This window comes from Canis lupus, chromosome 24 (assembly GCF_003254725.2).
Source record: "Canis lupus dingo isolate Sandy chromosome 24, ASM325472v2, whole genome shotgun sequence".
Lineage (NCBI taxonomy): Eukaryota > Metazoa > Chordata > Mammalia > Carnivora > Canidae > Canis > Canis lupus.
In genome coordinates, this window is record NC_064266.1 from 39,922,169 (window position 1) to 39,993,595 (window position 71,427).

At 43.9% G+C, this 71,427-nt stretch overlaps 2 protein-coding genes across 4 annotated transcripts; one reads left to right on the forward strand and one right to left on the reverse strand.

Annotated features, from left to right (window-relative positions):
- Window positions 1–16,204: 16,204 nt before the first annotated feature.
- On the reverse strand, window positions 16,205–33,369 carry LOC112674140 (1,25-dihydroxyvitamin D(3) 24-hydroxylase, mitochondrial). Of its 2 annotated transcripts, none has more exons than XM_049100444.1 (12): window positions 32,584–33,369; window positions 32,307–32,497; window positions 31,008–31,101; window positions 29,051–29,147; window positions 26,738–26,829; window positions 25,979–26,090; window positions 24,397–24,542; window positions 20,868–21,034; window positions 19,669–19,747; window positions 18,993–19,190; window positions 18,779–18,898; window positions 16,205–17,670 (listed from the first exon to the last, which is right to left on the reverse strand). In XM_049100444.1, exons 1-11 carry the CDS (start codon window positions 33,346–33,348, stop codon window positions 18,788–18,790), a joined length of 2,052 nt encoding a protein of 683 aa, XP_048956401.1. In that variant the 5' UTR covers window positions 33,349–33,369; the 3' UTR covers window positions 16,205–17,670; window positions 18,779–18,787. The 2 variants fall into 2 exon arrangements, with proteins under 2 accessions (XP_048956401.1, XP_025326230.1); XM_025470445.3 differs by having other exon boundaries at window positions 32,679–33,366.
- Window positions 33,370–58,755: 25,386 nt separating this feature from the next.
- PFDN4 (prefoldin subunit 4) lies at window positions 58,756–70,419 on the forward strand. Of its 2 annotated transcripts, none has more exons than XM_025470446.3 (4): window positions 58,756–58,955; window positions 65,710–65,817; window positions 66,873–67,013; window positions 70,020–70,419. In XM_025470446.3, exons 1-4 carry the CDS (start codon window positions 58,932–58,934, stop codon window positions 70,149–70,151), a joined length of 405 nt encoding a protein of 134 aa, XP_025326231.1. In that variant the 5' UTR covers window positions 58,756–58,931; the 3' UTR covers window positions 70,152–70,419. The 2 variants fall into 2 exon arrangements, with proteins under 2 accessions (XP_025326231.1, XP_035561786.1); XM_035705893.2 differs by lacking the exon at window positions 58,756–58,955 and adding an exon at window positions 62,767–63,212.
- The last annotated feature ends 1,008 nt before the right edge of the window (window positions 70,420–71,427 follow it).

Below are 71,427 nucleotides of genomic sequence, written 5' to 3' on the forward strand. Positions count from 1 at the left end.
GCCCATCTCTGTCACTTATCTTTGGGTAAGTCACTCCTTCCTGTGCCTTGGTTTCCTCATCTGTAAAATGGACATAATGAAAATAAGTCCTTCAGAGAGATTTTACCTCCTTTTGTTTTTGTGGCAGTTTTTGGAACTGGAATATTTCCTAAATTCTTGTTGACTTAATGCTTTTAATTATGTTTTCATGCACTATACTCTGTATTCTTCATGTCACAGTATAGTATTGGTGATTTTGGTTATTTTTCTTCATCATAAGCAAGCAGTTGGGTAATTTGGACCAAGGAAAAAGAGTATTTGTGAGTGCGATTTTTAAAAATTTGCTGCTATGTCAAGGTAAGCTTTAACTATTTGTGGCTCACGCATCTTTAGTTTGGGGAAAGAGGTTTGCATTTTAGGTTAGCAATGTGAAAACTGTATCGTGGTCATGTCTTTAGCAGCATGGGATTTTGGAGAGATTCCAACACTCTCCACAAGGGAGGAGAAAGAGAAGCAAGAGTTTAAACCAGTGTCTTCTAGGTCCTATGCCACAGAAAACAGATGTACAGGTTTTAATTATTGCCAATATCTGCCAGAAAGTCGAAGAATACTCAGAGGAGAAAGGAAAGGAAAAAGGCTTCGCAATGGCACCCAACTGAAGGGAGTTTAGCAGAAGGTCATGGAGGTAAGTGCTCTGGGGCGCATCTGGGAAAAGGCTACATCATCCGTGGTTGTTTACAAAGGTAGTAGCTAAGGGGAATGAAGTAACTCAGAGATGTTCATCTCATAGTCTCATCTTGTGCACTGATCATCTTTAGGTCAAGAATGAATTCCTCTCCCCACACAAATATTACAGACTTGGCCCAGGTGTGCTGAAGGAGAGAGAGACAGAAAGGGGTGAAGGAATCTTGACTCTGGACACCAGACACGATGAACTTATATGGATTTCCTTGGAAGAGCTGGTTTTATATGCAGCGCATTCCTTACTTGAGGTGTTTTGGGGCACTCCCATAATATTCTGTAATTATCCCAATCTGTGTTTGAAAAACAGCACAAGAAGCCCTGACATTACCCCACGGTCTCAGTTTACGGCAGATAATGACTGGCTTTGGCAAGTAGGTCTCAAAGATTCCTGTGTGCAGCAGTGTATCATTAGTCTTTTCTTCAAGAGAAATATTATTACTGTCAAATCAGAATCTTTGCAAGCCTTTGGATGCTTTTTCTGTCTGACACAGAGAAGTCTTCAACCCAGAGAGGGATGTTTGGTCTTTACAAGATGGTTGCCTAAAGTAGTTACTGTGCTTTCCCTTCATATTTCTCCTGCATTCTCTCTGCCACTTATTTTTGGCCAGTTGGCCATTTTTAAATTGGTTATTTTTGTTAGTCTTCCTCAAAATTACCAGCATGGGGCATAAAGTATTCCTAAATCTGGTTGCTGTGAACCCCAGCATTCAAGCCCGTATTAGTTGGGGGTATGGCTGATGGAAAAGCAGGTGATAAAATGCCCACAAGAAAGAATTTTGGCCCTTCCCCAACAGGACATTATTTTCCCGATTTTATCTTTTTTTTTCTCTATATGCAGAAATCCTGATGAGTTCACCCAATGATTTTATTACTTCCCTGGTGGGGATGGTGATTCTTACTGGGCCATAATTGAACTCAGGGGGTTTGTAACTGGCCATGGGCCACCATGTATGGGAGGAAGTATCTCATGGGGAAGACTAAAGACCTTTGTTTTATGGATATTGGCAATAAAATGCTCAGCAGGGGAGTTCAAATCTTTTGGTTTCTTTTTCTAGATTGCTTCTTTTCTTGGCTTGAGCAATGGGTTAACATGTTGGGCTGTACATGTGGTCCAGAGGGGGTCCTAGGGCTCTACGTAAGCTTCATGGAATAGTGCATCTAGTTGACCCCTTTAAAGCTGGGGTTCTAGGGACGCCTGGGTGGCTCAGCGGTTGAGCATCTGCCTTCAGCTTAGGGTGTGATCCTGGGGTCCTGGGATCGAGTCCCACATTGGGTTCCCCTGCAGGGAGCCTGCTTCTCCCTCTGCCTGTGTCTCTTCCTCTCTTTGTGTCTCTCATGAATAAAAAATAAACAAAATATAAAATAAATAAGTAAAGTTGGGGTTCTGGTTCACTCCTTCACTGCGTTTCTGTTTTTTTCTTTTTTTCCTCATCAAAAGTAATTTCTTTTTTCTTAGAGGTCATTTCTAGAAATGCTTTAAGAATTGAAGTTCTTCTGTTTAGAAGAATGCTTTATCTTTACTTAAAAACCAAAGGAATGATGTCATTTACCTGCCACTTCAGGAAAAGGGCATTAATTCTTTTTTTCCCTTCAGTGAGAAAGGAGTTCAATAAAGAGTACCTGATGGGATGTACTCCCCTTGGTTATCAGAAACAAACATTTGTTTCTTACATTTCTTCCATTCATTTGAGAGATTGTTTTGTAACTCGATCTGTGCTGAGGTCTAGGGTGATAACCAGAAGGAGCAAGTAGAGGAAGTATTTCTTGCAGGTGCAAAAGAGTTGAATCAGGGGAGGAGAGTCCTTCTGGAGGGAGCCGTCATCTAGAGGGATGAAGCCAGTTCCGGACATGAGGTCAGAGCAGTGATAGAAGTGATACTCTGACCTCCTTCTCTACTGTCCTCTGATATCCTGCTCTTGGCTGTCACTCATTGGCTAAACCCAAATGCAGCCACTGGTGAAGGATCTGGAGTCCAGCTGGTGTGTACCATAGAGGTACCATTCCAGACTCTTAGGAATAGAGGAAGGTGAAGATGGATCTGGGTGGAGAGGCAAACAGATGGATAAGGGGGATGTGACCCCAGAGAAGCTCCTCCACCTTGGGCATCCTTTTCCTAAAGCCTTTGCCAGGGAAACCTGGGTGACTCAGTGGTTGAGTCTCTGTCTTCAGTTCAGGGCATGATCCTGGGGTCCTGGGATCGAGTCCCGCATTGAGCTCCCCGCAGGGAGTCTGCTTCTCTTTCTGCCTATGTCTCTGCCTCTCTCTCTGTGTCTCTTATGAATAAATAAATATAATCTTAAAAAAAAACCTTTGCCCCAGCCATAGCTACATGCCTTCTCACCAACAGAGGACCCGTGCCCATTGACACATGACCTTCTTTGACTTAGTTTTGCTTCCACCCAGTGAATCTCCTCTCTGCTCAGCATCTCCTACCCTTCATTTTCTTCTCTAGTTTTCTACTCTTCCTCTTTTCTCCTGCTCTGTCTCTTCTGCTCAGCATCTCTCCTATACCCGGAGCTTTTCTCTGCCTAACCAAGATCATAAACTTCCATTGGAAACCACCAACAATCTCTTTTATCAACTCTGTTTTTCCAGGGAGGCAGAAGGAGTCCGTAGGACGATTATAATTTTGAAACTGGAAACATTGCTCAGGGATTCTCCTTCAGGAGATGAGCGTTGGTCTTGACCTTCAAAAGGAACCAAGACTTTCAGCAGAGTTCTTTCAGATGCATGAGTGCTACTTAACTCCTCTAGCAAGAGAATAGAAAATCCCCAAATAAAGGGAAAACATCATAAATACCATAAATCTTTTCCCAGAAGAAGATCGTTGCTATTTCCTCATTGCCTTACACAACATTTTTGTGTTTGCTGTTTTCAGTTTCTATGCTGAGCTTTGGGCGATGCCCCTCAAGAGACTCTGGGGACCCATCCCAAGGCTGTGTGTCAGGCTTCAGTGAAATGAATCCACTTCGGTTGCTCCACACAATTACCGTGGGCTGGTAAAGATGCCACACAAATCAGCCTCTTATTAAGAATTATTGGTTATTAATCATCCCAGTTCCCAAATACAAGGATGATTTCATTATTGTTCTGGTAACTATTTTCCAAACACAAACTTATGACTTTTATCAGAAGAAGGGAAAACCATTTCCCTTTCAAAACAGGCATTTCTTTTCTGGGTTCAGATATTAAACACGTGCTTAGCGGTCCTACAATGTGCTGAGGTCTCCTCTGAAGGCTGGTGACTCATGAAGACAAGGAATTGGATTTCACATCCTTTGAAGTCTCAAGTTGCCCAATTGTAGGTATTGAGCAACATGCAGTTGGGCATAAAATCTAAACTCTTCCCGGGTTTGTCTTTAATGATTAAAAATGCCCACATGAGATGTGTCAATGGCTTGTAATTTCCTAATTGGGGTGAGGCTACTGGGCCTCTAGTTGCCAATAATGTGTTAATATCAGGTTTGGGGTGTCCAATTAGGGTGGAACGTAAAACATTGTGTGGTAGCAAATGAATACAAGATCACTCATGTTTTGAAGCTGCAGTACGTTCTATGAAATGGGAGGAATGGCTTTCCAGATTCAGTCACCGTGTGGCCGTATTCAGAGCACCAAAGGAGTCGTGATGACTCTGTGGTGCTTCAGAAGCTTCCCAAGATAGGATTAGCTACAGGGTAGGAAGATGGAGGGTCAACCACACACGCGAGATTCCTTCCTAGCTCTTCCCTGACAAGTCTATACCCTTGCTAGTGTGGCTAATGTGCCATTTCCACTCAATAAAGCCAGGATCTGGTTTCATTTGCTTGGCTTCCTTCCCAGAATTGAGTCACGAATAGTGGTTTAGAATCCTCCAAGGCCAACAGTGTCTTTGTCCAGCTTCTCCATTGTTCCTCTCAGTAGTCTCAGTAATTGTGTTTCCTGGGTGTCTCTGTACTTTGTACTGTGTGTCTGAGCCAGGATTCAAGCTTTTGTCTCCAGTCGCTTCTTTTGATCCATCCATCCATCCATCCATCCATCCATCCATTCCATAGCTGTTTATCACGATCCCCCAATGGCCAGGATACTATTCGGCTGGTGAGCAAGCCAGATAAAGTCCCTGTTCTCTTATATTCCTGCTGAAGAAATAAATAAGTAAACAAACAAGCAAACAAATACAAATTTTAGATAAGGCTAAGAAATCTGAAGGAACTAAAATCAGGTGACATTGTAGAGTGGCTCAGTAAGAGTAGGGGGATGGCAGCACTAGATGAGGTGGTTCTCTCTGGATAAGTGATTTTTATGTGGAGAAAGAGAAGAAGCCAGCCATGTAATGATCTGGAAGAGAAGTGTCCTGGGTAAAGGAATTGTCAAGGCAAAAAGTTGTCAGGCAGGAATGAGGTTGGTTCACTGAAAAAATTATGATAAATCACACCAACGGGTCAGTGTGTGGCTATTTTAGTGAGCTAGAGGGTGAGATGTAAGAGATTACGTCAGAGTGCATCAGGGGCTGGGTTATCTAGACCGTAATGAGGAGCTGGGATTTTATGGCAAGTATACCCATCAACTGTTTTTGCACACCCTGCATCTCTTCACGTCCCTACTTATCCATCTTTGAGTCCATGGTTCATCGTTATGGTCACTCCCTTGAAAACATTTCCCCTGCTGTATTGGTTATCTATTGCCACGTGACAAATTTCACACAAAAAAATTTAATGGATTCAAACTGGGAGGGATTTTTTTTTTTTTTTAATCTCACACAGTGTTTGTAGATCGAGGATCCCGGGTGGCTCACTGGGGCAGTTCTATGTGAGAGTCTCTCCTGAGATTGCCGTCAAGATGTTAGCCTGCACTCTAGATACCTGAGGGCTTGACTGGGGCTGTGGGATCTAATTCCAAGTTGACTCACTCAACCAGTTAGTCCTGGTTGTTGGCAAGAGGACTTAGATTCTTGTCACATGGATCTCTTCATAGGACTTCTCGAGTGTCCTCGTGGAGAGTGACCCAAGAGAGCACCAAGTGAACTTCTTTCCACCCCTTTTAAGTATGAAATCAAACTCATGTGTTATCTGCTTTTTTGATGTATTTTTTTACTTTTTTTTTTTTTGCAGATACTCATTTGGGGACGTGAATCATGGTGGTTGTGAACCTATGCTCTGAGTTCATAAAGAACACTAGGTTCAGAAACCAAGGCTACCAATTAGCTCTGTGACCTGTGGCACATTTAACCTCTCCAAGCTTCTGTCCCCTTATCAAGATAATCCTACCTCACAGCTCATGATCGATAGGAAGATGAAAGCGAGAAAGTTCTTACAGCGCACGGCCATAAGGACTGGCACACGCATTTTCGGTGTGTGTTCTCTTTTCTATTACTACAGCACACAGCTGCTTTTTGAAGTCTTTCATAAAGTTCGGAAAACAGTTCTGGGCAGCCAAGCATGCAGTCAGTTTGGATCGGAGGCAGAGTAAATCTGCTTCTTCTGATGAGACCTGGGAATGCGTACTCAGGATGCCAGCAGCTCAGACATGTAATAAAAAAAATTCCCCCTCAATATGGTAGAATTTGGAAGTGTCTCCATTCATCCTCAGCTGTGCTGTGAGTCAAGCGTTGGGTCAGCGCACCAGGAGCTTACCTAAGTTCAATCCCGATGCAAAAATCTAATCAACTCTCAAAGCCGAAGAATGAGCTGATGATTCAGGTATTTATATTAAAGGGTGTTAAAAGATTATTTGGAACATGGCAGGGGATGAGAAAAGGGATTTCATATTTCATATTCACCCTCGAATTATATATATATATATATATTTTTTTTTTTTTTTTTTGTGAGTCTTCTAGGAAATGAAGCTAAGGGACTTTTAAAGATCATTCATTTTTGCAACTAAGGTTTTGAGCACTTACTGTATACCAGATACCAGACAAAGTTCTAGCAAAGCAGATGAGAACAAACGGCCTGAGCCCCAACGTTCATAGTGTTCAAAGAAGACCAGACCGAGCACATAGCCCTTATTATTTTGTTTGATGGCTTAAGTTTTTTTTTTTTAATTTTTAAATTTTTTATTTATTTATGATAGTCACAGAGAGAGAGAGGCAGAGACACAGGCAGAGGGAGAAGCAGGCTCCATGCACCGGGAGCCCGACGTGGGATTCGATCCCAGGTCTCCAGGATCGCGCCCTGGGCCAAAGGCAGGCGCTAAACTGCTGCGCCACCCAGGGTTCCCGATGGCTTAAGTTTTTGCAAGTTACCAGAGATGGCTGGAAGCTTGAGGGATTACCATCTATATATTAAATGAGTAGCACTAGCGGTAGGCAGGAGGGAAAAAAAATCTAAGATTTTTTTTCCCATAAAACATTTGTACCCAGTTAATTAGCGGCCCAATTATTCAATAATAGATACAAATGCATTAACTTGTTGAGACAAATGTGTTTCCCAAAGCCACTGCCTAGAACTGAATTACCGACAACATGGTTTGAGCAATAATATCATGATTACAAGTCATTTTTCTCAGTTGGCTTTCCGAGGGCTGATACAAGATCCATGGGAATTGTTTGTATTGTGAGGTAAATATGTTAGTAATGAATAGATTCCCAAAGCAATTTCAACACTGGCACGGAAATTTATACATTCCCTAAACTTTCTTCAAAGGCAAGTGAAATTCTTTCTGAATTGGGTCAATGGAATGCATTCTGTCAACTGCACCTTGTGTTACAATTAACTCAGTTGCTCCTGTGGTTCATAAATTGGTCATCCTAATCGGGCCCGACAAGCCAATTTTTTGTTCCATTGCTAATCCATACTGCAGATTGTAATCTCTGACAATTAATACCTCATTCCTACATATCTTGGAAAGTTCATGCTGCCAACGTAGGTATTTTAAAAGTTGTGTGTACAGGACTCTGGGAAACAGTAAATGCTTGTGGAATGAATGCATGCTCCTTTTAAAATTCTCACTGTAATGAATGGAATTTACCTCTAACTCTTGAAATTTGCACTAAAATAGTATCTTGAGAAAAATTCTAGTGACGGGGTGCCTGGGTGGCTCAGTCAGCTGGCCATCTGACTTTTGATTTCGACTCAGGTCATGATCTCAGAGTCGTTAGAGGGAGCCCTGGGTCAGGCTCCACATTCAGCGGGGAGTCATCTGCTTGAGATTCTCTCTCTCCCTCTCCCTCACTTGATCTTGCTCCTGCTCTCTCTCTCTCTCTCAATAAATAAAATCTTTTAAAAAATTCTAGTGAGAGAGGGAGATCTAGTGCAGTGATTCTCAGCCAGGGCGATTTCACTACCACCACCACTCCCCATGGGGGACATGTGACAAGGTCTGGTGACATCTTTTCATCACAATGGAGAGAAGATGCAATTGGCATCCTACTAAATATTTCACAATACACAGGACAACACCACCAGAACAAAAGTTATTTAGCTCTATATATCACAAATGATGAGGTTGAGAAACGCTGATCCACTGGGGTTGGTCTGGATAATTGTTTTTTTTTTTTTTTTAAATCATATATAAAATGAGGTGATAAAATGCAGTTCTTATGACTTTGGGTTTTTTTTTTTCTTTTTTTAAAATTTTTATTTATTTATTTATTTATTTATTTATTTATTTATTTATTTATGATAGTCACAGAGAGAGAGAGGCAGAGACACAGGCAGAGACACAGGCAGAGGGAGAAGCAGGCTCAATGCACTGGGAGCCCGATGTGGGATTCGATCCTGGGTCTCCAGGATCGCGCGCTGGGCCAAAGGCAGGCGCTAAACCGCTGCGCCACCCAGGGATCCCTGACTTTGGGTTTTTTAATCAAATCCAAGATCCAAATCTGGGCTCTTCCTTTCTAGACAGATGACTTCAGACAAGTTTCTTAATTTATCCCAACCTGTTTATTATTTGTACCCTCTTGCTTCTTGGCTTTATGGCTAAGATTGAGTGTAATATTCATTTGTATCCCGGGGTTAGTAATAGTAATGACTTATTGCTGTATGCTTAACATGAAATAATGTATACAGAGTGTGGAGTACCTTCTTGGCAAAAAATAAGCGCCTTATTAAAAGATGTTATTATTATTAGCTTTTCTATGTAGATGACAGTGGCAGCGGTCTCCAAGATGGAATTAGAATCATATAATTCACAAGGCAGGCCCCAGGGAAGTCACTGATTGCTCCGTTTCCTTTTCCTGGGGTATCCTGTGCAGCTTTTGTCACTCACCAGAACCAGGGGTTAAATTCCTTAAATTGATCTCCACTCCCCCCCAAAAAATAAGAAAATCTGAATAAGGTAGTAAACCACTAAAGGAATTAATGCTATGGCCAAACATCTCCGTGCCCACATCAGGGCTGACCCCACGCATGTGGGACCTTAGCCCAGCAGGTACAAGGGGTCCTCTGCTTACAAGGACCCTGTGCTTGGTTTAATGCTTTGTGAGCTACTATCTTGAAATTCTTAATTGTTTTATTTATTTATTTTTTAACAGGGACCTCCTCATTTTCTTGGTATATTGGACCCTGCAAATTATGTAGCCAGTCCTGTCCATGTCTATATAGTTTTATAGTTGAGTTTTTTTTTTTTTATATAGTTGAGTTTTAGAAGAAACTTTTAAGGCACTGATAATACAAAGCTTTTCTGGAAAAAAAAAAAAAGGTGGAAGGCAAGTTATGCAGTTCCTTTTAGAAGAGTAGTGTAGCTTAGTGAACTTCCAAGATCTCCTGACCAGTCACTTAGAAATTAAGGGATAAAATGTGATTTCATCAAATCTGCCAGAATATGAGTAACTATCATAGTCATTCATTACCTAAGAAGTTTGATATTGACCTATACAATGGAACTGTCCTTTCCTCAAATGAAGTTATTTTCTGATTTTTTTTTTTTTCTGGTCCCAACAAAGAACATGCAAGACAAGCTTATCCCAAGTTCATTCTGGGCAGGTTGATAAGTTAACTATTTTAAGCTCTTCCGGCACTTGTACACTTTTAACGCCTTGATGTAAATTTTTTTCCAGGTCACTTGCTCATGAACTTTGGAAAGATTTGGCAAGTTCATTTAATGGTTGTCCCAAGTCTGACTCAGCACCTTACTCCGGAAACTCTAAAGAAAAAAAAAATGGAATTAGTCTCAGATATCTCATTAACAACACGGTGGCAACATATTTGTGTGTTGCTTTTTTTTTTTTCTGTTTCTATGGTTCAAGGTAGCCAACACCGTAGCTCCAGAAGGCAGCCTTGATGTATCACTTCAGTGATATCCTAAAAACATCAGTGCTTCTCTTCTTGCTCACTTTCATGTTTACCTACTTGCTTTCACCTATTTCCTTTTTTTTTTTTTTTTAAAGATTGTATTTATTTATTCATGAGATACAGAGAGAGAGAGAGGCAGAGACATAGGCAGAGGGAGAAACAGGCTCTATGCAGGGAACTAGATGCGGGACTTGATCCCAGGATCCCGGTATCATGACCTGAGTCAAAGGCAGATGCTCCACCACTGAGCCACCCAGGCACCCCCTACTTATTTATTTCCAGTGAGGAGTGAGATAACTCATATGTGGGGTTTTCTGACCTGGAAATTATTTGAGAACAGTGATCTCAATTTCCTGCAATGCAGGTGTTAAAACAGAACTAATAAAGTCAAGCTTGAAAGGTGGGATGAGCTTGTCCCTACGTGAATTATACTGTGGAGAACAGAATTTCAAGGTGGGAATATGGAACAACTCATGTAATATGAGAACAGAATTCCATTATCCTTAACAAGTATGCAATTTAGTAGGTCAGGCTTTAACAGATATTTGTTGGGTAAACTAATGCATGATGCTGGTTCTGATGATTAACTTAGGATTTATTAATTTCCTTTTTGGATGTTTCGTTTTAATAGAGGCTGCCCTCAGTCCCTTGCCATGTTGGCCTTCCGACATAGCCACTTACTCATCAAAACCGGCAAGCGAGAGTCTCCTCGGATGGCAGATTATGTTTAAATCTTCTGTAACACAATCAAGGGAGTGACATCTTTCCACCACTGTTGACATATCCCATTGGTTAGAAGCAAGTTACAGGACTTGCTCTGTAATCACAAAGATGAGATTACCAGGAGGTGGGGAAGCCATGGGCCCCCTGAGTTCCTGACCTCCACAATCAGATTTCCTGGGTTCAAATCCTGGCCCTATCGCATGCTAGTTCCATGGATGTTGAGCATCAGTAATCTCCAAGCCTCAGCTTCCTCAACCATCAAATGAAAAGTCTATTCACCTGTTCATCGCAGGCTCATTAGCTTCCAGCAATTCCTAATTTCCAGCTACTCTTGCGCCGTTTTCATGATTGTTGCCTGATTTGTATGCCTCATGAAATAGCATTTACTATTATCATCCCCTCTTTAAAATGTAAATCAACTCATTTAAAAGGCAAATTTAATAATACCACTAGAAATTTGAAAAGAACTAGTATTCCCAGAAGATAATTATAAACATACACATTATCGGTAATGAAAAGCATCCGTCTGCATACCTTCAAAATTCATCCTGCATAACTTGTGCAGGGGATATATATATATATATATATATACATATGCACCCTTATAAAAACACTGGGAGGTGGGAATCAATGTAATGTAATGCACTTAACACAGTACCAATCACAGAGACGGTGCTTAATCAAGGTTAACTGTTCTTATTACATATTTATAGGTTTGGTATCCAGAATATATTGTTTGGTGGGTAAATATAGAACACAGGGTGTGAATCTCTGCAGGCTAATCATGATTTTCTTCCTTCTGTCTCTGGACTCAACTTTAGAATCCTTCTCAATATTGTATTTCGGACAGCCACCACCAACCAGTTGGTGTTGGCACTCCCCAGAGACAACTATTGGCCTCCAATAGATGTCACCTGGTGTCAAGAGGTCTGGGCAAATTATAACTAAGGGAGAATTAGTATATGTGCTGCTGAAGCAAGGACATAACTGAAGGAGAATGAACTGAGGGAGGAAATGTCCTTATTTTTTAAAAAAGCAAATGTAGATGAAAAACAATGACAAGGTATTCGTCATTCAAGTCGGTGCCGTCAGCGATTGGCTCACTATTAACTGACTGCCAGACCTTGTTTCCACTCTTCATTTCACCTTTCTGCTCAACATGTGCAGAAAGTTCTTCACATCCTTTTTCACTAAAGCAAAACAAATTTGGAGGAAAAGTGTCCACTGTGCAAATCTTCAAATTAATTAGAAGGCATCAGTGCTTGGGAGTTGATGCTACTTGGAAGGCCCCAGGTGCAAGGTGATGATTAAGAGTTCCACAAATATTTTTTTGCTGATAAAGGGAGATTCTGCAGGACAGAACAATCGTGGACAGCAATAAGTGATTATGTCATTTGGATCAATGTCCAATCAAGGAGATTAGGGGAAGTTCAACAAATTAGATTGAACCATAAATGGAGCCTTGGCTTTCAACCAATGTTGTTCAACAAGTTTATACTAAATACTTGCTGATAGATTAATTGAATGACCCATTTACAGGTTCTGTGAGTGCCACAAAGTAAGGGGGGAATGAGTAAGGCCCATGGAGTCCGAGAGATCAGGTCTGAGTCTGTTTCCTGCTGACTGTGTCTTCCTGAGCAAGATACTTGTCTTCTCAAAGCCTATTTAAGAAATAGGTAGATTCCTGACTTCTTGGCAAGGCCTATGTAAGAATAAGGTGCAGGATATGCTCAGTAAGTGTTGGTTGTTCTAATCAGGTCTTTGGGCTTTACAGTTTCAATGAAATCCTATAAGATTCCCTAAAGACCAAGGGGGAAATGCAGGTGATTCCTAGGATGTGCAAAATGGAGTTGGGAACTGAGGTGTGGCAGGTACTAGGAACAGGCACAGGCTGGGTGGGGGCAGTGGTGGGGCCAGAGGCACATGCTCTGCCTCTGGGCGAGAAGCCCTTCTGCTGATTGCCTTGTGTGATTGTAGGTCCTGCAGACCAGGCCTCCTGGGCATCCTTGGAAGCTAGACATCTGAAATCATATGTTAAATATCACAAGGGTCTGATGCTAGTGCATTTTTTTTTTTAAAAAGACGTATTTATTTGAGGGAGAGAGGATGTTCCAGAATGATCAGGGAGTGGGAGTAGGTGGAGGAGGGGCAGAGGAGGGAGAGAGAATCCCAAGCAGACTCCCTGCTGAGTGCAGAGACTGATGTGGGGTTCCTATGACTCTGAGACCATGACCTGAGCAGAAATCAAGAATTGGACGCCTAACTGACTGAGTCACCCGGGCAGCCCTGTTGGGGCATTTTAAAGACTTTCTCTTTATTGAGGACTCAGAATGGGTCAGATATTTTCTAAGAGTTTTAATGCCTGGTTTCAATTTATTCTCTCAACAGCTTTATGAGGTACACTGTGATCATTACCCTTGTTTTGTAGAGGAGAAAATTAAAGCACAAAAAGGTAAAATAATTTGCCTAAATATTACACAGCTGGCAGAGAAGCAGGGATTTGAACCAAATCAACCTTTCAGTGCTTGGTTCTGAACCACACACTCAACCACCTCTTAAACTTTTTATTTTGACATAGTTTCAAATGTACAAGAGCAGCACAAAGAATTCCCATGTACCTTTCACCCAGATCTCTCAAGCATTGGCGTTTCACTACTTTTGCTTTTTTTTTTTCTCTCTCTCTCTCTCTCTCTACACACACACACACACACACACACACACACACACACAGAGGAACCTATCAGAAAAGGCTTCCACCTGCCAAATCTGGGGCAAATTGAACATCAAAATAAATAATGATAGTGAAAAATTATAATTTATTTTAAAAATTCACAAGCTCATGCTTATATACATAAACACATTCAGAAGAAACATTCTTCTTTATGTTAACTAACTAGAATTTAAATAAACATTTCAAACAAACAAACAAAAATTCTTCCTGACAGAATGTCAATTAATACAAATAGAAAGATCAATGGAATTAGAATAATCAGTATTTCGTGGCCAAGTGTTGACCAAATGGAATGGATCGAATGTAATCCATGAGTTTGTAGTTTCCAGTATTTAGCACAGAATCTCCCATGGTTAGACTATTGGTCTGATGGAATAAATGGTGTTTTTTTTTTTTTATTGTCCTGGTAATTCTTCATTAGTCTCATGAAAACCCTGATCAGAAATAAAAACCATAGTACTAATTCCTTTCACTCCCCATGTCCTAAGTTCTGTTCCATAAGAAGGTAAAAGTGACTGAATTTCTAGATATTGTGTCCCATCTTTTCCCATCTGGATCTGGAACATTTCACTTGACAAGCTTTGTAAGGAATGCTTATAAGTGAAGCTGTTTCATTTTTGCCTCTTTGATCCAGAAATATGACTTTGGACCCTGCTCCTGCTCTGTGCCAAGCACTGAGCTAGGCACATTTCAGATTTTCTAGCCCTTACAAGAAGACTTCTGCATGAGGCATGTTAGCCTCCGTTGAATAGCTAAGGCACCGGGAGGTTATAAGTACATGACCCAAGTCACACAGCTAGGAGATGGCTTCTCTAGGATGGAAACCCAAGTGAAGTTAATAACGCAAAGTCCATGTTTTTCCTAGTACACCAAAGTGGAGTTTACAGAACCTGGAACTCAGAGGCGTTTCATTAGAGAGGAGGCACACTGGAGCTTTAGGTTCTCAGATCAAGTAAGCAGTGCAAAGAATTGCCTAGAGTTACCTTCACATCCCTAAAACCATCCACAAGCTACATCATAAAGACAAAATGTCGTCTCTTATCCCTCCACACTGCTAGCATTTTCTCAAGCGCTGGAAAGCATTTCAGCTCTCTTGGATGAAAACACCATGAAGTGTTTTGCTCATGTCTGTCATTCATGTCACATGAAAAATGCACACCCTTAACTCCTAGGACCACAAGGAGGGGAGCAAGAAGCTCACACTTTGCAATGTGCATGAGAAATGAGACAAGAGTGGGTCTCTGGCTCCACATATCCCCTCGTGGAATGAGGCTGCTGGAACCCCCATGTCACCGACTCCAGTCGGCCCTCCACTCTGAGCCTGAGTGGTTGAGCTTGCATGGGTTAAATGGACACAACTCCACCCCACCACCTATGTGTAAGTAGTTACTCCGTAAATAATTTTCTGCTCTTCAGAGGAGCAGTGCCAGTCTGTGGAATCTTTGTCTCAGACATTGAGGAAGTTTCTTGGTCTCTCGATTCTCTCCTTTCCTCCCTGTCTTTGCCTTCTGCTTTGTCTTCCCTCCCACTCTCAAAAAAATTATCTGGACACCACAATGTAGTAGACTGCCTTCTCCACGTGTCATCATGAGCTGGTTTCTTATAAGCATCCATTAGACTTTTGTTCAAGTTGAAGACTTGAGTTGGCCTCCAGGTAGACAGAAAAGGGACTGGAGAAGATGTAGTTTAAGGGCCACCGGCACTGAACGGTATGTGTTATCAGTGACCATCATGGTGGATCTGAGTTACATTCACCCTGTGACAAGCACCATACTTTACAGTAACCAACCAGGCCTGAAAGGAGAGGTTTTATGACTTGGCATGACTCCTACCAACAGGTTGAATCTGGACTTCTATAAGCCACTCTGTGTAGGCATCACGAAGAGCTAGAGATACCTGAAGAGGACACCTGCAAGGTGCAGCCTGAAGAGTGACGTCATGAGGAGATCACACCAACCATTCTGTAAGCTACATGCCTAGGTCACCCCAGGGGATCAGACTGAGGCTGGAGTGCCCCCCCACATCGCACCTCCTTTGGCTCCTCTCTCTACCCTGTGGCCCTCAGTCCCTCACGGTCTCATCTGGAATCACTTCCTGAATGAACCTCGATGCCAAGGCCAGCCTTAGGGCATCTCGGCCATCCTGCAGGAGGCTTGAGCTGGGCTCTGACTGGTGCATGGGAGAAGAACAGGTAAAGAAGGAATGTGCTAGGAGGGAAGATGGTAGGAGGAGGGACCACAGGTGCACAGCCTTGTGGGCCAATAATGTTGAAGGAATCAAAGAAACTGGAAGGCAGAAGCCAGTGTGGTGGGGTCTGGAGGCATCGGGTGTGGATGATGTGGGCTGAGGCCTGTGGTTCAGTGGGGCCATATTTTCCAGGATGTTGACGTCTGGCTTCAGAAATTGGATCTTTACATAAAAGCAACGGGATACCACAGAAGCAGGGATGAGACAATCGGGTTTGGATTTTGAGAAGGCCAAAATGGCCAGGGTGCAAAGAACAGACTCGAGATCAGCTGGGAGTTTCTGTGCTCATCTGGAGGGAGGTGGTGGTTCAGCTGGTACTAAATGGGCTTGAAAAATATTTAAACAAAAAAAAAATAATAAAAAATAAAAAAAATTTAAACAGCAAGAAAATGGAAAGTTATTTTGCCACTCGAATGATCATCTTCCTGTAAAACTTAGGGAAGTCCAGCTTTTTGTAAGAGCAGATTTCATGATACCGGGCTTGTAAAATGGCCACAAGAAAAAGTTTTCTAGTGAGACAAAGTTGCAAATTTTAAATTTTGATGTAACAAATGCAATGAAGAGGCAACAGTTCCCGAATATTTCAAAACTTTTATTTTCAGAGAATTCTAAGACAATAGATGAGATCTGACAACACATGTGGCTTTGTGATTCTAAAATTAATTTCACAGTAGGGAGAAACCATGCACCTGTTTTAGTGATATGTACATATTCATTCAAATAGAATGATATAAATGTATACTTCTGAAATACTCTAAAGATATAACCTAAAAAGGGAAATCTTTATCAAATATACAGAAACTATATAGTATATTTTTAGGAAAAATAGAAGTAAACATATGTAAAAATAAACAGTGTGTAAACAATTTTTTTCCAAAGTTTTAAGTACTGTACAAAACTCTATGCATTTTCTACCATGATTCTGTATTTTCTCAAAGAGTTCAAATCACATAATATGGTTTATACAGTTAATCTATAGTGCCCACTTTCCTACTGTTTTATCCTACAAAGGGGGAAATTAAAGCATGGGAAATCACTGAATATTTTTAAACTGTAACTGGACTTTAGGACATTGTCCTAAATCATAGATTCTAAATCAGATATAAATCAGATCCTAAATAAGAAATATATATATATATATATATATTTCAAGATGATCTAAGCAACTTGTCATTACATTACACCCACATGCACACATACAAAATTTAAAAGCTACTGATCTACTTCTTAATGCCATAGAGGAAATCCATTAGCTAAATAAATAATTTCAGGATCTTTTGACATAAAAAATGCCACAGTGAATCATTAAGGTATTCTTAGATAAGAAGTTCTGACTTCATCAAAGCACTTCTTAAAATAGAGTTATTCTCGAGTTTCCCAATAATGCTATAGTCTCAAAACAGGAGAAATGCAGTTTCACAGAGACCTCATAATTTTAACATTTAGCTTCACTTTCGTTATAAACAAGTATTTTCCCAGATATTAGGTTAAACAGAGTTACAATAAATGGACTGTCACTATGACCTCAAGCCACAGACAATTTAGCTGCCATACCATAGGTCTTTCATTGTGAGATGTAAACTTACTTTTGAGAAGTAAAGAACCAAGCAGTGAATAAGGTAGGGCAGGGACAGGTACATTTAGTGACTTTTACTGGACTGATGAATGCCCAGCTTCCCTGCCATGTCATGGAAGATGAAAGAGAAAACAGGATTGTTAGTAATTCTATGTAGCCAAGATGGTGCTAACATTGGTTCAAGTAAGCCAGCAGTATACCCTGTAGAGCACCTTGTATTCCAACACTCAATCTGCTTTCCCGAGTAAGATATAATCTTATTAAGTACCATCATCTACACAGATAGTGCCTTCTAGAACAATTGTACTGAAGAAAGAGTATAAACACCTGGATCTAACTGTTCTTCATGTGCTATTTCATGTTCTGGTCTTTGAAGTTTGCTTTCCAGTAACGCAGAAGCAATGAGCACATTCTTATTGGAGGGTAAAAATTGTTGCTCTTGGTCATGATAAAAAAAAACCCTGGAAAATAAAGTAAATCACAATTATATATTAAAGAAATATAATTGAACAGTATTTAACACAGGCTAGTAAACATATACACTTACATTCCAAAGGTCAGTGAGCCAAAGCCCTGTGGTCAAATAAGGCCTACCACCTGTATTTATTAATAAAGTTTTATTGGTACAGTTGTGGTAGGCAGAATAATGGCCCTAAGAAAACATCTAGGCTCTAATTTCCAGAGCTTGTGAATGCATGGTAAAAGGAACTTTGCAAATGTATTTAAGTTTATGGACCTTGAGATGGGAAGATTATTCTGAATGGCAGAAGGAGGAAAGATTCGAAGCCCAGAGAGGGACTCAGGTCATTCTGGCTAGCTTTGAAGATGGAGGAAGAGGTCATGAACCAAGGAATGTAGGTGGCTTCTAGAAGCTGGGACTAGCTCTTAGTTGTTAGCAGGAAAATTAGGGACCTCAGTCCTACAACCATAAGAAACTAAATTCTGCCAACAACCCAAATTAGCAAGAGAATAGACTCTCCCCTAGGACCTCCAGAAAGGAATATACCCCTGCTAACACCTTGACTTAAGCCTGGTAAGAGCTAGGTCAGATTCCTGACCTAAAAAAACTGTCAGGAAAATAAATTTATTATGTAATAAAAGTTTTAGCGACAGGTAAGTAATGTGTTTTAGTAATTTGTTATCGCAATAGAAAGCAAACATCACCAGTTTGTTGATGAATCCTGTAAGGCTGCTTTCAAGTTACAAGGAAGAGTCAAGTGGATGTGGGACAGATCTCATGGCCAGAAAAGCCTAAAATATTTGCCAACTGGCCCTTTACAGAAAAAGTTTGTCCACCCTTGATAATCACATGGTGTCTTATGTGTGATTATCCGAGCACTTAATTGATGCCAAGATCCAGCTAAGTATTTAGTATCATATCAGTTTTTTAGAGAGATAAGATTTTGGTCCCCATTTTACAAATGATAAAACAAAATGGGAGGTAGAAAGGTTAAGAAAATGCTCAAGGTCACTCAGCCAATCAGTGGTGAGCAGGGATTCAAACCCGAGTCTGGCTGACTTCTGAGCTCAGACCCCCCCTTGGTCATCCACTGCACCCCAGATGCTCACCTGAGGCTCTTACCGCTGGCGGAAAGCGATGGGGAGCTCCCGGCTGGGCACCAGGATGCCCAGGTGCAGCATCTCCACAGGCTCGTGGTCCGTGGCCACGATGTCATATTTGCGGATGATCTGGAACACACATGCACAAAAGAGACAGAATTACCCCCTCTTTTCCTGCCTTGTGGAATGCCACAGAGCACAACTACAGAAATCAGAGTTTTACCCAGCAGAGAGCCAAGTGGAGCTGGAGCTCGGCTAGTCGGCGACCAATGCACATTCTTTTCCCGATGCCAAATGGAAGATGTGCAAAAGGATTAATCTTTTTCTTCTCCTGAAGCCATCGTTCGGGCCTAAACTGACTTGAATCTTTAAAATTTTCTTCATTGGATCCCAACACCTGGGTATTTAGCATCAATACTGTCTAAAAACACACAGAAACACAAAAGCACTTAAAATAACTAGAAGAAAACATTTGAACAGCAAGATTCACACAAGGGATCACCTTACAAATGTAAAAGCATAATATGATGATTGCCAGCCTGTGTTTAGTACTAGAAATATACCAGATAATATATAGGGAAATAACTTTAAGATTTTGCATCACATTCCCACACAACCCTATGTGAGATGTTCCATTATTATCACCATTTTACAGATGAGAAAGCTCAACCTCACAAAAGTTATGCAACTCACTCAAGGCTATGCTTGAACCTAGGTCTCTTTTTCCCCAAACCATTAATCCAAACACCATACAATGCAACATGTCAGCTATATATTAAAATACACATATTTCCAAAGTGACGCTTTCTGAGGAAAAGTGTTCATGGACATCTGATGAATATTTGGAAAGTGTATCTTTCAAAGCTCTATAAGGTACAGGTTGCACAAATCCTACTTACTCCTTTGGGCAAAGCATATTCACCCAGAACCGTTTCCTTGTCAAGAGTCCGAGTTGTAAATGGCACACTTGGGGTAAGCCTAGAACAAACAAAATTAAAGACATAGAGGTGAGCACAGACCAATTTCTAGATCAAATATCAATGGGAATGCAGATACTGGTTAAATAAGTAATTCCTGCATAAGTTCATACTCAAAAAAGCAGGATCGCAACTCTCATAAAGAAGTTCTGTCTCTCTTTTTTTTAAAGAAAGTTTTATTTTATTTTATTTTATTTTATTTTATTTTATTTTATTTTATTTTATTTTATTTTATTTTATTTTAGGAGGGAGGGGCAAAGAGAAAGAATCTTAAGTGGGCTCCATGCCTGATCTCACAACCCTGAGATTATGACTTGAGCTGAAATCAAGGGTCGGACACCTAACCAACTGACCTCCCAGGTGTCCCAAGAATCTCTGTCTTTTCTTCCTGATATTTATACCTCCTGTTTTTATTCCTTATTGTGTTTGTTACCCTCCCCACACCCCCACCCCCCGCCCCACCCAGGAACTGCTGAGTGGCTGTCAATAGGGGTTTTCTCCTGTTTCATCCTGGACTTCAAATGTGTGTGTTTCCCATGTCACTCCGAAGCTTGACTTTTGTTCTAGGTTTCTCCTATCTGCCCTTCCTGAAGTGAAAGCTCTTTCTTTCCGAATGCTGAAATGTTGTGAGTTTGGTTTTCCAAAAAGGGTGTAAAAAGAATTTTCAAGGACATTTTATACCAGAGGCTCAAAAACAAAGATGTCTCTTTGTCTTATCAAATAATAATAATAATAATACGGTTTTCTTGCTGAACTTCTCATATTCTTCAGTTATGCCCCTAATCTTAGAGTTTATAGCATTCATTAGACTATTATTATTACTGACTATTATTATTACTGATTGAAAGGGGAGGACACTGACTTTTCAGAGATTTAGTAGAATTTGCCCAAACACTTTAGGGAATGAATAATAGAAAAAGAATATGGAAAAAAAAAAAGAAAGAAAGAAAGAACAGAAAAAAGAAAAAGAACATGGCCCCAAGGCTCTTTTTTTTTTTTTTTTTTGCAATTTGATAAATGTTTCTAAGTCAACTATAGGTGCCATCTGTGGGCCTGGAGACCCCTCATTGTGTATTTATGCTTCCCAGCATATTCATGTTGGCTTAGGCAAGTGTTCTCACCTCATAGATTCTTTGAGACAGGCTTTTAAATATGGCATATTCCTCAAATCCTCTGCCCGGGGCATCTGATTCTCAGGCAATACCCTCTGAATTTCCTTAAGAAGCTTTTGTTGCACATGGGGATTACGGGATAAATTGTAGAGAATCCACATTAGGCTGTTTGCCGTCTGAAAGGCAAGTGGACATGAACTTGAGTTTCTGCAAATAAATAAACTGTCATAAGAGGAACAAAAGCTGATGCCTCCCACCTTGCTCTGCAAATGTATTAGTGAGACTTTTTCATGTGTCCTTATTTGCTGTGCACTACACAAATACAGTATATGAAAAGTGAGATTTATTTTATAAAATAATGACAATTAAGGATAGCTTAATCCACGTAGACTCTTTTAAATAATCAGCTGCATTAGGACACTTACAATTTGACATACAAAAATTGTTTGAACACAAATGAACCATGTAGAGCAGGTGAAGGAAAACCAAGCTGGTTGGGATTGTATCTGTGTCAACTTCCAGGTTGTGATAAGATGTGTGTGTGTGTTTTTTTTTTTTTTTTTTTGGATAAGGTTGTATTGTTGCAAGATGTTACCACTGGGAGAAACCGAGGGAAGGATCCTTGGACCCTTCTCTATTTTTCCTTAGACCTGTATGTGAATCTATAATTATCTCAAAATAAAAAAGCATCTAATTAAAAATTATTCAATGTAGAAAATGGATAGAATACTTGGGTGGGAGAGAGGGATGGAGATCCCGGCAGCGTTGCTAATGAGATTTTTTTCTTTTTAATTTTATAGTGCAAACGCACAAGAAGCTGCATTTCTGGGATTTAGAAGAGAGGGTTTTTTTTGGGGGGGACACCCCCTAAAAAGTTACAACAAAAATGAAAATGCATTACCTATCAAACCCTGGGTTTCAGCCACAGGCAAAGAACGCTTGCGGGAGGGTGCCAACACCAAAATAAGAAATTCTAACTGTGAGTTGAATATTTCAAGGAACCAGCCACAGTTTCTGACAAAGGCTCATGGTCTTTTAAGTGGCATGCTTTACTTCCTTTCCAAAGGCAACAAGAAGAGAAAAAATATTGGCTGAAACAGACAGCCTCGCTTTTAGCTTCATCATATTCACCACTGGTAGTCATATGTATTTGTTTTTAGGCCTTTTTTTTTTTTAAGCTAATGTAAGCCAAATATTCCTGTAAAAATGGTCATTGCAGACACGAAGACGCTTTTGCTAAGTGCCATGTGCCACTCACATAAGCGAGCAAAGTGCAAGACGATTCGGGGCCAATGGCATTTACTATTTTGGGAAGAAGGTGCCTCCAAGGCAGGCTTCTTCATGTCAGAGGACTGGCAGCTTCAGCTGCAAATAAACTGTGGCATTACAAGAGTCCAATTTACAAAACAGGAAGAGGGCGTAGCCACCAAATTAGATACACTTTCAAACTTCTCTGATTTTCCAAAAGTGACTTCCAGAACTGCCAGGACCAAAAAAGAAACATTTAACCATATCAGCGGGTCCCTTACCGCAAGTACCAAATAGAGTTTCCAAAAGGCAGATGACTGGCGCTTTCGCCAGAGCCTTGTAAGACAGCCTGGGCCTTTTAGGGTAACGGCAGGAGTGAGAGTGGCCTGGGAAACCTTACAGGCCCTAAGTAACCGGCCTGACCTCCGTGGAGGAGCTCCCTCTTGTAGCTGGCCTCCCTGCGTCCACATTTCCTCTTCTAGCTCCATCTTCCACCCCACCTGCCAGAGGCCTCTTCTCAAATCATCAATCTGATCAGGCTACTCTCTTGCTTATAATACCCCAAGGGTCTTCCATCACAGGTGTCATAAAATCCAAATGGCTTACTAAGCCTTACTAAGGCTTCTGGTTCACAGGGCCCCTTGCCTTCACCAATGTCAACCTGACCACATTTACTAGGTCTCCAGCTCCCACCCTCTTTCTGCTCCAAGGTCCTTGCACATGCTGTTCCCTCTACCTGGAGAGCTCTTCCCCCAGACTTCCCCTGGCTGGCTGGCTCGCTCTCACCGATTCAGCGGGCTCCAGGATCACTTCCTCAGAGAGAGACCCCGGCCCCCACCCAGCCCCATCTCCTTCTCTCCCATCTCTCTGATGGTTTCCCCCATGTCTCCTACCACTATCTGAAATGATCACATGTATTTGTGTGTTTACGGGTCTCTGGTTGGTCTTCCCTCCCAGCAGTTAAGTTCCATGAAGGCTAAGACGTTGTTCTCTGGTTCATGGTGGTCCCTCAAGCATCTGGAATAGTGCCTGGCACATAGTAGGCCTTCAGTAGTTCCTGAATCCTTTCATTTATTCATCAAGTATTCGCTGAGCACCTACTTTGTGCCAAGTACTATTCTACATCCTAGGAACCCAACAGGGCACAAACCCAATCATCACCCTTATGGAGCTCTCATTCCAGCTGAAAACAAAAGATAATGGATGAAGCTTTATTTTTATCACTTTAAGGAGCCTCTTAGGTTAAGTCATGCAGTTTGACAGTGAGCAAAATGAATTCTTCAACAGCCTGCTGGAGCACGAGGAGAAATTATAACCCTGCTGTTTCCCCAGGATGGAGAAAACTCTACTTTTTCTTTGGAAGAGAAACACTAAAGAAGGGGAAACATGGAAATGAAACGAACTGGGACACATTCTTGTTAGAGATTATAGGTGTATGCAATGGTGAGCCATGAGGAATATTAATATGCATCCTGCAGGGGTAGGGCCAAGACTGCATCGAAGACAATTAAACCTGAACACCTGTCAGAATTTGGGTTTGGAGTCTGGCTGGATGGTGTACCTACCATGAATATTAGGCACAATGGGGAGAGAATTTTGGCATTTATTTTTTAAAAGATTTTATTTATTTATTCATGAGAGACACACAGAGAGAGGCAGAGACATAGGTAGAGGGAGAAGCAGGCTCCCCATAGGGAGCCCGATGTGGGACTTGATCCCAGGACTCCAGGATCACGACCTGAGCCAAAGGTAGATGCTCAACCACTGAGCCACCCAGGTGCCCCAAGAATTTTGGTATTTAAAAGTGGTTGTTTCATGCAAGTTGAAGTCAAGTTTTCCCTAACTCACTATGTTTATGCTTTTAATCAGAAAAAAATAATTGGACTGGCAGAGAGCGTTCCAATATTATTAGAGTAACAACCACAGTCAGGCACTTTGGGGTAACATGCACAACCTCTTAGAACTTACTCTATTTTTTAAAATCTAGATTATCTATCCTTCTGTGGTGTGGGATTTATCGCCTCTGAACTCCCCTAGCAGCTTGTGTATCTGGCATGGCATTTGATTCCCTCCCTCCAGAGCACATGAATTCACCTCCTATCATACCTTTAAAGACCGAGGCTAGGCCCTGAGTCTTTTGCAGCATCTCGTACGAGACTTTTTATTTTTGCTGAACCAGTGTTCAGATCATCCTTGTGGAATGAATGAGATGAATGACTATTTACAATTCATCATGAAAAAGATTTCCCAGCCTGTTCGTTCAGTGAACTAACCTCAGGCCCACGCTTACCGTTTCTACGGCAGCCAGCTGGAGCTCCGTGACAGCCGCATATAATTCTTTCTTGGAAAGCTGATTGTGGTGATAAATATCACAGAGGAAATCCGTGCTGGGCTGCTCAGAATATTTCTCTAAGCGGTTGTCGATACAAGATTTGACTATTGGAGAAGAGAAGAGAGGAAGGAAGTCAGGGGAAGATTAGGAGGAGAAAGAATGCAAGCGAGCCCCTGGTAAAAATCCTCCCGGTGACACTAAAGGGCCTTTTTGGGGACACTGACAATTTGCTCAATGAGCTAACGTTGCCTTGTCATTAAGTCACTAAGGACTGATCAGCACCCACAAGAGCAGGGCTCCTCAAACTTTAACATGCCAAAGAATCACCCAGGCATCTTGCTAAAATGCAGATTCTGATTCGGGGGTCTAGGGCAGGCCTGGGAACCTGCATTTCCAACAGGCTCCTGCTGCGGTGGCTGCTGCTGCTGTTCTGCACATCACATTTTGAGTAGTAAGAGCTTAGAGTTTGGAAGAGATCATCATGAGACAGAGATGGAATTTGGGTCCACTCTCAGAATCAGAACTGGCACCTAGATCCAGTCATCTTGCTGGCTTGTTCACTAATACAGGCAGTGTGGGACTTGGCTCCCGAAGCTGGGCCATCGAGGAGAAGAGAGCCTCCCCCAATGTTTTCAAGCATAAACACACATGCACACACACACTCAGGTGTAGTGCTGTGCCTGCTGACAATAATAGCAGAAATTTCCAATGCTTGTAAAGAGCATCCTAGGCATGTATCCCTTCGTTTCAACCCACTATGCAAGCCACCACCAGAATAATAATAATGGTGAGGATGACAGTAATAATGATGAGCGAAAGCAGTACAGCAGTTAGAGCTTAGCTCTGGGAGCCCTTCTGTCTGGCTTCCAACCCCGGCTTCACCATCACCTAGCATGTAATCCCGACAAATTAATTCTTCGTGCTTTAGTGCAGTCACTCAGGGCTAATAGAAGGACCTATTTTACATTTTATGTGTATGTATAAAATATATGACATGGTGTGACATGCTATGGATCTTCCTCTTAGTACGTATTGGTAAGTATATATACTCACAGAACAATACTCATAGCACCAATATTCCCCACATATTGTAGCAGAAATAGCCTGATCCATTGGGTATTGAGATAAGACAGGTTTTTACATTATCTAGATTAGACCTACAAGCAGTGGCATTGAGGGAAGTATTATTATTGTTGTTATCCCATTTTAGGGACAAGACTACTGAGGTTGAAAGAGATATAGCACCTCTGGTCAACCTGCTGCACCAATGACAGAGGTGGAGTTTGAGTCTCTCCATCTCTGACTCCAAAGCTCTTGCTTTTAACCACTTCCAGCTCCCAAAGATGACACAAAGCTGTCTTTTCCTTAGAATCTGTCTATGCCAGGGTGATTCTAAACTCGTGTTTACGAAGCCTGAAACGATCAGGAGGAGCAACTCTATCAAAGGATCAAGGTCGTCAGGCCAAGAAGATCATTCCAGCCTTCTGCCAGCAGCTCCAGAGATAGGGCTGCTGGGGGTCGTGGTGTGTGGCCAGGTTACCTGATTTGAAAATAGTGTCCCAGGCCAGCGTGTGGGCCTGCCACACCTTGGTATTGAGGCTCTTGTGCAGCTCGACCGGGGTTACCATCATCCTCCCGAACGTACTCATCATCTGTGAGGAACACAATGACTTTTCATTCTGGTATCTACCTCTCTCAAAGACAACTGTCACCCTCAAGAGGAGCATTCTCCACGCTTCCACAAAAGCCTCCAATCCTGGAAGCAGAACCCTCCCCAGCCCCAATGGCACAATCAAAATGGTCTTTGGGATGACCTTCCACTGGCTGTGTTTAATAAAAAAAAGTTTGATCTTATGACCTAAAATTTTTTTAAATGTAGAAAAAAGGAAAACCATCACTTTCATATCGACTTCAATTTGCATTAATTTCCCAACTTCAGCCATTTCTACACCAGTTTCACAGCATCTATGACATCCACATGTGATCTAAACGATTCAAAAATACTACCCTGGAAAATTTTCAGACTCTTTTTCAAATAGTATTTTAATTGACTGACCTTTAATTGAAACACCTACTTGAAGTTGCCTAAACAATGAGGTGGCGTGCTCCTGGTTTATGAGCATACATGCACATACGTACGTGCAAACACGTGACACCTGGAGCCGAACCCTTAACTAGTGCAATAAAATGGGGGGGGGGAGGGCTGTGCCACTCCTGGGGAAACAGGAGTTTGGTTGTTAAGTTATGGTTGTTAAGTTCTATAAATCAGGAAAATCGCTCTCCTCAAGGGGATGCTTACTGTTTTGATGGCCATGATGAAGTTCAGAGCTTCATCCCCCGCATTCTTCCGAAGGAGTCCAAATCTCTTCTCATAGAGCACAAGGCAGATGCCTGTCATTTAAAATAATCAACAGTTAACATCACAGCAGCACTGGAGTCTACAAGTAGCTGGCCATTAAAGGCTCGATTCTTTCTTTAGCAAACTCAAGGTCAAAACCTTTTTTTTTTAGGAAGAGAGGGAAAGCAAAAAGGCTGAGAGCAAGGGGGGCATGATACTCTCCTCACTTTCTAGAAGTTGTCTCCATGTCCAATGCCCCATCCCCTGCAGAACCTCCTGGTCAGAAAAGCCAAAGTGAAAATATTGCCAGTTTATACACGAATGAATATCTCCTGCCAATGCCTTGCTTTTGTCACAGTTTATCATTGATGTCATGTATAGTAGATACTGTTAATGGCCTACCCAATACTCATTCTCCCCAAATTCTTCTCTAAGAGGACCCCGATTTGAGAGTGTCAATGTATCCGTTCTCAGGCAATAAATCTGGATTGCTCTAACACTCTGGTGACAATCCTGTTCCCTGATTCCCCAGGCTTTCTGTAGCAGCTCCCACCTGACATGGCCCCAGTCTGGCCAGTGAGGGTATTTAAGGGGAATACTCTTTTGCTTTCTTGATAAAAGGGGCAAGTGCAGCTGACTGAGCTCTTCCCTCTTTCCTTCCGGTTCTTGCCTAGAATGCGGAGGTGAGACCAGGAGGGGCTGTAACCATTTCACAACAAGCCAACAAGCTAAGGATGGATGAGCAAAGGATAGAGCCCCCAGTGACACTGCTGAGTGCCAGCTGTGGACCGCCCGCCTCCAGACTTCTCATAATGCTGGACAATAATTTTTAAACCATCATAGTCAGATCTTCTTTGACTTGCAAAGACACGCATTTGATATGTCTTCATTTGGGTATTTCCAGTGGACAATTTCCAAAGCATACACTTCCTTTCTCCTCCGTAATCACTCCTTCACTTTATGCTTCTCTCCTTTCCTTTACCACCTTCTGTGGGTTTCTCCTTCGCGTGGTGCTTTCGAATGTGCTAAGTTAGGCGAAGGGTCGCTATCTTTAAAGTGAGGCTGAGCTGACGGAGGGACAGATCACAGTAAAAGCTTCCAGCCTGTGGTGCCCTCTCCAGTCCCTCACATCAGCAGCCAGAGTGATCCTTCCAGCAAATCCATCCAAGCCACTGTCCTGGGAGTACCTCCCAGGTACTCCCAAGCTCAGAACCGAATTCCCATCCCTGGTCTACAGGTGTTGGTCACTGCCTTCCTCATATCCTCTGCCCTCAACAGAGGACCCCTCCCTTGTAGGACATGCTCCAGTCTTTTTAAACACCTTTCTGTTCCTTCAATAGAATCTTCTCTGCTCCGTCATTGGCCTTCCCCCGGCGACCTCCCTCTCCTCTGCCGGGCCTCAGCAGGTATTCGCCACCCCATGAAGCACCACCTGACCAAGCTCAGCTGAGGTAGCTCTCTCAGAGTCTCCCACAGCCTCGAACCTCCTCAGTCAGTAGGTTTCAGCCTTACCTATTCTTTAGAAACTGCTTCCCTGCCTGCATCCCCAAGCAGCATTCCGGTCCAGGCGGAGCTCTGCTTTTTGTTCCTGGAGTGCTCCACAAAGAAAGGGATCATCCCCCTGCCTTCTGTCTGGAACCCTCCGTGGCTCCCCATCTGACTCAAACTAAAAGCTCAAGATCTGGCCAGAACCTTACAGCCCCTGGCTTGGTCTTCCTCAGCCCCTCTTTCCCTTTCCCTATCATCCACCCACACCAGCATCCTTGAAGCTACAGAGACATCGCTCATGCTTCCATGTCGGGGGTATTTGCCCTTCCCGTCTCCAAGGTCTGGAACAATCTCCCCACAGATGCCCTGTGGCTTATTGCTTCAGACCTCACCTCAATTGTCTCCTTCCCAAAGCAGACTTGCCTCATCTAGGCGCTTGGGTTCTTTCTTGAATCCCTGACCCCTGGGTCATGTATCTCTTAAAGTGTGTTTACTTGTTGACTGTCAACCCCACTAGACTCTAAGCTCCGTGGGAACATGGGCATCGCCTGTTTTATCCACTGCTGTGTCCCTAATATCAAGCACGGTGCTAGGCACATAGTCGGTGTTCAATAAACGTCTGTTGAATGACTACATAAGCAACCCATAGTGCAAAGCATGAGTGCCCAAAAGCTTGAAAAGACTGCCTGAATGGCCCTGGTTTGTCAGCGACAGTATAGGATTTTAGAAGAGTTATCGACAGAGCCACTTGCGAATCAAACGAACAAGACTGTGAGGACGACTTACTTTCAAATGACCATTTGTTCAGTTCACTGTATAAGTCTTCAATGCGGCCTCGCTCATCACAGAGCTCATCTATTCTCCCCATAAAATCAGCCAAGACCTTAAAAGAGAGAAACCACAACAGACACATTGCAGTCATTGAAGGAAAACAAAAGTTTAAAAGCTCAGTAAGCTAACTTCAGGTTTTGTTACCCTGTGTATTCACTGCCCGTGATGTTATTCATTCTGAAGCAACAGTAATTATATATTCCCCCCGGGGGCTCACCTTCTGCCCTAACAACCTCGGCCCAGGGTTATTTTCTCAGCTTTTCCCCGAAACCACCCTAAAGCTTAGGTTTCAGCTTTTGATCTAAATTTAAGAAAAGGAAAACATCTCTTCTAATCAGAATAGGGAATAAACCATGAAGGAGGAATGAGCCAAGTGTCCCTGCTGGCACATGCCAAGCACTATGAGGTTTGCTGCTTCCATAATGCGCCAGCGAGCATCTCCTTACTGGTTGGTATTGTGTTAAGCACTTGGAACTTGGCAGCAGAAAAGTCTGCAAATTTAGGACACGGCTCCTTCACTAAATAGCTCTGTGCCCTGGGACAAGTTACAGAAGGGCTCTAGATGCCAGCTGCCCAAATCAGGGTTTTAGATGACTAACGCCTCACTTTTAACAAGGCTTGTATAGTACCAAGCACTGCACGTCGGGTATTATCTTAGCCGATCCTCACAACAACCCGGTGAGGTAGAAAGTACTGTCATTACTCCCATTTCCTGTGTGACAGAGGAGAGAAGGGCTTCGAGCAGGGCTAAGGAGCTCACCCTCTGACATCTAACTGGAAAGTGACCATGCTGGGACCTGCAACAAGGCATGTATGACCACAAACCCATCCGTGTGACCAATGGGCATTCTGAGCTTGTCCACATAGTGCGTTAAGAAGGACTTTGAATTTGTTACCATAAAAAAAAATCCAGAAATTTCACATAAACTTATGGAATTTTCACTACTTATCAATAGTAATAATGATTATGACATAATCTGGAGACACTGAGTCTGCATTCCCACATGGCAGTTGTTTATTGCAGCTGGGGCAGCTGTCCCTTCTAGAAAGGGCATGCACTGTTGTTTGCTAAAATCCCTGCTAGGCCTTCCTTACACATTTATATTAATTTCCTGGCCTTTGAAACCTTCTGGGTTTGCAATCTTGCACCTATATGATCCTCTCTGGTCCAGGTTCAGTTCAAAACACCCAAAGTGATTGGGAGTAAAGAGAATACTGTATGCTTAAATCCTTCCCTCTTTGGCCCTGTGTTGACTAAAGGATAATGTCTAAATGCCTTATCATGGTACAAAAATCTTGGGAAGGCCCGCCCTCTGTCCAGCATTATTTCAGAGAAAGCCTCCCCTCGGCTGCACTGAATGTACTATTCTCTGAACGCACTACGCTATGTCATGCCTCCCTATCTGCCGCAGGCTATTCTCTCTGCCTGAATGCCTTTCTCCACCTTCTCTGGCTTGAAGACTCCTATTCATCCTGCAAAACCCAGCTCAAATGTCACGACCTAGGAATTTTTGTGTGTGTGTGTGATCTAGGAATTTTATAAGCATTATCTCACTTATTCCTGCCAGCAAATTTGTGGCGTGCCCAGTTCATAGATTGATAAAGTGAAGCTTAGGGAAATTAAAGGTATAGTCAGGTCACAGAGCTAGGGGGTGGAGGCTGAGGTTCCAATCCAAGACTGTGAAATACCAAAGTCTCTGCTTATAATCATTCCTTCATTGGGATGTTGTTTACAAGAAAGTGAAGGAAGGAGGAATAAGGGCTTGGGGGAGGAGGATGTGGAGAGGAGTAGGGAGAAAAGGAAGACTCCCGAACTATCCAGGTTGCCTGTACTCTGTAGCCATGACATGAAGCTTCATAAACATCCCTCCCTCCCCAGGAGACCCAGGAAAGCTGTTCCCAGCCTGCGAACCTCATTGATTTTGTTGTCCAGCTTCATAATTTCTACTGGTTTCATTAGTTTTTTCTGAAAAGCACTCCGGACCCTCTGCCAGTCTTCTCCTTCCCTGGGAGCGAAGCAGAATTAATTACACTCAGAGCAAATCAACAGGAAAAGAAGGGAGAGGCACAGACATCTCCAGCTCTGCAACTGTGTGAACTATAGAATCAAGTGGACGCTGAGAATCGTGCCAAGAACTACCCAGAGAATGTCAGCGTTGGAATATTTGGGCCTGGTTTGACAACAGAGTGAAAAAGTCACCTCTCCTTCTGGCCAAAGATTACACTAGGGGGGTGACGTCCAGGCAGGTAACCTGGGTTCAGGGCTTTTGAGGTGCCCTTGCTGGGGCTGACCTGGGAGGCCAGATGCCTCCACTCTCAGCAGTTAGAGTGGGCCCCGAACATCCCCTTCATCAGCAACCCAGATCCGTTTGAGAAAAATTTTGTCTCCTCTAATAATCCACTGACTTGGGCTGAAAGTCACATTCACAGAACATCTCAATCCGAGAATTCTATCATTGCCTCCAAATAATACACAGTCAGAGGTTCACTGGAGCTGTAAAAGCCTGTTCTAGTCATCCACCTTCTTCCCTCACCCCATCGCACCACACAGCCTATGAAGCATCATGCATCACTGTGGCTTCTGATTCCAGTAATTACATCCTGAAAAATACCACTATTTGGCATTACGATTTGGGAGTAAAAAAAGAAAGGGTGCTAACTTGTCAGACGCTAATAATTAAAAAGCAGAGAAATGTCATCACATTATGGCTTTTATCTATCTAAAAAAAAAAAAAAAATCTGACCCTGACCCACCTTTCTGACTAGACCTGGATCATAACCCTCCATCCCCCTCCGGAAAGGAAGGTAGCTCTCAGAAGCAAAAGAAGTTGCTTTCTGGCGTCTGCGCTCACAAGAAGGGATTGGAGATGATGGGAAGGGATAATTCGGTATAGAATACGTTGGCCGGGCACTCTGACTTGCGAACCTCGCCCGCCCAAGAGTCTGAAACCACAATCTTTACAAAGCTTTGGGTCTTTCTTTGGCGGAAAGGCAGGGCGCTGCCCAGGGGCCAGAGGGAAGGCAGGTGTTGGGTGCACAGCACAGGTGTTGGGTTCTTCTCAACCCCCTCTGGTCTAGGCAAGAGCCCGAGGCTGCTCCGGGAAGGGGCTTTCGTGTCCCCCCGTGCGTACTGTGGGTACGGCCGCTGGAAACCCTCTCCGAGCCCCCCCACCCCGCACTATCCTCCCCCCCGCCTGCCTCCTGGACTCACAAGATCAGCAGCCCGTAGCCCTCCTCGCGATAGTCGCGATAGGCCTTCCAGGGCTTGATCTCCAGCCGCTGCGGGTGCGCGCTCTCCGTGCGGTACAGCGCTTCCAGCAGGCACGGCGAGCCCAGGTGCACCGAGTCGAAGGAACCCAGCTTCATGCGGAAGATCTTGCCGTACTTCTTGTGGTACTCGGCCTGCGGCGGGCAGACCAGGTGGGCGCGCGTCCCTCGCAGCCCCGGGCGCACCCCCGCCCCCCGCTCCCCGCCCCCCGGGGCCGCACCTGCCGTCGCGCAGGAGCGCCCGGTGCGCCCGGGGCCGCGCGCCTCGCCCAGCGCAGGGGGCGGAGAGGGAATGGGGGCGCGACGAGGCATTTACCAGCGTGTCGTGCTGTTTCTTGAGGCCCCCCTTCCAGAGAATCTCCAGCAGGCTGCCCAGCAGCGGCCAGTTGGTGGGGCCCGGCAGGGCGGCCGCGTTCTGCGCCTCGCCCGGCTCCACGGGCGGGCACAGGGGCACCTCCCGCGGCCGGGGGGGTGCGCACGCCGCCGACGCCACCGGTCTGGGGGGCTGCCCCAGGTGGCCCAGCTGCTGGAGGAGGGCGACGAGCGAGCGGCTCTTGGCGATGGGGCAGCTCATGGCAGCCGGGGGACACCGGGCTCGTGGGAGGGCGCGGGGACCGGGAAACGCGATTCTGCTCAAGTGGCGCCGGCGGGATGTGGGGGCTTGACGATTCTGGGAGGTGGGGGCGGGGGACGGGGGCGAAGAGGGCCAGCAGGTGTGATGCAGCGGGCGGCAGGGGAACCGGGAGAAGAAAGGACCTCGGCAAGGATGCTCGGCGCTGCCCCGCACGGCAGCCTCGGGGCGCGGGTGCCGGCCGAGCGCGGGTCCTCTGGGGCTTGGGTGTCTCTTGGAAGAGGAAGCGAAGGGATACGGGCCCGCCTGTGGGTACCGCGCGGCTGCCGTCCAGGTCTGGAGCCGCCAAGTGGAGGTGTCGAGGAGGGGCGACAGATGCTGGGAGGCGCTGCGGTCTCCACCTATCCGTCTCCATGCTCCATGCCCAGGGACCATGTATTTATGCGGACGGGGCAGGCCCCGGGTGGCCAATGAGCACCTGGGTCGGGCGGAGCGGGCCCCGGCTGGCCGGCGGGAGGGACGCGGGACCCGGGGCGGGGGGGGCGGGGGGAGCAGGGCTGGGGGTGGAAATAGGATGGAGTCAGCGAGGTGAGCGAGGGCGCCCGGCCTTCGGGTGGCGGGTGCGCTGCTCCCCGGGCGGGAGTTCACCGGGGGTGCGCCCTGCGCGCTCCCCGCCCTGGCCCGGCGGGCAGGAGCCGGCAGTGGCGGCCGCGGCTGCAGCCCGGCGCTTGCACAATCGCGCTGCCGGGCGGGCGAGGTCTCCGAGGGCGGCCCTGGGAAGGCAGCCGGCGGCCTCCGGGGGCCCGGGGTCCGCGCGCCTCCCGGGAGCCAGCGCCTGCCAGCCCGGACGGAAGTCCTTTTGGAGCGGGGTTGGCTCTCTGCGCCTCCCCGGGTGGGGGGCTGGAGACGTAGCGAAATGCACCCCAGGAGGGCGGTTCACCTGGGGCTCTGAACGTGGGCCAGGCGAGCCGGTTGGCGTCGTGGCTTGGTCCCTGGCTGCTCCAGGTAACGAGTTACAGCGGGCGAGGCGCCAACCGCCGAGCCTCGTCCGTAGTCAGCGCTCCGCAGGGTCCGTAGGCCTGTGGGTAGTTAGGGAACGCGCGGGGAGAGCGTGGCTTGCCCTTGAGGCTGGGCTCCCTTGCCCACGTCCACAGGCCCCCTTCCTTTTTGCACACCCGGAGCCCTGTGCAAAGATGCGCACGTGCAGCCTCGGGTGCCCGCCAGTCCCCCCACCCCCCTACAGAGTGCATCCCAGGCCCGCGCTGGGGCCCATGCACGCAGGCAACCTCTAGAGCCGTCGTGGCTGGCAAGAGTAGAACTTGTCCTGCCAACTCAGGAGGAGAAGTTGGAGATTTTTGTTGATAGTTTTAAAGTAATTCGTGGGGAGATCCCTGGGTGGCTCGGCGGTTCAGCGCCTGCCTTCGTCCCAGGGCGTGATCCTGGGGTTCCAGATCGAGTCTCTGCAGGGAGCCTGCTTCTCCCTCTGCCTGTGTCTCTGCGCACCCCCGTCTCTCTCTATCATGAATAAATACATAAAATCTTTTAAAAAATAAAGTAATTCGCGTTCTGTCATTCTGACCCAGCACTGGAACGACAGCTGGCTGCGTGTTTTCTCCCACCCTCACCCCTTTCCCCCCCTCCAGTCACGTGACCGGCCTTTTTTTTTTTTTTCCCATCCTAGAGTTAGCAACTCCTCCTTGGTGAGTTTATTGTAAATCTCTATAGTTCGTTTCTTCAGATCCTTTAGCAGTCAAAATTGAGCTCGCACTCATTTCAGATTTGTCCTGAAATGCTCATGATTGCTAATGTTAATAAAAATAACTATATTATTACAATGTTTCTTATATTAATATAATGTATTATATCTACTGTTACAATGTATTGGTGTAATGCATTATAGCTACTTAGATATCTATTTATATATACATTCAGTAGTCCATATTATATATCATATATTAGAGATTATATATGATATGTAATGTATACATCTTACAGAGTATACAAATGAGAGCTTTCTAGACTTATGATAAACCAGGCAGGTAAGCTAGACATTTTACAAAAGTTTTCCCATTGAGTTTAGCCCAATGACAAAAATAAATGAATCACTAAGACTAAAGCTTAGGGAGTTCAATTTCACACATGGCTCATTTGGGATTCAGACCCCAGATTTTCTGACTCTAGCCCTTATTGTATACATCCACTTTATTATGCATTTTACATCGCCTTTTGTTAAACCAAGAACATCTCAGAATATTGGAAATGTTCCCTAAGTGGGAATTTCACCAAAAGGAGGGTAATGGGATCGATTTGTGTGGGGCTGTGTGATACGAGGTTGCTTATATGCTGATAGTGATTTAAAAAAAAAAAAACAGCCCCACATAGAAGATGCATTTATTTTATTTTTTAAAAAGATTTTATTTATTTATTCACAAGAGACAGAGAGAGAGAGAGGCAGAGACACAGGCAGAGGGAGAAACGGGCTCCCTGCAGGGAGCCCTATGTGGGACCCGATCCCGGGACTCCAGGATCACGCCCTGGGCCGAAGGCAGGTGCTCAACCCCTGAGCCACCTAGGTTGCCCAGAAGATACATTTAGTAGAACACTGTGTACCTTGCTTCTGGCACATGCTTGGCACATAGTGAATGATCAATAATAACTCTTCTGTTAAGTCAGACATTGAGTTATCCTCTTTCCTTGTGTTTTCTTTCTCTTTCTGCAGGTGCACTCAAGAAGAAAGGGAAACAACTTCATAATTTCTAGATTTTCACAAGAGTTTAGCCCTCTGTTTCCTTATAAACTCCAAGTAGAGACTTGGAAGTGTAGGCAGTCATTAGTGTCATAACGGCCAACAAGAACATTCTTATTTCAGGGAAATTGGTTTCTCATGTCCAGTGGAGAAAGTCACCAGTAATTTTTATCCTGGATTGCAGAGGGAAGAAGATTGGTTCTTGGAAGCATGGTTGACATCAACACATATCCATCCTTGACAAGGTGCAGCTAAATTCAAAATGACTACTTTGAGCACAGTCCCAGAAACTCTTCCTAACTGGGCCTCATCCCAAGCTCATTACTTAGCCTCTATGAGTCATCCTGCCCGAGGTCCTTCTGGGAATTACTAATGAGGGATGTTGAAGCATCTCATAAATGCCCACCATCATTACCGAGACAGGCCCAGGTCCTCTGTTTGGTTCTGGGAAATCATACCAAGTCCTGAATGGATAATTATACTCCAGCCGTCACACCAGGCTACCACAGATGACAAAGTGTGGTTATATGTGTGTGTGTGCATGTGTGTGAGCATGTGTGATGAGGGTAGAATGGAAGAGTCCTTGGAAGGACAGTAGCTGATTTCACTACTGAAAAACACAAAATTCTTTCAGATATATTAAATGGTAATAATATAGTCTTGTGCTTCAAAGCTTTGACTAAACTTGGTATAGGGTCTAGGTCTGCTTTCTGATTGTGATCCACAGAGGACTTACCCTCCACATCTGTAGCATGGATGGTGTTAGAACCAACCTCACAGTGAGTAAAGCCCAAACTTCATGGGAACAGCAATAATGATAACAGTAATAATAGTAATAGCCGATCTCATGGGGTTTGCTGTGAGAACAATGTATATATAGTTCTTAGCACAGGAAAGCACTCAGTAAGTATTACCTCATGGCATTACTATATTGCATGCCTTGGTTTTTGAGAACTACATACAAAAGAGGCAATTTGTAATGTCTCAGTTATTACACCTTGTGTTCAACTTAATATTGCAATTTTGATTTGGGAAACTGTATAATTGAATAAAGCCAAAGGAATATTAGCAAAGAAATGCTGTTAAGCTCAAATCCCAGCTCCGGCACTTAGCAGGCAGATAAACTAGGGATGATTTACTTATCACTGTAAGCTTCGAGGACCTCATCTCCAAGTGGATAATGGCAGCACCTACCGAGTGGTGTTTTTCTGAGGATGACAAAGCATTGGAAGTTCCTGGCATATACTAAAGCTCTAAAATGTTTAGCATTAAAGTTATTAAGTACAGGAATTAGGCTGTCAAAAAATTAAGGTCATTATCTCTGTTACATTTGTCTCAGAGTTCTCTCCCCGAGTAGACAAAAACCTCCTTGAAATTGCAGATGTTGTCTCTCTTGGTTTTGTCTCTCCTGGAGCTTAGGACACCAGTGGTGTTTACCTTGGCCAGCACCCAGTAAGCAAATAATAGACCATTGATTATTGATTATTTCCTCATTCCTCAGTGAAAAGAGAAAGATCAGTATCAATGCATTCTCCGTGTTCTGAGGGAGAAGTTGTTGGTAAATCCTGGAGGTCTTTATTTGTGTGTCATATAGGAAGCAGTTCTGTATGAATAATAGTTTTGGTCTCCACAGATTGGGATGAAGCCATGGATCCACCACTCACAAGCTGTGTGGCCTAGGGCAGGGTATTTAACCTCTGTGAACCTAGTTTCCTCATTCATAAAATTGGTGGTTACTATGCCTCTATCTCAGAAAGGTTAAGATGAATACTTGAAATGGGTAAAACACAATTAAACTCTATCTTCGCAAGCATTCGTTGGATCCCATTTGCTAACGATTTCTGAGTAGAATTTGGTCCTGTTGGTAAAGTTCTATTATGGAAAAATGCATCTTAAATCCTCCAAACCAGAGTTACATGGGAAGAACTTTTGAGAAGGTTCCTCATTAAAAGAGCTGTCTGCTTTGAAGGAGATGAAAAACACAGTGTGCACACTCAAGTTCATGAATCATTTTCCTCTTATTACAAATTATAATTTATTGAGGAGCTCCTGTGTGTGTGCCAGATGTTTTAGTGTCTCTACCAACACAGTCATACTGTAAAATAAGTACTATTTTCCTTTTTATAGGAGAAAATGTGTTTCTTAGAGAGTTTAAGCCAGACCTGAGTTTAAATCTACCCCACCACATATTACCTAGTTAGTTCACCTCATCCTCATCTATAACATGGAAATAACAGTGCCTATTCTATATTATTATAAATTATGGTTATAATAGTATTATATAGTTACAATCTTGTAACTTGAATTCTAGCTTGCTTTAGGATGTCAGCTCCCCGTAGGCAGGAAGATGGTTTGTCTTGTTCTCTGCTCTGTTCTGAGTACCTATAACTATGCTTGGATCAGTTTAGGTGCTTAATAAATATTTGTTAAATAATATACTGCAAGATTGCAGAGAGCAAATGTTTTATTTGCTGTAGCTGTACTTTTTGAGTTGACTGATTCTGAAACACAGTTCCTAGTAAATAATGTGTTTGGTTACAAATCTTATATATAAAGGAACATTTTCTTCATATTTTCTTTTTTTGAAATGTCTGAAAAAATAGAAACCTGTACAAGGAAGATGTACACTCTTTAATAAACCAACTGCACATGAGAATGGAAATAATTGGTTAAATGAGTTATCATGATAAATGGTATTTGTTCCATGGTAATTAATATTAGCTATTATTATCACGAATAGTTTTGGAAGATACAGGTGTAACTATTAGATCTAGGGTCAAGTTAAGCTGCCTAATGAAGCAATCCATTGATTTTGAAAAATTTCATTGGTATTGTATGTTTCATAACTGACTTTTAAAATTACATCATCATTAAAATCATCCCATACATACCTATTCTACACTTTCTTGCATAATAACTTGGCTAATTCCATCAGGATGAAAATCAGAGAAATTCCATGATAGAGGTGTTACTGCTCATTATTTTGGGTGTAAAATACATTTTGTTTTGCTCCTGTATGTCAAGAGCCTGCCTTGACATACCTTATTATGGCTGTTGATTTGCATGAAGCATTGTTGAGCTCTGATTGTGTTTTGCCAAAGCTTTAATATGAACCACCAGTGCATACTTCCATAGGGCATAAGCACCTAAAGGGAACTGGTGGAAAGTACCTCTGAAGTCCAGGTGAGTCAACTCCACGATGAACGGAAATGGCTATCTGATGTTTATCAATATTCATGAAGTGGGCCAAGTGAACTGTTCTGAAACAAGAAAACACTGGAAGAGTTCTTTTGTCCCTAGGAAAAACAACGTTTAGTAGCAAATGTCAGAGAGAGAGAGAGAGAGAGAGAGAGAGAACACTAGAGAACAGCTATGCAAACCCCTGTGATCTGGTTCTTGCGCAATATCAAATGACGGTGTTTACAGCAACAAGGAGGAAGTCGACCAGAATCTGATCCTTTTGCAACTTGGATAGGATAATTTGGGATCTTGTGTGTTTGCATGAATACTCACGGATTCCCCCAGAATCTATATTTTACCAACACCTCCAGGTGATTTGTATGCACATTAACATACATGTGCATGTATGTTTGAGAAATGTGCGTATTATCTTATTTTACAGGAAAAATAAATGAAACTCAGGGTAAGTATTTTGTCCAAGTTAGAAAGTGGTCAATTCAAACCCAAGTCTGTCTGACTCTAAAGTTACTCTGCATCATTGACCAAAAATGAGTTTATTGTCTCTAAAAACATAAGTGATCCCCCATGGGTGCAAATGCTTCCATGCTGGCACTTTTTCTTTCCTTTCTCTTTTTTCCTTTTTCCTTTCTATTTTTTCATTGTTAATGTGTCCTTATGTTCTCTTAAAAGTCAGTGGTAGATATGTAACAATTTCTTACCTTGAGGCATTAAGAGAAAAGACAAAAAGCCCACACTTCTTATTCCAGAAATCACATTTCTGCCCAGCCAGCAGGAAAGCTGGATGGACGCTTCGACACTGGGGAGCTTGAGTCAGACACTCCCTCAAAAGTGGAGTCCAAAAAGAGAAATGTCTGACAACCATCCTTCATTTAAGGTCATTCATATGGCTCCTCCAGGAGAACTCCTGGGTTCTCTGAGACTCTGATTTTCCTAACCTAGTAGAAAACAAGTTGTCATCAGAAAAACTCTTCTTTATTAGCTAGAGACTTAAAATGGGCATTTCAGTAGAGAGCATCTCCCAGTGATTGTGTAAAGGGCCTATAGTGGCCTTCCCAGGGGGGGCGAGTAAAATTATGAGGGCCTCCAAACATCTCATATGGCAAGTTGAAATTCCAACTTGCATCTCAAAGCTCAGAATCTCAGTTCTACAATGATGTGAGGAACCCAGTGTGTTCTTCTGCAGGAAATCTGGCTCATCCATGGAGCATCCCCACCCCCACTACACTCATGCACCTGCCCACACACTTGTAGCTGTACACCCGTACATAGCCCCTGTGGTCACGCCCTCACACCCCCCAACTAGTGAACATGCACCCACAACACACACTCCATATGCACCCCAGCTGCTCACTCATCCTGTCAGATACATCATCTATAGTGTAGTGGTTAAGGTTAGAGGAAGAGAAACCTGGTTTTAGAGCATGACCTTGAGGGGTGCCTGGGTGGCTCAGTTGGTAAAGTGTCTGTCTTTGGCTCAGGTCATGATCTCGGGTTGGATGGAGCCCGCATGTGGTTCCCTGCTCAGCAGGGAGTCTGCTTCTTCCTCTCCCTCTGCTGCTCCCTCTGCTTGTGCTGTCTCACTCTTTCTGTCAAATAAATAAATAAAATCTTTAAAAAAATAAAAATAAAGCATGACCTTGAACAAGCGACATTCTCTAGTTCCCAAACTGACTCAATTTCTGCTTCTGTAAACTTACTTCAACTTATTTCAAGGATTAAAGAAGACAACGCGTATGAGGCATGTAACAAGTAGTTGATAAATATTGGCAAATAAATACCAGATAAATTATTATTAACCGAGTCCAAAGACAGGGGATTGTCTTGATTTCATAAGGAGTGCTTTTGGTTGATGTTTTGGGTGGGTATAGCTGAGGTGGCATTTTCGGGCCCAGTGGCATTTTTTATGTCTATAATCCTATCTTCAGAAGCCTCTGTCACATGAGAACAAAGAGAAGATTCCTAAAGCGAAACTTTTACAAGACATCTTGAAAAGTGCCCATCTAGAAGGAACATCCCATGATCATGGCCATCCGGTTAGTTGTAGGGGAAAAAAATACCTAAGGGATTACATTCTCAAGGGTGTTGGAAGAAGATGTGAATGGACTTTTCTATACATGTTAACAGGGGAGGTGATTTTTCAGGTTTTCTCCAGAATTCAACCCTGCATCTCTCATGGCGCCCCCTAACTTAAAGTCCCTTTCCTACAGGACTCTCTTCCTGCTAATTTTGCCTCTAGTGGAAGTAGAGAATCAATATACACTAGTATGTAAAGTGTTCGGGTTTGCAAATGCTGTGAATTTCCCTGCTCTCACCGTCTCTGGGAATCACCGCAAATCCAGAAGGTAAATTCCATGTTGACTATCATTTTACAAACAAGGAAATTCAGGCTCAGAAACTCTGAGTGACCTTCCCACAGTCACATAGTAAGTTTGTGGGAGAGCTGAGACTCAGAGCATGTCTTCATCCAGCTTTATTCATACTCTCCCATGTCCCATCTTGAATATCTCTTTCCATACTTTTGGTAATTATTGCATTTTCCTTGGGATGCCTGGGTGTCTCAATGGTTGAGCGTCTGCCTTTGGCTCAGGGCGTGATCCCGGAATTCTGGGATCAAATCCCACATTGGGCTCCCCCCCACTAGAGAGCCTGTTTCTCCCTCTGCCTATGTCTCTGCTTCCTCTCTGTGTCTCTCATAGATAAATAAATAAAATCTTTTTAAAAAGTATTGCATTTTCCTTAAATCTAGATGGCAAATACACCATTCTGCTCAGCATTCGAACATAGAATATTTTAAGGAACCCTAGAATAGGGATATTTGCACCACTATAGAAGCCAAAGGGGCTCAGAAAAGTCCCCCTTGAAAGCAAACTGGTGGAGCCACTGTGAAAAACAGTATGGAGGTTCCTCAAAAAATTAAAAAATAGGAATATGACCCAATAATTCCACTACTATTTACCTAAAGAAAATGCAAACACTATTTTAAAAAGATACATGCATCCCTATATTTATTATAGCATTATTTATAGTAGCCAAGACATGAAAGCAACCCAAGTGTCCACTGCCAGATAAAGAAGAGGTGGTATATATATTCAGTGGAATATTATTCAGCCATAAAATGAATGGAATCTTGCCATTTGCAACAACAAGGATGGATCTAGAGGGCATTAGTTTAAGTGAAATAAGTCAGTCAGAGAAAGACAAATACCATATGATTTCACTCACATGCAGAATTTAAGAAACAAAACAAAGGAACAAAGAAAAAGAAACAAACAAAAAACCCGACTCTTAACCATAGGGAACAAACTTATGGTTCCAAGAGGGGAAGTGGGTGGAGGCAGGGGTGAACTAGGGCACACTTATCATGATGAGCACTGAGTAATAGATAGAAGTGTTGAATCACCATATTGTACACCTGAAACTCATATAACACAGTACATGAATTATACTGGAATTAAAAAGAAAGCCCCTCTCTCAGCTGTGGGACAATGAGAGAGCATGTGACTGACCTCAGTCTATCAGATGCTCTGGCTGGGGGTTCAATGAGAAGCCTGTAGACTTGAGATTTCCTTGGGTTGTGGCAGCTGGGGAATTCAATGTGCTATGCCAGCAGGGCTTGTGGCGGTCTCAGGGACTGTGAACCTAACCAGACTTTCCTTTTGGTATAATTCTGGCAACAGTTTGGGTGCTTAATCTCCCTTGAGGCTTGCCTACTTTTTCAGGTCTGGTTCTCCAGTTTTGCTATCAATTCTGTGGACTCCACGGTAGCCATCAACAAATTCCTTTTTCTGCTCAGGTTAACCACGTTGGGCATTTGTTATTGTAAAACAAGAAATCTGACCAACTGTGACCACAGGATAGAGCAAAAAGGCCATATTGTCTTCAAATGTTTCAAGGCGTCTTCCACAACCTTGCAAGGATCCTGAGCAGCAGCCCGTTCCTGGGACTTGCCAAGCCAGGATGGTAAACAGACTTTTCAAAAAGACTCTTTGAATGTTTGCATTTTTCGTTTTGAATCAATAAGAGAATTGTCTATTTTCTTTTCAAATCTTAATAAATATTAACAGAGCAAGGTGTCCTCAGTAGGGTTGGAAGTCTGGAGTCCTTTCTGGGAACCAGCACTCTCTCCGTGGTACCACCACCCGGCCGCTCCCCACCCCTTCTCAACGGCCTAGTTAGGGTAGTGGTTAAAAGGAACTAATTTAAATCAGACCAACGGAGTTTAAATCCAGCTCTCATACTTCCTAGCTATGCAACTTTGGGCAAATCACTCAGCATCTCTGTGTTTGTTTCTTAATCTATAAAATATGGATTATGATGGTACCTATCTCCTAATGCTATGAACATGATCAAATGAGTTAATTCATGTCAAGCACTTAGAATAACATCTGACCCGCAGTAAACGCCAGGGTAGCTCTTTATATATTTTCATCACATCTAATGCACACTTACTCTGCTACTCTGTCTTTAATCAAAACCGGCTTTCAGAAAAGAATCTGCTATGGTGTATGGATCTCAGTCTGACTTTGTTTCTTTCACTGAGATAGCCTCAAATGAAGCCTTTTCTCTAACTGAAAATCCTGGTAAAGGAATTGGAGATATTTATAGGAGGTCAGGGGATAGTTTCAGGGACAGAAGAGTCTGTTCTCCTAGAACTCAATGGCAATTCCACCAACATAATAAGGTCAGGGCTGCAAGTGAATGTACAGGAATTAAATTCAGATGTTGAAATGTATCCAAAGACATAGGGATGAAGGGAAGTTATTTTTTATCCTTGAGATAAATAACCATTTGATAGAATGCAACAAAAAGTCTCCCTTGCCCTGTTCTGAAGACATGTGATCAATGAGTCCATAGAGTTTCACCATTGACATGTCTCAGAGGTGCCAACCTGTTCACTTTTCCTTACATAACACTTACAATCAGGACATCTCACCAACATAAATATGTTATCCTCATGCCTGAGCTTGTGACCTGATTTCAAAACCATTCAATCACAAATAAAGCTCCTTATGTGTGTGTGTGTGTGTGTGTGTGTGTGTGTGTTTTCCTACATGAAGTCTAAGTGACTCAGATATTTTGTTATTCAACAAGATGACCACCATGACTCAGGCAAGAGAGCTATTAACATTTTTCTGAAGTCTCAAGTCTGAATCCAAAATAAAATGAGTTGTTTCATGAATAGCTCTTCTCTAAAATGAGAATGTGTGTGTCCTGGTTGTCAAAATCTTCATTTGAATCTTCAAGGAGAAAAGTCACGATCTGAAAAGTGGACTTGCGTGGCAGATGCAGTTGGGTTCAAATCCCAGCTCCAGAACTGATCAGCCTATGTGCCTGTGGGCAAGTGGTATTATCTCTCCCAGCCTCTGCTTCTTCATCAGTGAAAAGGTATAGGTAAAGGTGTTGTATGGATACCACTTATCAGGGGGCCTGACACATGGCAAGTGGGTAATATAAGGCTCTGTTTTGCTTCCAGCTAGAAGTTCATGTCACAGGACACCACACTCAGATGGGAGACCACACCCTCACTTCTGTTGAAAACCTTGGCTGTAGGAGGAAATAGTTCTAATGGAAGTGGTATTGTCTTTGGTCCCATTTTAAACTTTACTCTCTGGTAAGGTAGATTGTGTTGTGGAGTGGATTCCAAATGCAAGTTCACTGGAAAGGGTTTCTGGGTGGTCTACTGCTTCAGTGGCTAGGGATTTTTATAAAGTTGGAACAAGTTTAGAAGAGCAAATTTATATGGGGAAAGGTGGTTTTTATTCTGTTCCAGCCTTTTTTTTTAATGGTAAAATCTTTGTTTATATGTTGTTGGTTTTAGATGCAAGCTTCCTTTGTTTAATGTCCTTCCTTAGCAAAAGAAAAAGTTGGCACCTCTCTGGTGATACTTCTCCCCAGTCCATATTTTTAAAAAAATGTATGGGGATGTGAAATTCAAATGATTGAGAACTATTCCTATCATAATCAAGCAATTCTCCCTGTTATCCCCAAGAGTAGTGTTCTTCTATGTCCCTCTGCTGCCTTAATGCCTATGACCAAGAAGATGTAAATAGACCATTTTTTTTTGTCTTATAAAATCAACTGGGATATTTTAATTAGGACAGTGAATGAAGGCACAAAAGATCAAACTCTGTTTCTAAAGTGACTATCCCCTACTATTTTATTACTAATAAACTTTCAAGGAACTACCTTCCACAACCCTTATAAAATCATGGCCTCTGCTGATGACCAGTCTCATGAAACACACGGAGAGGTTCATGCTAGATACCAGACAACGATCACAGATTCCAGTGCAGAGCTTCCCAGAATCATGATTCAAGGGAGCCCATGTGAAAGACAAAAAAGTGAGTTAGTGAGAAGTGGCTTCTCTCCCTACTCCACTGGCCTGGGCTCTTGACAGCCATGATGGCACATGACCATGGATTCTGGCCATACATTAACCAAGACAGGTGGACAACTGATTCAAACGGGCCACCTGGCTCTTACATCCAAGCATTGATTTGGGATTTGGGAAATAACCCACTCATTAGTGTGAACTGGTCTCTTGATCAGGAATTACGGGGAGATCATCTTTTCCTGTACCCCTATAACTGAAGCAGTACAGGAAGAAAGTTCTCAGATATAAAGAAGGTTGGAGCAGCTGATCTGAAAGAAGTGCAGAGAGGGTCCTGATGGTTTAACAGCTCCTATTTTCAGGCCTTTCTTGAGGCCTGGTGGAGATGGAAATTTTGGATTTGGTAGCAATTTAGATTCTTTTCATTGTAAGCAACAGAAACTGGTGCTGGCTACACTAATCAATGAGGGAATTTATCCGGCATAGGACAGAGGCTTGCAAAAGTGTGGCTGGACGATCAGGGTTAGGATGTGGAAGGATTCCAAAATAGAAACCCACCACTAAAGAATTATCAGTACCAGGGCTATAGGACACCGAGACCCGGAGTGACATGCAGCAGGTGTCATTTGAATACCAGCGGAATATTTGATTAGTATTCTTGCTTTCAAATTATTATTTTTAAGATTTATTTACTTACCTTGGGGGAGGGGAACAGAAGGAGGAGGAGAGAGAGAGTCCGTGCTAAGCATGGAGCCTGATCTCATAATCTGAGTTGTAACCAAGAATTGGATGCTTAACCGACTGTGCCCCCCCAGGTACCCCTGCTTTCAAAATCTTGAGACTCAAAGTGCTTAGACATTTTTATTTCTCAAACAACTGGGTGTTCCCACATTTTGGTGTCCCTCTCAGGCATCTGAATTTGATACCCAAGATAGTTGATGAAATCACCCTGGTTCTCATTCCGAATAAATGGCTTTCTGCAGTTGGATCCCCATGATGCCACGGACTTCACCTCCTCTGAATATACACCAAACTTCTTAGGGAGCCAAGACAAAGGAAATAATTAAGTGGAGGTGGGTTTATAAGGAGTAAGCATTTTTCTTTAAAATGATCTCAGCTAAACTTCCTTGTTTTGTTCTAGGTAACTTGGAAACTTCTGAAACTGATTTGTTTGGCTCAGAAGAACAATGTTATCTCAGTGTGTGGGGCTAGGTATGCATCTCCTTTCTGGTCTGGAAAGTAGTTGGCCTAGAGTATCAGGTGGATGACATTTGTATTACCAAATGCTCATTAGGTAATCATCGATTTTGGACAAAAGTGGGATTGAGAGAAAGATTTAAGGCTTGAGCAGCTCATCCCTGCAGTTTAGGAAATGCAACAAAAATTTTTAAAATAAGCCAACAAGAATCACCTACAATCATACAACCCAGGAAAAAAAAAACAATAGAATTGTTTTAGGGGCCACCTGGGTGGCTCAGTGGTTGAGCATCTGCCTTCAGCTCAGGGCGCGATCCCAGGGTCAAGTGTCGGGCTCCCCGCATGTCTCTTCCTCTCTCTGTGTCTCTCATGAATAAATAAATAAATTTTTTTTAAAGAATTGTTTTAAAAAGAAAACTTTTATTGCAGTTTAATATACATATAAAAAAGGGATCATTTTTGGAATTTAAAAATATCTACTACTTAATCAGGGACTGTCTTTACTATGGTAAACTTGAACATAAAGCATCACACTTTCATGTGAATTAGAGATTTTTTTTTAATGAAAGGTACCTTAGGATTCAATTTTTTTTCTTTTCTTTGAAATAAAACCATGCCGTGGCATTTTCAGCAGACAGGGATGCCTCTTTCAGAATTATGATCTTCACAGGATTCCTACGACTTTAGTCATTAATTTACTGAACCCATCACAGTATAAGCTAAAGTGAAAGCGTAAGACTATGATAAGAGTAATTCATATAACCCAGCGATAAGAAATATAAATTCCTGTAATGTAAACAGTTTTATCCATGGCAAGGTAAGTACAGAAAATCCCCTACTAAGAACACCTGAGTGTGTCCTGATTGCACCTGAGCCCCCTTCACACTTCTCATGGTGGCACCTGCTCTCATTCCCCAACTTAGGAGAACTAGTTGGTTGGTTCTGGGTCTGGCAGCTTTCTTCCCCCTTGCAGATGTTGGTGTTTGGCAAGCTTTAGAGGCTGCAGAGATGTTCTCTGAAAGTAGATGTGAGGGATACTGTAAATTTTAGCTAGTGAGTACCATGGATTTCAGCAGTCCTGGACTCAAAGATCTTCAGAGATTGTGCAGACAGGGTAGCTATGTTAAGCAGTCAGATATAAGAGGATAGGGAGAGTGGGAACTTCCTGTGGGGTAAAGTGGGAACTCCAGGGCATGGGAGGCCATAGATTATTTAGCAGTTAGGGTCTAAATCAGAGTATACATCAACTGTGGCTAATAATTAAAATTATATTTGACAGTACCTTAGGAAGCTGCCCCCTTGGGACAAATGTGCTTCCTGGAGACACACCTGATGTCCCTCAACATAGCCAGACCACCTCACTCTTCACTGGAATATATCACTGATTCTTCAGTTAAGTTCCAGAGGCTTAGGGAGGAGGTGGCATGGAAAATTATTTAATATAGAATCAAACTCACTCGAGCAAGTCCTCATGCTGTGCAAGACACCTGGAAAGGGAGACTGCGAGAGGGGATGGCATGAATCCCAGCCTAGACTCCTTATGAGGACAGATGCCAGAGGTGTCTTTTTCACTGGTGTGTGCCCGAAACCTAGTCCAGTGACTGACACACAGATGACATTTCAGGCTCCTTATTCTGAAGATCCCCAGACTTGGTTTAGTGGTCTGTTGTTGCCATACTGAAATTGTTAATAATGTTTGAACAATTCCTCCCCCACCACCACCATTTTCATTTTGCACTCGGCCCTGCAGATTATGTGGCTGGTTCTGGTAACATTCAATAAATAAGATGCTGCATGAATGCCTGAGTGAACAAGGCAGGTCCCTCTCCCCTGACCTCCTTAAATTCTGGATCAGGGTGAAAAAAATAAGTTTTTTCTTTACTTGATCTAAAGTTCACCTCCCTCACTTGTCAGATCCAGACTGATCTCTTCCAGTGATGAATGACAGTGGGGCCATTCATTCATTTCAGGGGAAAGCCCTTCCCTACCTATGCACAACTGGTCTGACCCTGTTCTGCATCTGAAGGATTTCCTTAGACTTTGATTCAGCAAATTCCGAAAGGGGATTACTTAGTCTTAAGCAAGAACAATGGGAGATGTCAGTATTTGAGTCCTGGTTGGGCTCCACAGGAGTCAGCCTGTGAGTTTTTTTCCAAGTACGTAAAAATAAATAAATATATGTTCTCATTCATTTGGGGAATATAAATAATAGTGAAAGGGAAAATAAGGGAAGGTAGAAGAAATGTGTGGGAAATATCAGAAAGGGAGACAGAACGTAAAGACTGCTAACTCTGGGAAACGAACTAGGGGTGGTAGAAGGGGAGGAGGGCGGGGGGTGGGAGTGAATGGGTGACGGGCACTGGGTGTTATTCTGTATGTTAGTAAATTGAACACCAATAAAAATAAATAAATAAATAAATAAAAAATGGTGAAGTTCAATCCTAGAGAACAGATCTGTTCTGCTGGTAGCTGATACTTAATGGTGTTGGTATCTTTAGTGCCTGGTCTGATACCCTCCCTAGACTCATCTTTCCAACCTGCCCTTTGGCCTGATGAACAGCTGTGCAAAGGTACACGTCACTTAGCTATGCCTCACCTCTCGGGGATTTGCTGTTGGCCTCAGGTAGCTCCAGCAGCCATTCGGGTACAAGAACAAATGTGGAAGTGCAAAGAGGTTAACACCCGAGGGCAACCCTTGACCGAACTCGGATGAGTGAACAGGTGCTGTCTTTGCGGTGAGAACAATTCTGTGATACGTAGTCGACAGTGCCCCAAAGAGTTCCCAGGAAGGATAAGTCCAGTTTCCCTGTGTGCAACTGGCTCAGTAAACAGCCCTCGGAACAGCTTCCTGTCCTCCCCCTTTTGCACTTTTCCTAGCATCCTCCACCCCCTGCTCAGGTTCCCAGAGTCATTTCCCAATATTGACTCCCTTTGGCAAGCCTTTGCCTCAGACTCTGTCGAGACATTGTCGTGGCTGGAACATATCTGTTAACACTCTTAATTGTAAGTCACAGGAAATTAAGCCAAAATCCCATAGGCAAATAAAGAATTGACTCCTGTCATTGAAAAGTTCAGGACGAGAGCTAGCTTAGCACAGTGGGACCAAGGCAACACTTTAAAATTCAGGCCGGGATCCCTGGGTGGCTCAGCGGTTTAGCACCTGCCTTTGGCCCAGGGCACAATCCTGGAGTCCCAGGATCGAGTGCCACATCAAGCTCCCAGCATGGAGCCTGCTTCTCCCTCCTCCTGTGTCTCTGCCCCTCTCTCTCTATGCCTATCATAAATAAATCTTAAAAAAATATAAAATAAAATAAAATAAAATAAAATAAAATAAAAAAAAAATAAAATAAAATTCAGGCCCTACTTCGTCTCTCTCCACTCTTCAGCTTCACTTCTGTGCTGGATCCATCTTCAAATGAGCTCACTTTTTATATGGCAAGATGCTGGCTACTGTTCTAGAACTTGCTTTCCTACAGTTTCACAGCTAGCTGGAAGAGAGAGCTTCTGGAACTCATTCTAATCGGAAGCCCGGGCTCTGATTGGCCTAAGTTTGGCCATGTGCTGATTCCTGAACAATCCTGTGGCCACAGCTTACTGATTGGATGAAACTTGTTCTTATGCTTCACTTTGAGGACAGTGTTAGAGCCCAGCCAGACCACACAGACCAATTGGGAGTATTTTAGTCAGGGTTCTCCAGAGAAACTGAACCAATAGAACATGGATGAATAGCAACCTGGATGGATGGATAGATAGATAGATACCTACATAGACAGATATTATTTTTAAAAATGGCTTATATGATTACAGAGGTAAACCCCAAGACCCACAGTTGGCAAGCTGGAACGCAGAACTGATGTCAGCTCAAGCCTGAAAACTAGAAAGGACCCGTGTCTCAGCTCAGCAGCCAGGCAGGAGGAGTTCACTCTTACTCTACTTTTTTGTTCTATTCAGATCTTCAATTGATTGGATGAGGTCCATCCATGTTAAGAAGGACTTTACTCAGTCTACCATTCAAATATTAACGTCATCTAGAAACACTTTCACAGACACACACAAAACAATGTTTGGCCAAATGTCTCTGCAAGTTACGTGTAGTATTGACCATTAGAGGGAGTAAGAGGAAGATCTCTGAACTAAAATCAGGGTTGCTGCTAGGAGGGGTATTGGATACGGGGAAACAAATGCCAAATATTTAGGAAGAATAATTCTTCTTGGGCAGAAAATCAAATGTAATCTTCATATATATGTGCTTGCTTCAGCTGCACATATACTAAAATTGTAATCTTTATATATATTTGAGAGAGAGGGAAAGAGAGAGATCTCTATATATCTTTATACCTATTTAATATTGCATGAACTATAAAAAAGTATATTTAGGTAAGCTTAAGTTTGCAAAATAATTTCTTATAACAAACATATTTATAGATGCAATGAATGCTACTTCTTACAGCAACCGTGTTATATAAGATTTGTGCTCATTAAAGATTGAATTTCTAAAAAAATTTAAAACTGTTGTTAAATATTTAATATCTCAGGGAGCTTCCTGTTCCTTCTCAGAAACTTAGGACAGTAACGTGGAGGACTTAAATCCTTTGGATTTAAATCCTTTGCTTCTGATGATTGAGCTCCTGCGATTAGTGGGATGTCAGAATTATCTAGCCTTCTTTATTCAAAAGGGTAATAATATAGTCATATCTTGAAAAAAGAAGTTTCCCAGATATTATTAAAGCAATGTATAACCATTAAAAGAAATTTAAGAAAGTGCAAATCAGATAAAATATTTGGATTTCATGTTACCACCCAGTGACAACTGCTAAGAATAGTTCTGTATATTTCCTCCTATTTATTCTGTGGGTCGATTTTTAGATTCTAGCTAGAATCATGGTGTGTTCCCCTTATAGCTTGCATCAGGTTTCATTACATCTTGCATGATTACATATCAATTACCTTGGCATTAATTTCTTCCTGAATAAACATTAACCCATATTTGCTTTAAAATTTTTTTAAATATGGAAAATTATAAAGATGGAAGTAAAAAAAGTTATATTCAACTCTTGATATCTAGATACAAAATCATACAAATGTCAATTGTCAATTATATTGACATTTTTATATATGTCATTCCTATATGTTACTAAGTGTCTCTATCTATATTATATAGATATGATTTTTAGAAACAAAACTGGAATTGTAATTTTGCACCTGACCTGTTTTCCACGTTTCCCCCTGCCACTACTCTTTAGAATGAATATTGTGACAAGTGCTTATGAAGGGGAGCACCCTACAAGGCTTCTTAAGCTGGTCTCTTTTGCCAAACCCTTAAGAGATGCCTCATTTTTATAAATACCGCTTTCCTAAGCGCTCTTGTATAGATAGTCTGTTTATGGTTTTTAGACCTATTTTCTCAGAATAGGTGGTCAGTGGAATTATTCTTAAACGATAAAAATGTTTATTCATGTTATTTAATTGCTTTTTACACATTTCTTAGCACTGATTTCTCTTGTGGGGGCAGTGAATGGGTGTGGGGCAGGGGCTGCTGCTTATTCCCCTCTTCGGCCTCAATGTCTTTCAAATGTTTTGCTTGGAGACCACAGAAGCATTCATGATGGACAACACTGATTCCCATGACATCTTCAATCCGGTCCTTTGTTTGTTGTCAAAAATGAGCCAGGTTGGGTTTCTTGGCAGAGACTCATCCTGCCACCTTTCCAAGCACCAAGCAGCAACCACTTCTCATCAGCACCCCTTCTCTCCCCCTCAATGGCTTTCCCACTTACATGTGGGAGCCCTCCCAGCTTACTAGGATTCTGGGGCCATGGGTTGTGCTGGTTCGGGGAGGGGTTGTCTTCAGCTGATGCCTCTTCATGAAAGCCTGTGTCAATTTGACACAAATGCACTCTACGGGTTACCTGAGTATGTGATTTATAAAATAAAAAGCACTGAGAGTCAGCTCAGCATCCATAATTGGCATTGGCCTGTGCCCTGGCAATGTAGCAGGGAAGTTTTTCTTCAGACAGCTCCACCTCCACGGCAGCCTCAGGGATACTGAGGCATTTTTGCCTTTCTATCTCCTGATCATCAGGGCTGAATTTCCAATGACAAGGGAATAACTTTCCTTTAGAAGAAACATCTCTTTGAGGTTCTTGTTTCCGACAACATGACTCTGTAGCTAGATAGAGCAGAATTTGAAAAAGGAAGTTGAAATGTGCACAGACCCTCTGTTAGGTGACCAGGGATTCAGAGGAGAGGCAAACAGCTACGGATGACATTGAGTTGACCTTGCAGGATTGCTCGCTGCTACAATCTCACCACCCGTGGGTCTGAGTCACTGAGGCCAGGGCATCTCTTCCTGCTGCTTCAGGACACCCGAGCATCCTCTGCCAGGCTGGTCTCACCATCAGGAGTGGATTCTCCTGGGCCCCTGGCACCTCCCTCCACTGTTCTCTCCTCATTGGTCACCAGTCTGCCACTGGGGAATCTGACTGGCTGGACCCAGATCCATAGACCTGCTTCCAAGCTTCAAGGATGCTAGGAAATTGAGTTCTGACTTCCAGGACGGAAGGGTGACACTCAAGTCCTGGAAATGTCCTTAACTATGGAGAAAAGTATTCAAAAGAGAAGAGATGCCCATTTTACCATAAAACATCTTTTTTTATTATTTTTTATTTATGATAGTCACAGAGAGAGAGAGAGAGAGAGAGAGAGAGAGAGGCAGAGACACAGGCAGAGGGAGAAGCAGGCTCCATGCACCGGGAGCCCGACGTGGGACTCGATCCCGAGTCTCTAGGATCGCGCCCTGGGCCAAAGGCAGGCACTAAACTGCTGCGCCACCCAGGGATCCCAGCACCACCCAGGGATCCCAGCATAAAACATCTTTTTATGAGCAGCATCTATGGTGAAGAGTTTGCCTGGCTCCGTGCTAGTTATAAATGAGATTCTTATTAAATGAATCACACCGAGGATGCCTGGGTGGCTCAGTGGCTGAGCATCTGCCTTTAGCTCAGGGCATGATCCCAAGGTCCTGGGATCGAGTCCCACATCGGGCTCCCCATGGGGAGCCTGCTTCTCCTTCTGCCTGTGTCTCTGCCTCTCACATGAATAAACAAATATTAAAAAAAAATCACAGTAGGGAATTTATATTTTAATTTGAAGATATGTTATGATTGTTACTTATAAACAAGTTCTGACTTGTTTCTCAATATCAAAATTGCTATAAGCATGTACCCTTGAAATAAACAGACTCGTTAATGGTCTATCTTATAAAGGCCCAAACCCAATGTATACATTTGAGGGCTTTGGAAAATGCTTTGCTTTTTGCCCAGTAAAAATTAAGGCAAGAATTCAAACTAGTGAGAAATGATTGTATTTTGTCCCAAAGAGAAACCTCTCTTGATTTTGTGTAATGTTGTTTTTCAGAGTGTAGACAGTTCCTGAGAGGTTGCAAAGAGGAAATGAAAATGTCAGCTCCTGGAATCACAGCGCCACCTGGTGAAGAGAAGGCTTGTTCAGGCAAGGAGTCCACGCGATCACTATTTGTGTGAGGCACCTAGTGCAAGGTCCAGCACACCCCCCGCCCCCCAACACACACAAAGTGAATGGAAATACACTATAGACTCTTGTTCAGGGTTGTTTTATATATTACTGTACTAATCTCTAATTACACATTCATTCCCACATTTATTTATTCATTAGTGTCTGTCAATCACCCATTTTCCCAGTTGGTGCTGTGATTACAGAGATGAAGAAGCAGGCATGATCTGTCCCCTTTGGTACTCCCAGTGTAACAGAAGAGACATATTTTAAAAGAAAATGGGTTAGAGAGACTTTTAACAGTGTTTCAAGGAAGAGGAGAGTGCTCTTTCTGGGTGGTGGATGTGTTGAAGGAAGATGTCTTGATGGAGAGACACAGAGGCTCAGTGTTGAGGGTGGGCAGAACTTAGCCAGGTGAATAACAGGCGAAGGGCATCTTGAATAGCAAGATAAGCAGGTGCAAAGGGCCTGGGGAAGAAGGGAGCAGGTATTATTCACAAATGGAGACTCAAGAAGATGGAGCATATGGAGGGGAAAGATGGTATGAAATAATGTCTGAGGTTGAGAGTAGGCTTTGGTAAGAAATCTAAATTATACCCAAGGTGCAATGGGAAGACAGAGAAGAATTTCAAAGGGGGTCATAACAAAATCATGTACAAAATTGTTGCTCCATATAGAAACTCACACTACTTTACATTGCCCGTCTCAGTAAGAATATTCAAACGAAGTAGGAGAGAGATGGTAAGGCATATGCAGTGGTAGCTTAGAAACGTACCAAATTGTGTGGCAAGTGCAGAATTTAAAGATGGAACAGGATATTGAGAACCAAGGACGTCTTTAGAGGACGGATTAAATCTTGAGTTAGATTTAAAGGCACCTCTGGAGGTCAAGAGTGATGAAGGGGCACAGAGGAAGTTCTGGCGATCATGGTACAAGCATGGGGAGGAGGTGACAGGGGAGAAAGTAACAGGACAGCTGTTGGGGATGAAACTTTTCAGTAAGAGATAGAGTTCCTAATTTGCATCAGCTTTTTTTTTTTTTTAGATTTTATTTATTTATTCATAAGAGACACAGAGAGGGAAGCAGAGACCCAGGCAGAGGGAGAAGCAGGCTCCACGCAGGGAGCCTGACGTGGGACTCGATCCCAGGACTCCAAGATCAGGCCCTGGGCTGAAGGCGGCGCTAAACCGCTGAGCCACCCAGGCTGCCCTGCATCAGCTTTTGACTTCAGTAAACCCAGGCAATTTTTTCTTTTTTCTGATTTCGTTTAGGAGAAAAATTCAGTCATCAGAATATTCCAAAATATGTACCTACAGGGAGGTTTACTGGAGGTCACAGATGAGTGGGTGGACCCTGCTTTCCATCTCTCTGGCATATGTGAAGTTTTGAGGGAAGGTTTCAACAAGAGACTCCACATTTTTTAAAAATCCAGATTCCGGGACGCCCAGGTGGCTCAGCAGTTTACCACCTGCCTTCGGCTCAAGGCATGATCCCAGAGACCCAGAATCGAATCCCACATGGGGCTCCCTGCATGGACCTGCTTCTCCCTCTGCCTGTGTCTCTGCCTCTCTCTCTCTCTCTCTCTCTCTCTCTCTCATTCTCTGTGTGTCTCTTATGAATAAATAAATAAAATCTTTAAAAAAAAATAAAAATCCAGATTCCTGGCTTTTTGTAAAAAGGGGAATTGAGCACCGGGCCCCTATTCCCTTGGAGGTGAGGAGCTGGGTAAGCTGGACAGTTGGATGGCCAGCTTTCATCTCTTGTCCTTCTCCTCCTTCTCTTTCCTATCTAAACTTTTCTTTAAATATACCATGATTGCCTACCTTTCTTTGGTATTAAAGATTCTCTTCACTCTCCCTTACTCACTGAGCTGGGATGAGAGGCAAGCAGATGAGGTGCCCAGCAGTGGACCTGTAAGGAGGGCACTCAGGTGCAGCACCTGGTCCTGCTCCCTTTTTGCCTGTTACCTTCCCCCTCTTGGATCAAATCTCAGTTGAAACATAATTTCTCAAGGACCATCCCAGAATAGAGTTCTCTTTAATTTACTTAAGATCTGCTCCTACAGCAAGTGAGATCGGTTTTCACTTTAAGTCAGAGATTTTTAAATGCCCCTTTAAAATATTTTTGTTCTAAATTTTAAAAGTAGATATTTTTCAAATGAGGAAAATAATAGTCCTGTATGTATTATGGCAAAACATTACTGACTTTGCCTTGAACAGCTGCCCTAACATGGGCACTAATTACTACGTGATACTGGGTTGACTCTGTTGCCCCTGACCCCTCCTGGCCAAGGTGAAGGGGGTAATCCCATCGAGGTTTCCTGTTTAAGTCTCAGAACCAGGAGCACGGTGCACATGGTGAGGATTTTGGAGGGCACTCATGGGTGTACTGCTACAAAATGAGCCCATTATTGCTTTGTGACAGGATCCGAAACCTGCATGTGTCGGGACAATTTTGTAGCTTATATGTCAAGCCAAATAGTTGGGTAGATGGTTTTTCCCCCCCTCGGTGTTCCAGTTAACATACTTACCATTTCTTGTATCTTCCTCATGAAGTTTTCATACTGGTAGCTACACAGTCTTTTATTATTGTCACTATTCTAAGTGTTCTTACAGCTATTAATAACACATAGTAATAAGGCTCGCCTTCTGACATAGTACATGATTCATTCATATATTTTTGAATATGGCCTGTCTCCCCTCACTAGAAAGCAAACTGCATGAGGCTAAGGAATTTTGTCTATGTTTTTTAGCATCTGTCTTTTTTAGCATCTGTCTTTTTTTTTTTTAAATTAAAGATTTATTTATTTATTTTAGAGACAGAGTGAAAGAGAGAGAGAGAACACACAGGGGCAGAGGGGGAGGGAGAGAGAAGCCAAGCAGACCCCAACGCTGAGCTCAGAACCCAGTGTGGGGCTCCATCTCACATCTCTGAGATCAGGACCTGAGCCGAAACCAAGAGTCAGGTGCTTAAGCAGCTGGCCCAGCACCTGCCCTGCTTGACCATGGTCAATGGTCAGTGAGTCACACTGATGACTCATGTCACCAATTCCAGAATCTTCATGGGCTACTTACTCCAGTCAGACACCAGCTCCTGCTCCCTAGAGCCCCTCTGCACTGGTCTCAGGGCTACAGCTCCAGATGCTACAATTTGTGGCGATATATGTGTGCCAACTGTAAGCTTCTTGATGTGAAGCACCTTGTCTAATTCATCTCTCTTTTTGCAATGGCATCTAGCATGGTACAGATTTCAAACAAACAAATGCACACACAAACTGTCTCATTTAGATCTTTGAGAAGAGAAGTCTGGCTGGTGACAAGTGCATATACCTGGAGGCTCTGACAGGTAAGCCCAAGGATGAGGCAGGAGGGGATCCACGGGGACCCTGAGAGGGCCTGTTAGTTCAATAGGCTTTCCATAATCATCTCCAGCAACAGCTGTCAGGCAGGAATGTAGACTCGAGGCCACCAGGACTTGGATTTTACAAGCTAAAGCAGAACAAAAAACCTGATATTGTTGAGTGCAGTCTCCTAATTTTCAAATGTTGGTCCAATTAAAGAAAAATACTGTGTGGGCAAAAAAAAAAAAAAAACCCAAAGAAATGAATGAACCAAAACAGCATGGATCCAGTCAATGGCCGGCCAGTCTTCAACCTGGTGTAAGGGAATGAGTTCAGTCACCCTTAGTGGGGAAAGTATTCTTAAGTGGGAAAGTATTCTTAAGTGGTGATTTTCCTTCCTGACCTGTGGTCTCCAATTATTTCCATTTGCACCACAAGCTGCTTTCTTTTGTTTGTCTAGATAGGTAGGGGAAGAACGAGGTTGGAGATGCTCAAGTTTAAGGACAGGAGAGGATGCTTAACAGAAGATATGAAAGTCCCCATTTGTACTTACAGAACTGATCCTCCTGCTGGGACAGAGATCAGCTTGAAGGATGCCAGGGAAGGGGAGTGAAGGGGGATAGAGATGGTGGGATACAGAGTCAGGAGGAGAGCCAGTACCAAGGTGGCCAGGGGTCAGCCCCCTGTCCGTGCACCTGTCCAGATCAAACCACACTGCCCCAGGCCATAAGACTCTGCCTCGGTGAACAGCCCCACCACCCAGAGCCCCATGCACAAAACGCTGCTGGCAGCTGGCCCAACAGTGCGTACATCCTTCTTCCTCTTCCTCATTTTCAGAAGCCCATGCCAGTTTCCTATGATTTTGCATAATTTGAAACGTCACTTATATGAATATGGAATGGGTTTATTTATTAAATAAATTTTTAAAGAATTCTCCATTTTCATTTCTAATATGGGAAATATGGATGAATATAACCTACGTAAACAGAAGAGCTTTGGGGTGTTCCTTAAGTGTTAAGAGTGTAAAGGAATGCACACGCACACACAGGAAAAAGAAAAAAAGAATTGGGAGGCACAGGTGTAGGTGGGTGTAGGTGTAGGGTAATTGTTGGGTGAGCATTGTTGAGTAGGTTAATGGAGGAGCACTTCCTTCCTTACACCGTGTGAACTGGCAGGGCACAGACATCTCACGTCCCAGAGCCAAGGCCATTTGTTTTTAGCTCTCTTTAAGGTATGCCTACTTCTTACAAGTTTTGTGGAATTGATGCAAGAGAACTTCCCCTCGGTCCGCTCGTGGCCCCGCCCCATCCACACCAGGCCCCGCCCATTCCCCGCCCAGGCCCCGCCCCCCGCGAGGCGCGCCCCCTGCCGTCCGCCGCGGGGACTCCGGGGCGGTTCGCCACACCCCCCACTTTCTGTCGGCCCACAGGGCGTTGCCTGTGCCTTTAATTGGCACGTACCAAGTGCTTCCAGGACACATTTCCTCCGCGAGTCCCGGGCGCTGGGGGCCGCGGGCCGGAGACGCGGTAGGAGGGGATGCGGGGGCAGCGCTGTGTGCGGCGCCGCTCTGGGCCCGCGGGGAGCGACTCTCCGCCCCGGCCCGGAGCGCGCCCTCGCCGCCCTCCCCGCCGCGCGCAGTAGTCCAGTCCCAAGATGGCGGCCACCATGAAGAAGGCGGTGAGTGGGGCGCTCGGGTGCGGGATGCTCGGGCCGCGGGGGGCGGGCGGCGGGGGGCGGCCGCCGGGGCCGGGCGCGGGCCGCGGGGGGGGTGCGGCTCCGCCGGCCGGCGTGGCGCGGGGGCCCGAGGCTGCCGGCCCCGAGGGCGGCCCCGCGGCGAGGCCTCCCCGCGCCGGCTCCCCCGGGCGTCTCAGCCCCCACCCCCAACCCCACCCGGGCCGGCCGAGGCGGGGCAGCCGGGTCGGGACCCTCGGGGGCCTCCCCCCACCCCCCCCGGGGCAACCGGGTCGGGACCCTTGAGGTTCCCCCCGCCCCGGGGGCAGCCGGGTCGGGACCCTCTGGGTTCCCCCATCCCCCCCTCCCCAGGGCCGCCGGGTCGGGACCCTTGAGGTCCCCGCCATCCCCCCGGGGCAGCCGGGTCGGGATCCTCGGGGTTCCCCCATCCCCCTCCCCACCCCCCGGGGCAGCCGGGTCGGGACCCTTGGGGTTCCCCCCCTCCCTCCGGGGCCGCCGGGTCGGGACCTTCAGGGTCCCCTCCCGCCCCCCCGGGGAAGCCGGGTCAGGACCCTCGGGGTTCCCCCATCCCCACCCGGGGCAGCCGGGTCAAGACCCTTGAGGTTCCCCCCATCCCTCCGGGGCAGCCGGGTCAGGACCTTTGAGGTTCCCCCCATCCCCCTGGGGCAGCCGGGTCGGGACCCTTGAGGTTCTCCCCATCCCCCTGGGGCAGCCGGGTCGGGACCCTTGAGGTCCCCCCATCCCCCCGGGGCAGCCGGGTCGGGACCCTTGAGGTCCCCCCATCCCCCCGGGGCAGCCGGGTCGGGACCCTTGAGGTCCCCCCATCCCCCCGGGGCAGCCGGGTCGGGACCCTTGAGGTTCCCCCATCCCCCCCGGGGCAGCCGGGTCAGGACCCTTGAGGTTCCCCCCATCCCCCTGGGGCAGCCGGGTCAGGACCCTTGAGGTTCCCCCCATCCCCCTGGGGCAGCCGGGTCGGGACCCTTGAGGTCCCCCCATCCCCCCGGGGCAGCAGGGTCGGGACCCTCGGGGTTTCCCCCGCGCCCCCCCCCCCCCGGGGGCAGCCGGGTCGCTACCCTCGGGCTCCCCCCCTCCGCGGTCCCGGCCCCGCCCTCGCCCTCGCCCTCGCGGTGCAGCAGCGCGGGTCGCGTGGACCGCGGTTGGCATCACGCCGGGCCTTTTACCTGCTCGTGGCCTTGGAGCCCCGCGGGGGTGCCCCGGGCGCCGCCTTGGCCGGTGAGGAGGCCGAGGCCCAGAGAGGCGGAGTCTCGAGCCCCGGGTCGCGCCCGCCCGCATCCCCGCCGGACGTCGCGGCTCCCGCCCGAGACCCTGGGTCCCGACGGCGGACGGCGGCCCCGGGCCCAGAAGCCGGCGGCTGATGTACCCGATCCTCCCGGGAACTTAGCGAAGACACGGTTTCCTCCCACTTTACAGATGGAGAGACTTAGCAGAGCAGTCGGTGGCCTCGAAATGACTCAGCTAATGAGCAGAGCTGCAGTTCAAGCTCCGATTTTATGTTGTTCTTCCCGAAGCCCACCTTTTATCCCACTAAGCGAGTGTGAGCTCCCTGTTTACAGCTTCTAATTCCCGGAGTCCCCTCAGGTGTCTAGGAATACCTAGACAGGAGACAAATAAAATGGGGAAGGGGGGGATGCTAATAATGCCTGGTGATTACCGAGGCCCTCCTTTGTATGATGGGCTAGGTGGGCTCGGTTCTGAGCGAGCCCCACGCATTATTTTAATCTCACACTCGTTTTCAGAGGCTGCTTTTATCTTTATTTTACAGATGAGGCAACCGGTCCGCAGCAAATTAGCATTAAAGTGAGCACAACTCTCTAGAGCCCATGTTTTCAAATTTCCGTGGTGTCTGATGGGAGTCCCCTGGCTAAAGGGATTTGCTTGCATTCAACTGCAAATTCCTTGGCTCCCCTACTCAGCAATATGCTCTGTCTGAGCCACCTGCCTCCTTTGTAGGGTGCTAAAACCAGGACTGCCCCAGGCAAACCAGGGGCGATTTGCTCACTCTATTGGTCTGTCATCCACAAGTTCTTACTGAGTGTCAGAGTAGGGTTCAGGGTTAGGGTGATTCAGAGGAGTATGAAACTTTGTGAGACTCCCTCCATCTCTATTTTGTAGTTTACAGGGGCCCTTTGTTAGGTGTGGTCTTTACTTCCATAGAAGATGCTAGTTGTACTCCCCCCCCCCCACCCCGTTTGACAGGTGTGCAGACCAAAGGGCAGAGAGACGAAGTAAACGTTGAGAGAATGGTAGGGAAATGATTTGAACCTTGGACTTGGCAAAACTTCATTGCCAACATATTTTCATTCATTCAGCAAACTTTTTCAGCATGTAACGTGGCACAATTTCAGTTTTTCAGTGATAAGCAGTGATGAGCAATAATAATGCTTATACACCCTTACCCTCATAGCATCGTAGAACCGTAGAACTTACATTCTGCGGGGAGAGGCCGGCATTACTCAGTAGTCACACAAGACTAAAATTCCCAGCTCTGCGAAGAACTATGACAGAAAGGACTTGTGACACGAGGGCTGGAGTAAGGTCTGCTTTGTGACCAGAGAAGGCTTTCGTGAGAAGGTGTGATCTATGCAATGACCTAAGGAGAGGAAAAGGAAGTTGGGAAGGGATGGGGCATTCTAGAGAGGGAGTATCAGCTGCAGAGCCCCTGGATGTGTTTAAGGAAAGGGTGCCCAGGATGGCAGAGAATCGGGGGAGGTTGAGCCAAGATGGTAAATGAACATATCGAGGGGTGGGTGGTGGCCAGAGCATGGAGGATTTTCTTCATTATCTTAGTCAGACTGACATGATATGTGCAGCAGCCTCCTGCAGGTGTTTTCCAGAGTTGTGAGCATTTCTGATGGGTTAACTGCATGTACACTCTGGCCCTCTGCCCACTCTGGGAGCAAGCAGGCATGTCAGTGAGTGGGCGTGAAATATCATGGGGATAGCCCCTTGAGTTTAATAAAAACTTTGCAATTCGGAATGCTTTACCTTTGTAACATGTTTATGTCCCAGTGGGTCATGGCTTTTCTGGTGAGAGCATTTGGGTGAGGTAATTCAGTCCTCTCCAAAGGTCTGCTTTCCAAGATCTGGTTCTTGGCCTTCAGAGGACTGTGTTTGATTTCTGTCCTTGATCCTGAGTACAGTTGTCCCCTCCCCCAGAGAGGCCAAGGAAGCCCCCTTCACTCCTTATCCCACAACACTGCAGCCCCTAACCTATTTTGTTTTCCCCACCACGTGTATCATCATCATCTAGCACCATCTTGCCCACCTTGCCTTTTGCCCACCTCCTTCTCTAGAATGTAAGCTTGCAGGTATTCGTGAGGGTGGGACTACAGGGGGGTGGGACAGCCTCCCTTTCCACTGTGCCTGGCACATGGGAACCATTTACCAAGTAGTTGTTAAATGAATGACTGTGGGCATGAAAAGTGAGTAAAAATACAATGCAAAATTTTATATCGTGGAGATTTGGCAGACACCTTTAAAAAACAAAAATAAAGGCAGACCGAAATTGGCCAGAGTTTCCTTCTGGGCTTTTAGAACACTGGTGGACTCAGCTGTCAGCCCACATTCTGCTGGTGATAGCCAAAGTCAGTGTAGGACAAGACCCAGTGTGGTTCATGTCCCTCTCATAATCCTATAAGGTGCTGAGTCTCAAGAAAAGGGTACAGTCGGGGTCCAGGGAATTTTAATTTCCACTTTGAAGCTTGAGTAGTCCTATTTCTCTCTGGCCTAGCAGAATTTTCTTCTAGATCTTTGTTCTTCCTCTCTAATGATTTTTTTTTGGGGTAAGCATTGTTCAGGAAATAAAACATTTAGTTATTTATTAAAAGGCAGCTCCATCTGCAGGTCCTCAGTTTATCACCTCTGCAAGGTAGGAGGAACTGGCTTCCCCGTTTTACAGGAAGAAGCCTGAGGTGGCTCCAAAAAATGGAATAATTTGTCCAAAGTCCTGCCTGCTTGGATTTGAATCCATTCTTACTATGTTGACCACTCTGCCCCCCAATAAAAAATAAGTCCTTCCTCTTTGAGTTCCCATGGCTTTGTGAGCAAGCAGTGAGCACATTTGGCTTTCCTGAATGCAGGAGTCCCTAACCTCTACGGGGTGTGGCTCCCTTTGAGAATCAGGAGAACTGTGAAGGCCCTTCAGAGGAATGCGCAGACAGGATATGCCATGCTGCACAGTGTCGGGGGTAAATGGACTGTTCAGTGTCTGTGGATCCCCAGGTAAGAATCAGCCCTTCCCTGCCAAAGTGAAGCTTCACGCAATGTCGGAGTGTTCCACAACAGTGAGATGAAAACAGAAGCCACTGCCAGTAGTCTTGGAAGGTGCTGACTTACCACTTTTTGCTGTAAACAGAACTCCGCTGGGTGGTGTACAGTTTAACCACGGACTTCACACACTGCCTCACACAGCGACTGTGGCCCTGAGGCCCCAGTGAGGAAACCACCGCTAAGGAAACGGACTCCAGGCCCCAAGTACATGCTGGGGGCTGCTAGGAAAGGAAACACCTGCTTTGGAAAGATAGAAACAGGTGGCCAAATTCCTTCACAACCCTGTAAGAAACGGTGTGTATGTGAGTCTGATCAAGCCGGATTCAGAGTCACATTCAGAGACCCATATATTAGCCTCAGCTGTGGGTCAGGCCAGCCCTGCGGTAGTTGCTCTCATGAGAGTGACCCCGTTCAAGCCTCAAGATGACAAATGCATCTATAAATACATGGTGAAGTTTTGAGGAGCTCAGTATTTTAAACTCTTCAGGCAAGCAGGAACTCTCTAGAATTCTCCGTTCCCTGTCTGCTTTGGGAATTGCTAGTTCTTATGTAGGCAAAACCCCTCAAATCCCAAGATACCTAAATATGGGCTTTCCTTTGGTGTCTGTAGTGCAGCTCAGTGTTTCCCAACTTCTGTATTCTTAAGTCATGCACAAGGTTGGCCAATCAAAGCTCTGTGTATCGTGATCTAAAGGAGTTTTTCAAGATACCCTCTGGGGGTCTCTGATGCTGAGCCTGATGCATGTGAAAGTGTCAGTTCTGTGATGAGAGCCCAGGCCAGGGGAGGGCTGAGTTCTAGGCATCTGCCTCCGTGTTCTGTTCATCAAGCTCCAATCTCATTTGACACAACAGGTTGCCTTTCAACCTCTGGGGAAATAAAAATGTGCATCTCTTATGTGACAGGTCACAGGAGACCAGGTGAAGGGAGGAGGCATGGTTGTTGTGAATCATTACAAAAGAGCAAAAATAGGCCTGATTGAAGCTCACTCGCTTGCTCTTTCTTTCCCTCCTCCATCACATTCTAATCAAGGGCTCTTGTTCTTATCTTATAAATGAGGGGAAGCTCCAAGGAGAATCTAGTATTTAATTTCTTTTTGTTTCTTTTCTTTCTTTCTTTTTTAATATATGGTATCCCTTTGAGAATCCGGTGAAAACCAAGGACTTCCTGTTGCCTCTGACAAATGTGCATGATTGCGTGTCCACATGTGTTTTTACATTCAGTTTCTTTTCTTTTTCTTTTTTAAAAATAATTGGCCAGAGTTCCCTTCTGGGCTTTTAGAACACTGGTGGACTCAGCTGTCAGCCCACATTCTGCTGGTGATAGCCAAAGTCAGTGTAGGACAAGACCCAGTGTGGCTCATGTCCCTCTCCTTATTTATTTATTCATGAGAGGCAGAGACATAGGCAGAGAGAGAAGCAGGCTCCATGAAGGGAGCCCGATGCAGGACTCGATCCCAGGACACACCCTGAGCCAAAGGTAGACACTCAACCACCGAGCCACCCAAGTATCTCTTACATTCAGTTTCTAAGAGCTGGTGGACCTGTCTGGACTCTGGAGTCATACTTACCTGATTTGAAATCGAATTCCACCACTTAATACTGGCTTGTGACTCGGGGGACATTATCCTGTCTGTGCCACACTTTCTCCATCTATAAAATAGTGCTACTTCCTAACGGTCATACTTAATAAGATTCATTGAAGGGTTTGCAATGAGGATAAAGCACTAGAAAGTTCTTGATACATAGTAAGAGCTCAGTCAATGTTAGCTATTTTATACTTTGTCATCTAAGTACTCTATAATTTTATTTACAAATGTAATCACACTATTTCTAGACATTCAATTTTAATCATTTTATAGTACCTCATATCCTGTTCTTAATGATGACATGTAAATAGGGTCCGCGTTAAAAGAAACATAATTTTTACCATGTGTGGAATACAGCCACTGAAATGCATAGTAACTCTCTAGCCAGTGTATCAATTGCATTAAGCATTAGAAACCGTCAGGTTCCTGACAGCTCCAATAAGCTTGTGTAGGTTTTAACTCTGAGAGAAGAAATTGGTATGAAGCCTTTACCAGAACTCATTACCACATCATTTTTGCTTCCTGGGTTATTTTGATGAAAGAATGTTCCAGCTCGAGAAATTCTGCTCTAGACCAAGGTTGGCTGACTTACTTAGTTCAGGACTTATTCTTAATTGTTGTTCATATTTGAAATGTTTTTAGGCTTAGGCATTATTCCATAGACTATCGGAAGAGATTATAGATGTATGAACAGATCTGGAGCTTGTGGAGCAAATACTTATAAGGCCTTTGTGATTTTCTGTACCATTTGCGATTCTTGACTGTATGAGGGCAGATAGTTTATTGAATTATTTCAGAGTTATATAAGAAGCTAACCTATAACTTCTCCAGTAAAATTATAAAATATTGAAATGTTTTCTCAGGCTGCAGAAGATGTCAACGTTACTTTTGAAGATCAACAAAAGATAAACAAATTTGCACGGAATACAAGTAGAATCACAGAGCTGAAGGAGGAAATAGAAATAAAAAAGGTATTAAATAAATATTTAAGAAAAATGAAAGATCTTTATACTATAGGTGTTTTTTGTTTGTATTTTTTTGTTTGAGAGAGAGCGCGTGCAAGCAGGGTTTTGGGGGGCATAGGGAGAAGGAGAGAGAGAATCCTAAGCAGGTTCCACGCCCAGCATGGAGCCCAATGTGGCTTTTGATCCCACAACCCCAAGATCACGACCTTAGCTGAAATCAAGTGTCTGATACTTAACCCACTGAACCACCCAAGTGCTTCTGCTATAGCTTTTTAAAACTGAATTCAGTAATACATGATTCTATTTCTCTGGGCCCGTTGTTGCATATGACATAACCCACTCTAGTTAGTTGAAGAAAAAAAGACCTTGCTTAAGGGATGTGTGAGAACTTCCAGAGTGTTGAGGGGGTGAGCCTGGGCTGGCGCTCCAGGAGCAGACCCCAGAACCGCGTCTCCCGAGAACATGGCTGGTGCTGGAGCTGCTATTGTTTCCAGTGATCCCAGAGCCAGCCACGTCCTCCAGCACGGGAAGCTGCGCTGCAGACCTGGGAGTGCTGGGTGGCACCCCCGGCCCTCGCCCCAGCCTCTGCCCACTCCCAACTCGGGCCTGTGCTCAGCAGCTCCTATGTGCTCCTCCGAGCTGAGCTCCAGTTCAAGGCCAGTTGACTGGTGGAATGTGGGTTCATAGCTACCTTCATCCTCTCATCGAGCAAGGCTGAGAAATGGAGGTTTGCACTGTTTTCATTCTACCACAGGAGGCAGAACTCACTAGGTGGAAATTGGCGGAGTAGGACACATTTTGCGTGGCCACAGATGCCCGCCGTCCCCCACAGATGCTTTTAGCATTCTGGAAACAGCTAGAGGCAGTGAGTTAGCTTTTAAGCGCTTCCCTAGGAAATGCCACGGAGAAATGTAAGAAAGTCTTATGTGAGTGTGGTGATACCTTTGTGAAAGGGTCTCTCACAGAGTTGGTGTCCCCAGATTAAAGTTGGACCTTCACCTCCGTCAGGGAATTTTAATTATGAGTGTGCTTTTCATTGCCATTTACTTTTGTGTTTCTAGAAACAACTCCAGAATTTAGAAGATGCTTGTGAGGACATCATGCTTGCAGATGATGATTGCTTAATGATACCTTATCAAATTGGTGATGTTTTCATTAGCCATTCTCAAGAAGAGACACAGGAAATGTTAGAAGAAGCAAAGGTATGCTGGAGTCTTTCCCTGGGTGAGGGAGGCTGACTTCCATTAGGGTGTGTGTTGTTATGAAGAACACGTTAATTCTAGGTGTAGGGAAATAACGGGGCCTAGGTGATACTGCATGGGTTTTTACAACATCCCGGGCATGCCATGAAATGAAAGCCTTGGAGGTATGATCTTACGTAATCCCAACAAGGGCTCTGGGAGATGCAGAGCCTTCGTCCCAACTTAGAATTGAAGGTCGGGGCTGAGAAAGGTCATGGGACTTACTCAAAGTGACATGGAGGGCCTAGGTAGCCTTTTGACCCCAGAACCCATGCTCTAAACTCACTGTGTGGAAACTATAGAATATTACAGGGTAGAAGACAAAAATCACCTATAATCCTACTACCCAGAGATAAGCACCCATAGTGGACATTTTCATTGGTTCTTATGTTTTCACCTACTCTTTTCTCTGCGTAAGTTTACTTCACATTTTGGTCAGTTAACATTCTACCAGAAGTACTTTCTCATTCTATTTAGTGTTCATTTGTCCAGCACATCTTCACTGAGGGCCTGCTCAGGGCCAAGCACACGTGCTTTGAAAACATTTCTGATGACTGTCTCACATCATGCGGGTGGACACTGATTCAGTTCACTGCCCTCCTGGTGTTAACATGAATTGGTTCCCAGTGTTTTCCTACAGTCATGTTGTAGTGAACATTCTTACACTCAAGTCTTTTTCACGTTTAGGATTCTTTTAGGAAATAATCAGGCAGGTGTCATTACTGGTCAGAGTATGGATTTATGGACAAAATTTGAGGCATTTGAGACATGGTATGAAATTAGTTTCCAATTCACACGCCCTCCAGCTGTCTGTGAGAGGAGCAGTCACGTGCACTTAAGACTGGTAGCTATCAAACATTTTCTCATTCTTTTGAAGTTTGCTTAATTAATATGAATATTATTTAAAATATTAGTCTCTGTTCTTCAAATGTCCTCGAAAGCAAAAATTCCTCTGAATTAAACTCATGTTTAATAAGCCTTGGGAAGAACTAACATTTCTATTCCTGAATCTTTCTGTGCAGAAACATTGGTGTTTTCCCTTATGTATAAAACCTTTTTCTTTCACGGTAAAATTTTATAGTTTTGTTCTTTTTTTTTTCCACCATCCTCAGATACTCTTGTGGAATATAGGTTATAGTTTTTGTCACTGCTGTGAACGCACTTCCCTCCCTGTACCCCACACAGACAGTGAACCTTTATTCTGTTGTTCATTCATTTATCCATTCATTCCAGAAGTGTTTGTTGAGTGCTTACTCTGTATCAGGTTCTGCCATGAACCCCGATACGGGGAAGACAATGAAATATGCCTGGTTCCTGCCTGCATGGAGCATATAGTGTAAATGTAAAGAGAAAGTTCAGCAAGTAAAACTAGTAATGAGTGGAAGGTGGTGTGGGCAGAGAGGTGACTGTCGGAGCACAGAGCAGAGGAGTGTGTCTGCTTAGGTGTCAGGGTCAGGAGGGCTCCCTGGGAAAGAGACAACGCAACACGAAGTGGGTCTTCACCAGAAGAGGGGACAGGATGTTCCAGACCAATGTGGAATGGTCGTTTGTTAAAGTGATCATAAAAAGATCATGGTGCAAAAAGGCCACTAAGAGAAGTTTTGATTAGTTGGAGATTTGGGAGCCTCTGAAATTGTGCCTTTGTCTTTGAAGAACTCTGTCCTGAAAAAAAAAAAAAAAAAAAAAAAACTCTGTCCGATGAGTTGATAAATTGACTTTATTTTAGCGGAGATTGGTTGGGAGACTTTCTTTGCAGGGTCAGATAGCAGATACCCTGGGCTTTGTGAGCCATCCAGGCTCTCTCACAATTGCCATGGAAGCAGGATGTGTAAATGCATGCCCAGGGCCACAGTCCAGTAAAACTGCACAAACAGGTATCCGGCTGGATCAGGCCCGTGGGCTGTAGTTTTTGCTCACCTGGCCCTAAGGCGAAGCGGAGCCTTTCAGGGGCTTTTAAGAAATGAGTGATACATGATAGGACTTGGCTTTTAAAATAATTTTCTTGCATGTCATAATTTCACTATGAACTAGGTTTTCAGGGTAGAGAAGTCTTATCTCCTTTCTAATAGCTGTATGTCATCTTTGTTTCTCATAGCTGTGGTTCTCAAACTTTTAGCAGGCATCAGAGTCCCCCAGAGGGCTTGTTGAAAATTCTAATCACTGAAATCCCAAGAACTTCCAAATCAGAAGGCCTGGAGTGCAGCCCCAGAAGTTTCCAAGCATTCTGGGGGCCGTATTTTGAGATTCAGTGGCCAGGCTTCGAAATGAATAACATTGTCAATACTAGGCATTCTTCCCCAGTTCCTAATATTAATGGGTATGCCATTTGTGCAACTTCATATTTTCTTGGTTATGTTCAGGAGAAATCCTTTTTTTGATTCTGGCCAGTAAGGAACTTCTGACATTCCATGCATTTCATGTGAGCAGCACTGCTCTGTGTCAGAAATGAGGCACCCGTTACTACTGTCTCTCAAAGTGGCTCCAGGGGCCCAGCAGTTGGTGAAAATTTCTTCCAGATTCTGACTATAAGTTGTTATTCTTAATTATTGGTGTTAGTGTGAATTTTTATCATTTCTTCTCGTTTCATAGTTATTCTTGAGAAAGTTGGAAGAGGCTGTGTTGGAAGCCAGGCCTGTGATAAAACTTGTTTACCAGAAGTATTTGTATAGAGGTTCTTTATTAGGGTATGATAATTTGGGAATTAATTTTCTTTTTTATCCCTTTTGTTTTTTAAATCAGCAAAAACTGAGAAGATTGATTTGATTCATTCTATAATAAGCAAATATAAATTATGAATTAAAAGTATCCACATTCAGACTTTTTGTTTAGATTTAATTATCAGTGTTATTTAGCTGCCTGTCCCAAGTTTAGAAAGTTTGACCTAAAATTCTTCCCAAATATTTCATCTACAGATGCTCAGTAACCATCCATTGAATAGAATTAATTTAAATGATTTCTTTTCCCCAGAAAAATTTGCAAGAAGAAATTGACGCCTTAGAAGCCAGAGTGGAATCAATTCAGCGAGTGTTAGCGGATCTGAAAGTTCAGTTATATGCAAAATTCGGGAGCAACATAAACCTCGAAGCTGATGACAGTTAAACATTTTATAATACTTTTTTTTAATTTGTTTAATAAACTTGAATATTGTTTAAAATGATAATTTCCCTTCTTCAAATGATATGGAAAGCAAAACTTTCTTTTTTTAAAATTTTCATTTATTTAATGGAAACTTGCCTATTTTCACATGTCTTGCTTATTTATTTTATATTTTTAAAAGAAGACAGTATTCATCTATGTATTTTGCATAACGATTCTATCAAGTGTAGGGGCTTTATGTCATGTTATTAAAATCGGTTAAGCAACCTTTTATGTTTCTATATTATCATTCAGAATATGTGTTGCAGTTTTTATTTATAAGGAAGTCTCACGGTTGTGTCATGTTGTTTATATACATCTCTTCCAGTTGCTGTTCAGAGGTGGTGAAAGCACTACAGAAAGATCCCATCCTACATCTGTCCACTTTACTCACTCTACCATCAAAACTTTGTCAAATGCTAAAAAAAAAAAAAAAAAAAAAAAGTATATATTTTATTTAAATATACATATATCATGTTATATCTGGACATAAATGTTTCACAAGTCTTTTACGTATGTATCAATGTCCTAGATCTTAGTAAAAGAACCAGGTAGTGCTGAGATATGTTGGGGCATGCTGAGCTTCATACATAGAGCAGAATGACAGAAGAATATTTTAGAAACCAAGAAATGTATCAAGAGGAAGAAATATTTAGGATTTTTTAATCATAAGTTTCAGACCTTATTACAGAGCTTTAATTGGGGTTTATACTGATAATGATGATGTTAAACAGCTATGTATTTAAAGATTAAGCTTTTCTCTTCAAGAATACACTTACCCTGCCACCACCACCCCCATACACATTTTGGGATTCGGAAGGACCTAATTTTATTAACTTTCCAGCAGGTGGCACTGATACACCAAAATACCAATGAAAGGATCATAAAAAGAGGCTATTTCTAGGATTAGGTATACATAATTTTAGAGGCAGTCACTTTTTAACCTTCAAGGCTAGACATTGCATATGTCATGTTTTTGGTTAAATACTTAGAAGCAAATCAGGCTTAAAGATAAAATATGTAAGTCTAAGATTCTAAAAGACATAAAAGCAAACTTTAAATTGCTGTGAAATGTTCCCAAATAGTCCTACTCAGATTCTAGAAAATAATCCTTACAAGGACACTTTTCTTGCATGCATTTGGTTGGTACTCAGAGGGGTGAGACTAGAGGCATCTATCATGAGGGTATGGTAGGGGATAGGTCACCCCCTCAAATTAGAGGAGTTTGAGAACATTTTCA

Bases quoted from the DNA above. Each gene is read 5' to 3' on its own strand.
- PFDN4 (XM_035705893.2), top strand. From the start codon at position 63,183: ATGGACTGTTCAGTGTCTGTGGATCCCCAG. The intron at 63,213-65,709 runs GTAAGAATCAGC...ATGTTTTCTCAG, and splicing joins CAGTGTCTGTGGATCCCCAG to GCTGCAGAAGATGTCAACGT. The intron at 67,014-70,019 runs GTATGCTGGAGT...TCTTTTCCCCAG, and splicing joins AAATGTTAGAAGAAGCAAAG to AAAAATTTGCAAGAAGAAAT.
- LOC112674140 (XM_049100444.1), bottom strand. From the start codon at position 33,348: ATGGAGACGGATAGGTGGAGACCGCAGCGCCTCCCAGCATCTGTCGCC. The intron at 24,543-25,978 runs GTAACCTGGCCA...CTTCTCCAATAG, and splicing joins GGACACTATTTTCAAATCAG to TCAAATCTTGTATCGACAAC. The intron at 18,899-18,992 runs GTAAAACTCTGA...TGTGTGTTCCAG, and splicing joins TCCACTTGGCTCTCTGCTGG to ATCATCCGCAAATATGACAT.